This window comes from Bos indicus x Bos taurus, chromosome 18 (assembly GCF_003369695.1).
Source record: "Bos indicus x Bos taurus breed Angus x Brahman F1 hybrid chromosome 18, Bos_hybrid_MaternalHap_v2.0, whole genome shotgun sequence".
Classification (NCBI taxonomy): Eukaryota; Metazoa; Chordata; class Mammalia; order Artiodactyla; family Bovidae; genus Bos; species Bos indicus x Bos taurus.
The window spans coordinates 19,558,888-19,627,267 of NC_040093.1; the positions used below are offsets into that span (position 1 = coordinate 19,558,888).

The 68,380-nt window shown below is 42.5% G+C and overlaps 3 pseudogenes across 1 annotated transcript; 1 reads left to right on the forward strand and 2 right to left on the reverse strand.

Moving 5' to 3' along the window:
- Positions 1 to 27,058: 27,058 nt before the first annotated feature.
- Positions 27,059 to 28,488, reverse strand: LOC113875323 (annotated as a pseudogene).
- A 17,610-nt stretch (positions 28,489 to 46,098) lies between these two features.
- Positions 46,099 to 46,482, reverse strand: LOC113875710 (annotated as a pseudogene).
- Positions 46,483 to 46,773: 291 nt separating this feature from the next.
- Positions 46,774 to 49,410, forward strand: LOC113875691 (annotated as a pseudogene). The gene has a single exon (XR_003506326.1). The product of XR_003506326.1 is annotated as a hypoxanthine-guanine phosphoribosyltransferase pseudogene (transcript).
- The last annotated feature ends 18,970 nt before the right edge of the window (positions 49,411 to 68,380 follow it).

Consider the following 68,380-nt stretch of genomic DNA (forward strand, 5'->3'; position numbering starts at 1 on the left):
TCCACACTTAGCTTATTGCAAACTATTAACAGTAGTAGACCACTATTATCACTGCCATAGCTTATTACCCTGTTTTATTTTTCTCTGCGACATTCACCATTCCCTGTAATTATTTGCTTCTATTTGTTTGTGGTTTTCTTCCCACTAGAATGTGGGGAAACTTCCCAGATGTAAGCTCTGTGTTGTGATTCTAGTACCTAGTACAGTGCTTGGTACATCATAAGTGCTCAGAATATTCAACTTACTCAACAGAATAAGTACTTGTTGAATGATGAATAAGCCTCATACTTGGTGGTTAGAGGGGAGAGGAGTTAATCTACCTATTACAGAAGCCCTACAATCAAAATTCCAAATTCCAATGAGTTCACTGACAGTTTCTGACTCCCAAGTTTTCTGGTGGACCACAGCACCCAACATGACCTCTTACAACCCACTTCCCTAGGCTTCCCCCGGTAGAGACTGGACCCTCTATTCTGTTATTGTCTGGTGATATGACTGTCTTTCAGCCTGGTTTTTAAGTTCACAGGAGGTACCAGTGGTACTTAAGTGGTGACTGCTCTGTCCCCAGAGTATGGCAATACATTCAAAGCCCTTGGTCAACATAAATAGATTTATGACACAAATACGTGAATATGGGCAGAGGAGAACAGTGTTCTACCCTGTCTCCCATGGTCCACATCTTGGCGGGGTCCCAGGATTGGTCTTGAGCTCGGGTCCAGTGGCCCTCCTCCCCCATCTACCACCTCACGGTGCTGCCTCAGGTTGGCAACACTTGACCCACCAGACACTGAGGGGCAGGTGTCTCATTTGGCCCAAATGGATACTTAGAACCAAAGTAAGGAACAGTTTTGGATATATTTGGTGCTTTTTTCCCTCATGAGCTGGGGAGGAGGCTACCGAGAAAATAAGTCCGTCATGGAGAAAATCAAGATGATGAATATGATGATGCTTCCCATAACAATCCCCAGGACTGCAATGTAGAAGGTTTGGTGGGAGGTCTCGGCTGCCATGGCTCGATTATTCCATCTGTTGCAGTGCCTTGTCTGATTGGAGGTAATAAGTAGAACAGGAATAGATGGGCATAAAAAGGTTCTTGTATGGGAGAGGGGTGAGCCATGGGACTATAGGAACACAGGGTGGGGACCTAAACCCAGAGGCAGGAAACAAGGAAGAACTTGAGTCAGCATTAGGGCCAGGATGGAGAGTAAGGGGGAAGGCAAGGATTGGCATGATTCAGATTCGCACCTGGATGGAGAAGATCACTGCCACAATTCCTACGGGAAAACACAGGAAGAGGGCCAAAATGGACAGGCACATATAGTCTTTGGGGGGCTTGGCACGCAAAATCTCAAACGTCTGGGAGTAGGAAGTGAATTATGGTTCAGTATGGCTTCTGGGTTCTGACATCCCTCTGACCTCCTCCCTTTGACTCTCCTCCGTTCCTGTAAAGTCTTCACTGACGCCCTTTAAAACTCTGACTCCATTTACTTCCTACTGTGTTCTCTCTAACCTCTCCCTATTCCTTTTAATACCTTCTCTGTCCTCTAGAACTGTCAGCCCCCCACTCCACCTCCATCCCCCCTACCCTATAATCCTGCTCAGTTCTCTGTAAGGCTTTCCCCATCTCCTGTAAACTCCTCACCATATTCTATAACTGCCTTTCAGATCCCAAGCACGTCTCACTTGGTCCTTCCATTGTCCCCACAAAATCATTTACCGACTCCAAGGACTCTCATTTGGCCTCCCTGAAAACTCAGCTGACACCTTAAGAGCATTTTCTTCCTATAAAACAAACCCTCATCATTTCCCAAGCAACCTTTTCTTTGTCTCTATTCACCACCCTACTAAGAAGATCCTCATTCAACACTTTAACACTCTGATTTTTCATGTGTAAAACCATCATTATGCTCCTGCAAAATTCTCAACTTATAAAAACTTCTAATGACCTTAGTGGCTCTCTCCTTGCTCCATTTTAATATTCCTCACTTTGTCCCTATGAATCTGTCATGGTCCTGTTATAAACCTTATTGTTCACCTACTAACTCCTCCCCACTCCACCCCCCACCCCGACCGCACCAATAACCTCTCACTCGGCTCCTCTAAGACCTTCTTTGAGCAACTATAAACTCTAAGTCCTCTCCTTGTCTATACATAGCCTCTTCTCTGTCCCCTTATAAAGACCTGCCACGTCGCCCTCTAATGCCCTCTCGCTAAGTCTGAAACCAGTTTCAATACCCTGTGAACTTCCTGTACACTTAATGACAGCAGCCTTCGGTTCTCCTAGACCCGTGCCTCCCTCTGAATACTTAATACCCTCCCTTCCCCTTATGAAACACTTTTTTGTCCCCTCATTCCCCTCAACCCATGCTGGCTTTCTTCCTCCCACCCTGTCCCCCCATAAATTCCCGCCCTGCCCCCTCAAACACCCCCATTAGGGCATCTGGATCTGGCTACATGGAACCTCTCCCTGACTCCATCCCTCCAGGTATTGCCATGGAGACCACGCAGGCTCCGCCTCTTACCCTGTACCTTCTCCTATTGGCTGATTGGAAGTTGCGTGTTGGGGTGGGAAACCAATGCTGATTGGTCTCGTAGAGTGCGGGTCTGTCCTAAACTCTCCCGTGATTGATCAATTCTAGGAGTTATTTTTACTGCAATTTAGTTTTTTGTTTGTTTGTTTTTGATGTTCTTTTAATTTTGTTTAGAGTTATTTATCTGTATTGGATACAAGCCCTTAGTCAGATATGCGATTTGCAATTATTATGTTTGGGTCTTTATCTTTTTATTTTTTGTCATTTGCAGTGCAAGAGTTTTTTTAATATTGATAGAGTGTATATATATATATATTTTTTTTTTTTTTTCTTTTAGGAACGTGCTTTGGTATCATGTTTAAGAACTCTTTGTCTAACCCAGTGTCAGAAATATTTTCTCCTATATTTTCTTCCAAATGTTTGATAGATTTACGTTATATATTTGATTGTTAATTTGAGACGTGTTATTTTCTAATATAATAAGCATCTGAGTATAATATGTTTACTTCTAAGCACTGCTTTAGCTGCATCCACATACACTTTTTTTTTGGCTGTTCTTGGTCTTCGTTCGTGCGTGGGCTTTTCTCTAGTTGCAGGGAGTCGGTCTACGCTCTAGTTGTGACCTGCAGGCTGCTCATTGCAATGGCTTCTCTTATTGCGGAGCACTGGCTCTAGGGCACATGGGCTCAGTAGTTGCGACTCTCTGGCTTAGTTGCTCTTCACCATGTAGGATCTTCTAGGATCAGGGATGGAACCCATGTCTCCTGCATTAGTGTGGGGATTCTTTACCGCTGAGCCACCACGGAAGCCCTATACTACCTTTTTGATGTGTTAAATACATTTTCTAATTTCCCTTGCTTCATGAGTTATTTTGACTTGCAGGATTGATTTTCCAAGTGTTTGAAGATTTTCCTGTTAACTTTCAGTTATTTATTTCTGCATTACTTTTATTATGGTCAGCACAGTAGTTTTCTATTTCTATATGACAAACCAACATACACTGAGTGGTTTAAAACAACAGCCGTATATTGGCTTACAGTTCTGAGGATGAGAAATCCAGGAATGGTGTGCCTGAGTTCCTCGCTCAGGCTCTCACAAGGCTGATATCAGCGTGTCTGCTGAAACGTCTCTTCTGTAGCTCTGGATACTCTTCCAAGCTCATGTGGTTGTGACCAAATTCAGTTCCCTGTGGCTTGGGGGCTGAGGCCATCCTCTTCCTTGCAGGCGAGCTGCCAGGATCTATTCTCAGCTTCTATAGCACACCTGCATTCCTTGGCATGTGGTCCTGTTCATCTTCAAAGCTGTGAACAGAGAATCTCCTTCCATCAAAATCACTCTTGTGCTTTGTGTCTGACTTCTGTCTCTTACCTCTAGACCCACGTTTAAATGCCTCATCATGTGTTTAGGCTAGGTCCATCCATATCATCTTCTTCTCTTAAGGTCAGCTGTACCAGAAAATCACAGGAGTGATATCCCATCATAGTCACAATCTCAGAGATTTTACAGGATTGCACACCAGGGGCTGGAGTTCTTTTGTGGTTGGGGGTGGGGCACATTAGAGTTTTACATACCACAGTCAGATAATATGATTTTGTATGATTTAAATTCTTTGAATTTGTTAGTTTTGTGATCAAAGATATGGTCTATCTTTTTAAAAATTTAAAAAATTTAAAAACAATTTTAAAGGTTTATTTCCACTGACAGTTATTACAAAATGTTTTCTGTATTCCTCATGCTGCACAATACATCCTTGAGCCTATTTTATGCTCAATAGTTTGCATTAATACCTGCCCTCATGACCTAATCACTTCCCAAAGGCTGTACATCTAAGTACCATAACACTGGGGATTAGGCTTCAAACATGTGAATTTTGGGAAGACATGAACATTTGATCTATAGCAAATCATCTCAAATTAATGATGTCAGCTTCCACTTTGAGTATCTGAAAAAAGGAGAGCAAATTACAATAAAACCAAGCAGAAGAGTAATTTCAACAAATGGTGTTGAAAAATTGGATATCCACGTGCAAAAGAATGAAGTACACCATACATCAAAATTAACTAAACTGGATCAAAGGACTAAACAGAAGATCTAAACCCACAAAATCCATAGAAACATCCGGGAAAGCTTAATGGCGCTGGACTTGGTAGTCATTTCTTGGGTATGACAACAAAAGAATAGGCAACAAAAACAAAAATAGATAAAATGGACTACATAAAAATAAAAAAACTAGTATGTATCATAGAACATTAACAGTGAAAATGCAACCTATGATGGAATGGGATTAAATGTTTGCCAATCATATATCTGATAAGGGGCTAATATCCAGAATATATAAAGAACCCCTACTACTCATAAAAACAAAATAATCTGATTAAAAATGGGCAAAGGACTAGATAATTTCTTCAAAGAAGATATGTAAAAGGCCAATAAGTATATGAAAATGTGCTCAACATCACCAGTCATTCCCTAATGCAAAATCATGATGATATATCTATCACCTCATATCCATCGGGATGATTACTATCAGAAAAACCTAGAAAATAACAAGTGAGGACAAGGTTGTGCAGAAATTGGAACCCCTATGCACTGTTGGTAGGGATACAAAATCGCACAGGTGCTATGGACAGCAGTACGGCAGTTCCTCAAAAATTAGAAGTTGAATTATTATATGATCCAACCATTTAACTTCTGGGTATATGTTCAAAAGAATTAAAAACACTCATGTTTTCAAAAGAATTTGCATACCCATGTTCATAACAACATTATTCTCCATAGCTAAAAGGTGACAGCAACCCCAGTATACATTGATGGATGAATGGATAAACAAAATGTTTTATATATATATATATATATATATATATATATATATATATATATATATATATATAAAAGCACATATTTATAATACATGATAATACATGTGGGTGGCTCGGGGTACAGAATCTGCCTGCAGTGCAGGAGCTGCCGGAGATGAGGGTTCAGTCCCTGGGTGGGGAGGATCTGGAGCAGGGCATGGCAACTCACTCCAGTATTCTTGCCTGGAGAATCCCACAGACAGAAGAACCTGGTGCACTACAGTCCGTGGAGTCACAAAGAGTAAGAGACGACTGAAGCAGCTTAGCACACGTGCATATACATACATGTATGTTTACATGGGGCTTCTCTGGTGGCTCAGATGGTAAAAAATCTACCTGCAATGCAGGACACTAGGGTTCAATCCCTGGGTCAGGAAGATCTGGAGAAGGGAATGACTACCCACTCCAGTATTCTTGCCTGGAGAATTCCATGGACAGAAGAGCCTGGATATATATAAAATACATGTATTTTATATGGATAAAACATTTTTATGTATGTATATTATAAAAACATACACACACACACACACACACACACAATCCAGCTTTAAAAAGTAAGGAATTCTGATAAATGCTATAATATGGATGGACCTTAAGGACATTATGCTAAGTGAAGTAAGCTAGTTACAGGGAGCTCCCTGGATGTTCAGTGGTTAGAACTTGAACTAATCCCTGATCAGTTAATTAAGATCCTGAAAGCCATGCAGTGCAGCCAAACAAGCAAAAAACAAACAAATAAGCTAGTTACAAAAAGGCAAATACTCTATGATTTTCATTTATATAAAAAATCTAGAGTAGTCAAATGTGTAGAGACAGAAAGTAAAATGGTGATTTCTAGGGGCTGGTGGCGGGGAGATAGTGGGAGTTGTGTTTAATAGGTATAGAGATATAGTTTTATAAGATGAAAACAGTTCTGGAGATTGGTTGAACAGCAATATGAAATATACTGAACACCACTGAACTGTACATTTAATATTTGTAAGGTGGTAAATTTTGTGTTATGTGTATTTTACTACAATTAAAAAATGCCATTTATACTGATGTCAAAAATATTAAATAATTTGAGATGAATTTGACAAAAGATATGCCATCTCTGTACATTGGAAACTACAAAACATTGCTGAGAGATTTAAAAGATCAGATCAGATCAGATCAGGTCAATTGCTCAGTCATGTCTGACTCTTTGCGACCCCATAAATCGCAGCATGCCAGGCCTCCCTGTCTATCACCAACTCCTGGAGTTCACTGAGACTCACGTCCATCAAGTCAGTGATGCCATCCAGCCATCTCATCCTCTGTCGTCCCCTTCTCCTCCTGCCCCGAATCCCTCCCAGCATCAGAGTCTTTTCCAATGAGTCAACTCTTTGCATGAGGTGGCCAAAGTACTGGGGTTTCAGCTTTAGCATCATTCCTTCCAAAGAAATCCCAGGGCTGATCTCAAGAAGACTTATGTAAAAGGGGAGGTATACCATGCTCATAGACAGAAAGAAATAAAATATTGCTAAGTTGTTGTATGTGTGTGCTAAGTCGCTTCAGTCATGTCTAACTGTTTGTGACCCTATAGACTGTAGCTCTCCTCTGTCCATGGGATTCTCTAGGCAAGAATACTGGAGTGGGTTGCCATACCCTCCTCCAGGTGAGCTTCCTGACCCAGGGCTCCAACCGGCGTCTCTTATGTCTCCTGCATTGACAAGCAGGTTCTTTACCATTAGCACCACCTGAGAAGCCCTGCTAAGATGTCAGTTCTCCTCAAATTTATCTATAGAGTCAGTGCAGTTTCAATGAAAATACTCACAGGCCTTTAAAATTTGTTTTCGAAATTTATAAGATTCTTCATAAATTCAGATGTAAATAAAAAAGAACTGAAATAGCCAGAATGACTTTGAAAAAGAAGAACAGAATGGGAGCAGTCACACTCCTTAACTTCAAGTCCTATTGTAAGGCATGGAAAATGAAAAAATATGGTATTACTCTCAAGATAGAGAAATGGATCAGTAGAAGGGTACAACCTATTTTTACCCCAGAACTAGATCTTAACATATCTGAACATTTGAATTTTTAAAAAATATGCAGAGGCAATTCAGTGGAGAAGGCCAGTCTTTTCAACAAATGTCCCTGGAATAATTGGACATCTATATGTGGCTTCCTTGGTGGTTCAGTTGTAAAAGAATCTGCCTTTAATGGAGGAAACTCAGGTTCGATCCCTGGGTTAGGGAGATTCCCTGGAAAAGGAGATGGCAACCCACTGCAGTATGCTTGCCTGGAAAATCCCATGGACAGAGGAGCCTGGCTGGCTACAATCCCTGGGGTCGCAAACAGTCAGACATGACTGAGCACGCACATGCATGCATGCAGAAGAGTAAACTCAGATGCATACTTTGCATCTAATAAAAATGAACTCAGAATAGATCCTAGACTTAAATGTAAACTACAATCATAAAACTTCTAGAGGAGGATGTTAAGAGAAAACTTGGGTTAAGAAACCCTTGATTTCTTAGATCCAACAACAAAAATATGATCTGTAATAAAAGAGAAATTGACAAAACGGCCATCATCAAAGTTAAAATTTCCAATCTTCAAAAGACACTGTTGAGAGAAACAAAAAACATGGTACATGCTGGAAAATTTGATAGAGGACTTGATTCCAGAATATATCATGAACTCTTAAAACTCAATAATAAGAAAAGAAACACGGACTTCCCTGCTGGTCCAGTGGTTAATACTCTGCGCTTACAATGCAGAGAAACCAGGTTGGATCCCCGGTCAGGGAACTAAACTTGGCACAGTCAAATAAATAAGTATATTTTTTGAAAAAGAAAAGAAGCAATCCAATAAAAATGGGCAAAGGACTTCCCTGATGGTCTAGTGGTTAAGACTCCATGCTTCCACTGCCGGGGGTCACAGGTTCCATGCCTGATCAGGGAACTAAGATCCTGTATGCCACTTGTTGCGGCCAAAAAAAAAAAAAAAAAAAAGCAAAGCATTTGACAAACGCATCACCAAGTATTGACGGTAAATAAGTAGTCAGAAAGATACTCAATTGTATTAGTCACTAGGAAAAGGCATGTTCAATCACAGTGAGATATCATTACATAACTAGTAGAATGGCTAAAATAAAAAGACTAATCATACCAGGGCTTGGCAAAGATGTGGGGCCAACTGGAAGTCTCATGCATGGCTTATAGGAATGTAAAATAGTACAACCAATTTGGAAAAACACTTTGGCAATTTCTTAAAAGCTAAGCATGTATTTAACATATGATCTAGCCATCCCACTCCTAGTTATTTATTTATAAGGAATGAAAGCGTGTACCCACATACCCATACAAATACTTGTGTTTGAATGTTCACAGCAGCTTTATTTGTATTAGGCAAAAACTGGAAAGCATCGTAGTGTCCACTAACAGGTTAACAGATGAACAGACTGTGGCACAATCATATAATGAAGTAGTCAGCAATAAAAGGAATGAACTGTTGAAAATGGAACAGCATTGATGAATCTCAAAATAATTATGCTGACTGAAAGATATTAGAGAAAAGAAGGGCGCATACTTTGTGATTCCAGTTACATAAAGTTCTAGAAAATACAGACTAATCTATAGCGACAGAAAACAGATTAGTAGCCACCTGGGGAGAGATGGGAGGGAGGGATGACAAAGTGGCTGGAGAAATAAGTTGGAGGTGATGAATATGTTCATTATCTTGATTGTGGTAATAGTTTCATGGGTGTATTACTTGTGTCAAAACTCATCACATTGTATTTTAAAGTATCATGTAGTCTTGTCGATTATACTTTGATAAAGCTCTGAAAGATTAAGTTAATAAAAGAGCAACAGAGTAAATTCTGTAAGTAAAAAAGAGATTAAAGGCAAGATAATTTTTTTCTTTAGGGTTTAAAAAACTAAATGGCCTATGCTGCTGCTGCTGCTAAGTCACCAGTCGTGTCCGACTCTGTGCGACCCCATAGACGGCAGCCTACCAGGCCCCTCCGTCCATGGGATTTTCCAGGCAAGATACTGAAGTGGGTTGCCACTGCCTTCTCCGAAATGGCCTATCCACACTACTATATGTAAAATAGATAATCAACAAGGACCTACTGTATAGCATGGGCAACTGTACTCAATACTCTGTAATAACCTATATGAGAAAATAATCTGAAAAAGAATAGATACATGAATAACGAACTCACTTTGCTGTGCCCCTGAAACTAACACAATGTTTTGAATCAACTATATGCCAATGAAAAATTAAAAAACAAATGCCTGGGAATTACACTTTGTGTTTATAAATCTGAATTTCCATGACCCCAGATTGTAAATGATCCATCCTATATTTTAAAAACACAGACATTGACTCAATGTTCCAGATAAATTTTAAGAACAGTGCTGCTGCTGAGTCACTTCAGTCGTGTCTGACTCTGTGCGACCCCATAGACGGCAGCCCACCAGGCTCCCCCGTCCCTGGGATTCTCCAGGCAAGAACACTGGAGTGGGTTCCCATTTCCTTCTCCAACGCATTAAAGTGAAAAGTCAAAGTGAAGTCGCTCAGTCGTGTTCGACCCTCAGCGACTCCATGGACTGCAGCCTACGAGGCTCCTCCGTCCATGGGATTTTCCAGGCAAGAGTACTGGAGTGGGGTGCCATTGCCTTCTCCGAAGAACAGTGCAGCCAACTTCAAACCTGAGCAACTCTCAACCCTCTCAACCGACATGTGCCGTGCCATGCTAAGTCGCTTCAGTCATGTCTGACTCTTTGTGACCCTAGGGACTGTAGCCCGCCAGGTTTCTCTGTCCATATGATTCTCCAGGCAAGAATACTGGAGTGGGTTGCCCTGCCCTCCTCCTCAGCCGACACAGATAAGAGCAATTCCAGCTGTAATTAGACACACTGAGTAGCACATGGACACTGTAAATGTGCCACGGAGAAGAGAACAATTTTCTTCATCTTGGCTTTTTTGTTTGTTTTGTGTTAACCGGCAGAAATCTTTTCTAACGTAACATCAAGTCATGGACAGACAATTCTGCAGACAATACTTGAGGGCAGATAAAATCAAGCCAGTACAAGGTTTTGTACTCAACGTGGTAATTGCATGCACTTCCATCTTGGGTTTTTATGAGATTGATTGCAAATTGGTTTGATTCATACCAATGCACATTCTCCAACTGCCATTTTAATTCTTTTAGTTTTCATTCCTGATGTTCAGTCTTCCAAATAAAAACTATCACAGGTATACTTGTTCCTCCAGACTAGAATGAAGGTGGCACATATAGGTAGTCCCCAAACCTGAAATTCTCATTTTATCCAGGTACTTGACCTCCTGGAATAGACTGTATTTTCCAGGTTCCCTGGGAGGTAGCCAGAGGCCTTGTAGTTAAATTCTGGCCAACGTGTAGTTAAATTCTGGCAGCAGAATAGGTGTGTGTATAAGTGTGTGTGTAAAATTTCCTGAAAGTGTCTTAAAATGGAGTAAGCATTTCATTCCCCACCCCCTTCGTCTGTCCTACTGCCTGAGGTGCAGATGAGTCTGTCAGTCCTGGTCCAGGGCCATGACCACAACTGCAATAGAAAACAATCAAGAACGAGGTGATGGAAGTGCAGAGGGCAGAACAGGCATTGAAGCAGAGGGTGCTGGCAGAGCGGACCTGGGCTCAGATCACGTCTCCCTGGAGAGTGGCTCTCTGGGTCTGCAGGTTGCGGGGAGGGGCAGGGAGGAAGAAGCTCATGGGGGTCAGTGACAATGGTTGGGCAGGGCTGCCACCTGGAGCTGTTTCGGTTTTGTACCCATTGCTCATGACTTGACCTGGCAGGGGAGTGCATGGGAGCTGCTTCACTTGCCCAGGTGAATGGGCACCTCTTCTGACTCACACAAGGGCTCCCCAGAGGCTGGTGCTGGTCCTGAGCCTGGGACAGTGGGTGCGGTGTGCTGGGCATTTGGAGAGAGGCGAGGCAAGCCAGGATGCCAGGGATGGAAGGCTGACCAGGGTACCAGAGGAACCTGGGTGATCCTCAGCCAGAGGCTGCCCCGAATTTTCAACGTCTGTGAAGCCTATGGGTCCTTGACTGCTGCTGGCTTCTCGGCCAGCATCTGGACATCCTGCAGTCGGGCTTCATCTCAGGGTCTGGGAAGCATCTGTGGATCTGTCTGGGGGCTTCATCTCAGAGGCCCTTACATCCAGTTGAGACCATAAGACTACTTCTGTACAAGACTGAGACAAAAGTGATTAAGAAAAAAAGTGATGCTTGTTACTTTAAGACCAAAGCTTTATTTCAAAACCCTTCCCCTGCTTTATTGAGGTATATGTGACAAATAAAATTGTAATATATTTAAAATGTACAACGTGGTGATTTGATATACATGTATATAGTGAATTTTTACTGTACTGAAGTTAATTAATACATCCATCAGCTTACAGTTTCTTTTTTTTTACCTTTTTTTTGGGGGGGGTTGGGAGAACACTTAAGATTTACTTTCTTAGTAAATTATAAGTATATCAAATGGTATTGTTAGCTCTAGTTACTATATTATATATTAGCCCCTCAGACTTTATTTATTATATAACTGAAAGTTTGAACTTTTTCTTTTTTATCAGCTTATCCTTTTTTTTTGGTTGGGGGACTGTGTGGCTTCACTTATGGGATCTTAGTTCCTTGACCAAGGATGGAACCCGTAGCCTCTGCAGTGAAAGCACTGAGTCCTAACCACTGGACCACCAGGGAATTCCCTACCAGCCTATCTGTTTTTCCTCACCACCTTCCACCCTCTGGCAACCATTACTCTAATTTCTGTTCTTCCGAGTTTGTTTTCTTTAAGATTCCACATGTAAGTGATATCATATAGTACTTGTCTTTGTCAGACTTTTTTTCATTTTTCATAACACCTTCAAGATCTATCTGTTGTCTCAAATGGCAGGATTTCATATTTCTCACAGATTAATAATTTTCCTTTGTATATAGATACCAAATCCTCTTTATTTCTTAAGTTGACGATGGACACTCAGTTTGTTCATGAATAATGCTGCAATGAATATGGGACTCCAGGTACCTCTTTGAGATAGTGATTTTATTTCCTTTGGATGTATACTCAGAAGTGAGATGGCTGCATCATATGTAGTTATAATTTTAATATTTGAGGACCTCCATCCTATTTTCTGGTCTTCCCTGGTGACTCAGTGGTAAAAAATCCGCCTGCAGTGTAGGAGACTTGGGTTCGATCCCTGGGTCAGGAAGATCCCCTGGGGAAGGAAATGGCAACCTACTCCAGTATTCCTGCCTGGGAAATCCCATGGACAGAGGAGCCTAGTGGAGTGTAGTCCTTGGGGTTGAAAAAGAGTTGGACACAACTTAGTGACTAAACACACACATGTCTTATTTTCCACAGTGGCTGTTCATATTTACAATCTACCAACAGTGGACAAGGATTTCCTTGCAGGCCAAGGATATTAAGAAACAAGTGGAGGCTTTAACTCTTTCATCCTCTGCCCAGACTCAAAGGACTCTGAGCCCTTAGGAGACGGTGGAATCACCAAGTAAGAGGAGCATGGATCCCCGGCTTAATCTATGGGTCAGTAGAAATACTCACATGGAAAGGTTGTGATAGTGTCAAATAAACTTGTATCTTGTGAGCTGCTGATTTGATGAGGGTTTATTTTTTACAGCCTCTAGCATGACTCTAAACAATATACCTTTTAGACCTCAGTACCCACTAGCCCAGTGCATCTCAATCTATTTGTGACTGTGGCATAGATTCTGTTTTTGGTATCTCCAATCTGTCATGGAGGGCTTCCCTGATAGCTGAGTTGGTAAAGAATCCAGCTGCAATGCAGGCTTGATTCCTGGGTCGGGAAGATTCAGTGGGGAAGGGATAGACTACCCACTCCAGTATTCCTGGGCTTCCCTTGTGGCTCAGCTTGTAAAGAATCTGCCTGCAAAGTGGGAGACCTAGGTTCAAGCCCTGGATTGGGAAGATCCCCTGGAGAAGGGAAAGGCTACCCACTTCAGTATTCTGGCCTGGAGAATTCCATGGACTGTATAGTCCATGGGGTCACAAAGAATCAGACATGACTGAGTGACTTTCACTTTCACTTTCAGTCTGTCATGGATTGATCCTTTTGGTCTATACTTTGTTTGACAAGATTCTTGATCTTATACTTGTATGTCATGATGACATCAAATTGCTGTAAGTTTCAAGGTACCTACTGTCAATTCCTGCACCTGTCTTATAATGAACATTAGCAGTTTGATGGACCAGCTGTTAATGTTCGTTACATTATTGCTTTAGCTTGTTACTCTGTTATTTTCCTCTATAGCATTTACTGTTCCCTGTAATTATCTTGTTTATTTAGAGGTCTATTTTTTATGGTTTTCTTCCCACTAGAACTTAAGGTCTATCAGAAAGAGGTCTGATTTACTTTGCTCTGTTGCTTTCCTATTTCCCAGTCTAGTGCCTGATACATAGTAGGTGCTCAGAAAGTACTGTTGATTTTTGAATCACAAGCAATGGTGTTGGTGGGGAGAGGAGGCAACCATAGCTGTCATGGAAGCTGTCTATGATCCTACCTGGTCTGAATTCTAGCCAGTTCACTCACAACTGCCTGACTCCCTGGTTTTATGATAGACCCACAAGTATCCCAGATTAGGTCCAGCCTCCTACAATCCCTCTCTTTAAGTTTTCCCCTTTAGAGATGGGGTCACTATGGACTGTTACTGTTTAGTGATATGTCTGTCTTCCAGCCTAGGTTGTGAGATTCTGAAGGTGTAAGGTTTGATCTCAAGTGATGACTGCTATGTCCCCAGAGTCATGCAGCACCGTCTAGGTCCTTGGTCAACATAAGCAGATGTATGGCATCAATGCGTGAATGTGGACAGAGGGGAGGCTGCCGTGGGGAGTCAGTATGCTACCCTGTCTCCCATGGCGCACATCTTGGTGGGGTCCCTAGGTTGGTCTTGAGCTCTGGTTCAAGGGGCTTCCTGAACTACCACTTTCTTTCTCCCAACAAGCACCTCATGGCATTGGCTCAGGTTGGCAGCACTCAGAATGCCAGACACTGAGAGGCAGGAGTCTCATTTGGCCCCAGTGGATACCTAGAGCCAAGGTTAGACACACTGTTGTATATTTTTTTGGTTGCTTTTTTATGACCTGGAGAGGAAGTTACCGCTTAAGTAAGACTGTTAGGAATACACTCAGGGTGAGGAGTATGATGACGCATCCCAAAACAATTGCTGAGACAGCGAAACTGAAGACTTTGTGGGAGGTCTTGACTGCCAAGGTTCGTTCATTCCTACGGTTGTGGCGCCTTGTCTGAGTTTGGGAGGAGAGACAGAACAGGAACAGATGGGTTTAAAAGGGTTCTTGGAGGGGGTGAAGGTGCTGCAAGGACTCAGGGTGGGGTCTGAGCCAACAGGATGGAGAACATGGATGAGATTGGTTCAGGGTCAGGGCCAGCATGGAGAGGGAGGGGAGGGTGAGGACTGACACGATGCACATTCCCACCTGGAAAGAATAGTACAAGGCTGCAGTGCCTAAAGGACAGCACAGGAGATAGGCCAAGATCGCCAGCAAGAGGTGGTCGCTTGGGGGCTTGTTAGACCTAATTTCAAAAGCCTGGGGAGAAGGAGTGGGTTATGGTTCAGTGTGGCTCCTGGACTCTATGATTCCCAATACCTCCTACCCTTCACCCTGCTTGGCTTCTATAAAATCTTTACTGGCACTCTTTAAAAACGTCTTATTGACCCCCACTAGTTGTGCCATACTCCTTTTAACTTTACTATAGTACCTTGATGTTCCCTAGAACTCATTTACCCCCACCCCACCCCTACACCCTCTAATCCCTCTCTGTTCTCTATAACCCTTTCTCTGCCTCCTATAACCTCCTCACCATCTTCTCTAACTGCCTTGCACACCCCTACAGCATTCCTCACTTGACCCCTTCCACTGTCCCCACAAAACTGTTCATTTTATTTTTGTGGCATCTTGTCTGAGTTTGAGAGGAGAGGCAGAACGGGAATAGATGAGCTTATAAGGGTTACTGAATGGGGGTGAGCCATTGGGAGTGTACAGACCCAGGGTGGGGGCCTGAAACCAAGAAGGAAGGACAAGGAAGAAGGTGGTTCAGGGTCACAGCCAGACAGAGGGAGGGGAGGGTTTGGATTCACAAGATGCAGATTCCCACCTGGGAAGAGTAGAACATGGCTGCCATACATAAGGGACAACACATGAAGCAGGCCACGGTTGGCAGCATGATGTTGTCCTCGCTGGGTGACGCCTCTGACATAATTTCAAACACCTGGGGAAGGAGTGGGTTATGGCTCAGTATGGCTTCTGGTCTCTCTCTTTTTACACCAACACATCTCTCTGTGGCTCCTATAAGTTCTTCACTGACCACCCCCTTAGCCCTTGCAAACTCTCACTGTCTCCCCCTAACATCTCCCTCTCTCTTTTGATACCTCCCTGACCACTAGACCTGGTAGCAGCCTCCCACCCCACCCCCATGCCCTAGAATCCCTCTTTGTTCTCTGTAACATTTCCCCCTTCTCCTGTAAGCTCCTCTCTGTCTTCTATAATTGCTTGGTGATCTCTACAGCTTGTCCCACGTGACCCCTTCCACTGTCCCCCTAAATTCCCTACTGATTCTGATGACTCTCATTTGGCCTCCCTGAACCTCAACTGACTCACTGTCATGCTTTGTTTCCATTAACACTCTCATAGTCCTCCAAGCAACCTTCTCTTTGCCCCTATAAACCACCCAACTAAGAAGACCCTCACTCAACACCTTTCATGTGTAAAACCTCCATTGTCCCCTTAAAATCTTTCACCCTATAATACTTTGAATGTCTTTTTAAAAACATTTATTTATTTGGCTGTGCTGGGTCTTAGTCGTGACACTTCAGATTTTTGGTTGCAGCATGTAGGATCTTGTTCCTTGACCAGGGATTGAACCTAGGCCCACTGCATTTGAAGCAAGGAGTCTTAGCCACTGGACCACCAGGGAAGTCCCTATAATACTTCTAATGTCTTTAATAATTTTCTGCTTGTCCCCTTTATAGCTTCCCTGCTGGCTCAGACAGTAAAGAATCTGCCTGTAATGCAGGAGATATAAGAGATGCAGGTTTGAACCTTGGGTTGGGAAGATCCCCTGGAGAAGAGTATGGCAGCCCACTCCAGTATTCTTGCCTGGAGAATCCCATAGATGGAGGAACCTGGAAGTCTACAGTCCATGGGATTACAAAGAGTTGGACATGAATGAGCAACTAACATTTCATTTCATTGTCCCTTTTATAATAATACCACTCATTTTGTCCTTGTGAATGTGTCATGATCCTGTTATGACCCTTATATTCATCCATAAACTTCTCCCTTCTCCCCCTCACACCATAACTTTTCACTTGGCTCCTCTGTTATTTGACCAACTGTGAACTAAAGTTCCCTCCATTTCCACTTACAGCCTCTTCTCTATCCCTTTATAAAGACTTGCCCTGTCCCCCACTGAAACCTTCTACTTCTGAAACCAACTTGGTGATCCTTTGAACTCTTTTTCCCACCACTGATTACAACCTCCATGCTTTCCTAAACTTGTGCTCCCTCTAGATACTTCTTTACTTATAAAACTGTCTCTGTCCCTTTTTAAACCTCCCCACTTTATTCCCCCCACCCTCTCTAACTCTCTTCCTCCCATCTGTCACCCCATAAATTCTCTCCCTGCCCTTTCAAACACCCCATTAGAGCAACTGGATCTGGTACTACCAAGGCTACATAGAGCCTTTCTTTCACTATCCAGAGATTACCATGGAGACCAGGCAGGCCCCGCCTCCTAGTCTATCTTTCTACTTCTATTGGCTGATTAGAGGTTGTGTGTGATGACTAGGGTAAGCCAAATACTCAGGAGGCTGCTGATTGGTCTGAAGGAGCTCAGGCTCTTCCTACTCTCTCTGGTGACTGATCAATTGCAGGAGTGCCTTGAGGGTCCATCTAGTCAAAGCTATGGTTTTTCCAGTAGTCTTGTATGGATGTGAGAGTTGGACTACAAAGAAAGCTGAGCAGCAAAGAATTGATGCTTTTGAACTGTGGTGTTGAAGACGACTCTTGAGAGTCCCTTGGACAGCAAGGAGATTCAACCAGTCCATCCTAAAGGAAACCAGTCCTGAATATTCATTGGAAGGATTGATGCTGAAGCTGAAGCTCCAATACTTTGGCCACCTGATTCGAAGAGCTGACTCATTTGAAAAGACCCTGATGCTGGGAAAGACAGAAGGCAGGAGGAGAAGGGGACAATAGAGGATAAGGTGGTTGGCTGGCATCACCAATTCAATGGACATGAGTTTGAGCAAAGTTTGGGAGATAGTGAAGGACAGAGGAGACTGGTGTGCTGTAGTCCATGGGGTCGCAGAGGGTCAGATGACTGAGCAACAGAACAACAGCAACAACATTATATCCCAGTAATTATTTGTCTTATAACTGGAAGTTCATACCTTTTACCACTTTCATCCAATATCCCCTCCCCGATTCCCTTCCTTTGGTCACCACAAATCTGGTCTCCCTTTTTTTTATGAGCTTGTTTAAAGTATAATTGACCTATCCCTGGTGCACAATATTATGATTTGATATTTCTATACAGAACAAAATAATCACTGTGATGTCTAGTTATCATCCATCACCATAAAAAATATTACGTTACTACTAACTATATTCCCCATGCTGTACATAAATGTGATTCATTTGTTTTTTAACTAGGACTTTGTACCTCTTAGTTTTCCCTTACCTATTCCACTTATTTCCACACCCCCTTCTGTATCTATGATTCTTTTTCTGTTTTGTTATGATTGTTCATTTGTATCATGTTGGTAGTAAAATTATTACCATAATCAAATTAATTAACACATCTATCAGCTCACACAGCTACCTCTTGATTGTTTTGGGGGAGTGTTGAATGCTTAAGATTTACTTTCTTAGCAGATTTTAAGTACAAAATGCAGTATTGTTAACCATAGTTAGAATGTTATATATTAGACCTTCAGACAAAATTCACCTTACAAATGAAATTTTCTACTTTTTTTTTACCAGCTTGTCCCCTACCTTCCAGCCCTTGACAACCTTCATTCTATTTTCAGTTTCTATGTTTTTTAAAAAAATATTCTATATATAAATGATCGGAGAAGGCAATGGCACCCCACTCCAGTACTCTTGCCTGGAAAATCTCATGGACAGTAGAGCCTGGTAGGCTGCAGTCCATGGGGTCGCTAAGAGTCGGACACGACTGAGCGACTTTCCTTTCACTTTTCACTTTCATGCATTGGAGAAGGAAATGGCAACCCACTCCAGTGTTCTTGCCTGGAGAATCCCAGGGACGGGGGAGCCTGGTGGGCTTCCATCTATGGGGTCGCACAGAGTCGGACATGACTGAAGCGACTTAGCAGCAGCAGCATATATAAATGATACCATACAGTATTTATATTTTTCTGATTTGACCTATTTCACTTATAGTAATTCCCTCAAGGTCCATTTGTGTTGTCTTAATTGGAAGAATTTCATATTTCTCAAGGCTTAATAATATTCATTTCTGTACATATAACACATCTTCTTCATCCATTCATCCATTGTCAGACACTTGAGTTGTTTCCTTATCTTGCCTATTGTGAATAACGCTGCAATGATCAAGGGAGAGCAGATATCTCTTTGAAGCAGTGATTTTATTTCTTTTGTACATATGCCCAAAAGTGAAATTGCTGCATCATATTATAGACAATCATAGTTAATATTTAAATTATATTTTTGAGGATCCTCAATTCTGTGTTTTATAGTGGTTGTCCAAGTTCACATTCCCACCAACAGTGTACAAGTGTTCACTTTCAGGCCAGGGATTTAAAAAAGCTGGTGGAGGACCTCTATGGTGGTCAGATGATTAAGAATCCACCCGCCAAGATCGGGGACATGGGTTCTATCCCTGGTCCAGGAAGATCCCACAAGCCACAGGGCATCTCAGCCTGTGCTTTACAACTACTGAAGGCCGCATGCCCTAGAGCCCCTACTCTGCAACAAGAGAAGCCATTGCAATGAAAAGCCCACGCACCACAAGTAGAGAGAGCCCATGTGCAACAATGAAGATCCAGCACAGGCAAAAATAAATAAAATTAAAAAGCAAATGTCTTATTGTCTTATCTGCCTGAGTTCAAAGGATTCTGAGCCCTCTGGATATGGTGGAATCACCAGGCAGAAGGAGATGGGATTTGTGAACTATAAGTGGGTCACTTGAAATGCCCACATTTTGAGGTTGTGATAATGTGAAATAAACTTGTATCTTGTGAGCCCTTGATTTGAGGGGGTTTATTTGTTACAGCCTCTAGCATGACTCTAAACAGTATACTTTCTAGATCTTGGTGCCCACTAGCCCAGTGCATCTCAAACTAGTTTTGATTGTGGCATTGAATCTGTTTCATATGTCTCCAGTCTGTCATGTATTGATCCTTTTGGGTAATACTTTGTTCAAGAGGACAAAACTCTTGATCTTGTACTTGGAGGCCATGACACTGTCAAATTTCTGTAAATTTCAATGCACCTACTGTAAATTTCTGCCTAGCTTGTTGTAATTATCATTAACAGTCAGTGGACCAGTACTGGCACTGCTCTAGCTTATTACACTGTGTTATTTTTCTCCATAGCATTTACATTCCCTGTAACTATCTTGTTTATTTAGAGCTCTGTCTGTAAGCTCCATCAGAAAGGAGTATGATTTCTTTTGCTCTTTTGCATTCCTAGTTCCTGTTATCATGGCTGATAAATAGTAGATGCTCAGAAAGCATTCGGAGAAGGCAATGGCACCCCACTCCAGTACTCCTGCCTGGAAAATCCCATGGATGGAGGAGCCTGGAAGGCTGCAGACCATGGGGTCGCTAAGAGTCGGAAACGACTGCGTGACTTCACTTTGACTTTTCACTTTCATGCGTTGGAGAAGGAAATGGCAACCCACTCCAGTGTTCTTGCCTGGAGAATCCCAGGGACGGCGGAGCCTGGTGGGCTGCCGTCTATGGGGTTGCACAGAGTCGGGCACGACTGAAGTGACTTAGCAGCAGCAGCAGCAGCAGGAAGCATTGTTGAATGATGCCTAAATCACAAGCAATGGTGTTGGTGGAAAAAGGAAGAGGCAACCGTAACTGTTATGGGAACTCTCCACAATCCTACCTGACTTGAATTCTAGCCAGTTCACTCACAGATGCTTGATTCCCTAGTTTTCTGATAGACGACAAGTACCCGGATTAAGTCCAGCCTCACTTATCCCCTACTAGATTTCCCTGATTACAGATAGGTCCACTGTGGATGGTCACTATCTGGTGATATGTCTTCCCCCCTGGTTTATAAGTTCTGAGAGGGTGGGGATTTGATTTGAAGTTGACTGCTGTATCCCCAAAGTCAGGCAGCTCAGTCAAGGCCCTTGGTGGACATAAACAAGTTTGTGGCATGTACTTGGGCAGGAGGGGAGACTGCCCTCGGGAAGCAGTGCCCTACACTGTTTCCCATGAGCCCCACCCCTCAGCAGGGTTCCAGGGTTGGTTTGAGCTCTGGCCTGACTTATCACTTCCTTTCTCCGTCAACCACCTCAAGGTGCTTCAGGTTAAAACTCCTGGCACAGCAGACATTGGCCCATATGGATACTGAGAGCCTAGGTTAATAACTGTTGTATATTTTGGCAGTTTTCTTCATGAGCTGGAGATGAGGTCACCGTTTAAAAGTGGCTATTATTAATATAATCCAGCTGTTGAGTGCAGTGATGCATGCCACAATAATTCCCGCTAGTGCAAAACTGAAGACTTTGTGGGAGGTCTCGGCTGCCAAGGCTCGTTCATTCCTATGGTTGTGGCGCCTTGTCTGAGTTTGGGAGGAGAGACAGAACAGGGATAGATGGGCTTAAAAGGGTTACTGTGGGGGGTGTGGAGGGGTGAAGGCGCTGCAAGGACTCAGGGTAGGGTCTGAGCCAACAGGATGGAGAACATGGATGAGATTGGTTCAGGGTCAGGGCCAGCGTGGAGAGGGAGGGGAGGGTGAGGACTGACACGACGCACATTCCCACCTGGGAAGAACAGGACAAGGCTGCAGTGCCTAAAGGACAGCACAGGAGACAGGCCAAGATCGCCAGCAAGAGGTGGTCACTGGGGGCCTCGTCAGACACACTTTCAGATTCCTGGGGTGAGGCAGTGAGTGATGGCTAAGCATGGCTTCTGGACCCTACCATTCCTTGTAACTTCTTTGACTGTCCTTGATTTCTATAAAATCTTCACTGACACTCTAAAAGTCTCACTGACTCCCTCTAACTCACACCATATTCCTTCAAACCTTATTACCCACTCTAATAAATACCTTCATGCCATAACTCCCAGACCCTCTCTCCTCCCCACCCCATGCCCTATAACCCCTCTGTTCTCTGTAACATTTTCTCCATCTCCTATAAGCTCCTCCCTGTCTTCTGTGACTACTTTGCTCCTCTCTACAGCATGTCTCACTTGACCCCTTCCACTGTTCCCCTAAAGTCCCTACTGACTCTGAGCACTCTCACTCTACCTCCTTGTACCTCGACTGACCCACTGTTCCAGTTTGTTTCCATTAACACCCTTATTGTCCCCCAAGCAACCTTCTCTTTGTCCCTATAAACCACCCTACTAAGAAGACCCTCACTCAACACTAACACACTTTTCATGCGTGAAACCTCCACTGTCCCCCTAAAAGCTCTCACCCTACGACACTTCTAATGTCTTTAATAGCTCTCTGCTTGTCCCTTTTATAATAATACCACTCATTTTGACCCTAAGCATCTGTCACGGTCCTGTCATGACCCTTATTGTTCACCTATAAATTCCTCCCTTTCCCCCACGCCCATATCCTCTCACTTGGCTCCTCTAAGATGTTATTTGAGCAAATATAAACTCCAAGTCCTTTCCTTGTCCACTTATAGCCTCTTCTTTGTCCTCTTTTAAAGACCTAACCTGTTCCTCCTAACACCTTCTCTCTGTCTCTAAAACGAGCTTGGTGATCCTTTGAATTCCTTCTCCCTCCACTAATTACAACCTTCCAGTTCTCCAAAATCCATTCTCCTTGAATAATTTTCTACACCCTCTCTGCCCTCTAACGAAGCCCTCCTTGAGCCTCCATTCCCCACTCCCTCTAACTCTCGTTCTCCCTCCTGTCACCCCATAAATTCTCTCCCTGCCCCCCTCACCTCCATTAGGGCACATGGGTCTGGCACTACTAAGGTAGCATACGGCCTGTCCCTCACTCCAATCTGCCAGGGATTACCATGGAGACCAGACAGACCCCGCCTCCTATCCTAGAATATTCTATCATTCTACTTCTATTGATTGATTGGAGGTTGTGTGTTAGGGTTGAGGAAGCCAATTCTCATCTGGCTGCTGGTTGGTCTGAAGGAGTTCAGGCCCCTCCTAGTCTCTCTGATGATTGATCAGTCCCAGCAAGGGAGAGACACCGCTTGGTGCAAGAGTGATATGAACCTAGGAGTCTTAGGTTGCTTCAGACACCTTGAGAAGGATCATTAGCAGTGACAGGTGGAGGGTGATCTTTGCAAGAATGAACAGCTTTTCATATGCTTATTTGCCACTTGTACATCCCCTTTGACGAAGTGTCAGTTCAGGTCTTCTTCCCATTTAAAAATAGTTTTTTTTTTTTTTTTTAATTACAGTTAGGTTTGAGGGTCATATATATATTTGAATCCAGATATCAAATTTGTGACTTGAAAGTATTTTCTTTGGGTCTGTAGCTTAATCTTTTTATTTTCTAACAGTGTCCATTGCAGAGCAAAGTTTTTAGTTTTGAGGGAGTCTAAATTACTTTTTTTTCTTTTATGGAGGTGTTTTTGATATCATGTCTAAGAACTCTTTGCTTAACTCAGGAGGATTTTTTCCAATGTTTTCTTCTAAATGTTAGATTTACAATGTACATTTAGCTCTATGGTCTGTATTGAGTATATCTGTATAAGATATGAGGTTTTAGTTGAGATTAATTATATTTTGGTTATAGTGATCCAATTAAACACCATGAATACCCTTTTTTATTCATAAATTGCTTTTGGACTTCTTTTAAAAATAAATTGACCGTATTTATTGTGTGTCTCTTTCTGCATTCCTTATTCTATTCTGTTGACCTATGTATTTATCTGTTTGCCAGTACCACACTGTTTTATTAATGTAGCTTTATAATGATTCTTAAAATTGGGTAACACGAGTTCTATAACTTTATTCTTATTTTTCATAATTGTTTTGACTATTCTTGTCTAGATCTACAAATTTTGTTGGTCTTTTAATACGAATAGTATTAAAATTTCATATCTACTGGAGAGATGTTGAACCTTTCAACTAATGATTGTGGGAACACTTTTAAGTCTTCTTTTATTTCTTTCATCAGCTGCTGTTGTTTAAATAGACAGTGCATACACAGAATCTCTTAGATATACAGTCTACTAGTTTTTTTTAAACTATTTAAAATGGTATTTTAAAAAGATATGCATTCTTATTGTTCATTGCTAGCATTTGCTAATATCTTAGATTTTTGCTTGTTGATATTGTACCCTGTGATCTTCTAAACGCATGTTACCAATTCCAGGAATATATATGTATGCATGTGTTTTTTCTTCCATTTTTATTGAGATATAATTGACATATAGCACTGCATAGGTTTAAGGTGTACAGCATGATGATCAGACTTACATACATCATGAAATGATCACCGCAATAAACCTAGTGAACATCCATCATCACATACAGATACAAAATAACAGAAAAAAATTTTTTTTGCCTTGTGATGATTTACTCTTAGGATTTAGGATTTACTCTCTTAACAATTTACATATAGAACTTACAGCAGTGTGGATTGTATTATCACATTATATATAATATTCTAGTAACGATTTGTCTTATAACTGGAAGTTTGTACCTTTTACCACTTTCATCCAAGTCCTCCTCCCCCTACTCCCATCCTTTGGTCACCACAAATCTGATCTCTTTTTTATGAGTTTGTTTGAAGCATAATTGACCTATGCCTGGTACACAATATAGTGATTTGATATTTCTATACATTACAAAATAATCATTGTGATAAGTCTAGTTTCATCAGTCACCATACAAAGATATTTCATTACTACTGACTATATTCCCCATGATGTACATAGATGTGATTCACTTATTTTTTAACTGGAAGTTTGGCTCTCTTAACCTCCCTCACCTGTTCCACTTATCCTCCTTTTGGCAACTATTTGTATCGATGACTCTGTTTCTGTTTTGTTATGATTATTCATTTGTATCATATCTGTAGTGAAATTATTACCATAATCAAATTAATTAACACATCTGCTAGCTCACACAGTTACCTCTTTATTTTTTGGGGGGGGGGTGTTGAATGCTTAAGACTTACTTTCTTAGCAAGTTTTAAGTTCACAATACAGTATTGTTAATGGTAGTTACAATGTTATATATTAGACCCTCAAACCTTATTCACCTTGTAACTGAAATTTTCTACTTTTTAAAAAGTTTTTACCAGCTTGTCCCTTTCCCTCCCACTTTCCAGCCCCTGGCAACCATCATTCTACTTTTAGTTTCTATAAGAATATATTTTAAAAAGTTACATATGTAAGTGGTATCATACAGTATTTATCTTTCTCTGTTTGACCTGTTTCATTTATGGTAGTTCCGTCAAGGTCCATCTCTGTTGTCTTAATTAGCAGAATTTCATATTTCTCATGGCTTAATAATATTCCTTTCTGTACATGTATCACATCTTCTTTATGTGGATGATATTCATCCTTTATCAGACACTTGAGTTGTTTCCTTATCTTGCCTATTGTCAATAATGCTGCAATGATCAAGGGTGAACAGATATGTCTTTGAAGCAGTGATTTTCTTTCTTTAGGACATATGCCCAAAAGTGAAATTGTTGCATCAGTTGATAGACAATCATAATTAATCTATAAATTATACTTATGAGGGTCCTCCATTCTTTTTTCTATAGTGGTTGTCCAAGTTTACCTTCTTACCAACAATGTACAAGTGCTCACTTGCAGGCCAGGGATTTTTAAAAATCAAGTTGGGGATCTCACTGTCTACTTCAACCTGAATTCAAAAGACTCAGTCCTCTGGGGATGGTGGAATTACCAAATAGAAGGAGACGGGATCCCTGAATTATTTGTGGGTCAGTTCAGTTCAGTTCAGTCGATCAGTCATGTCTGACTTTTTGTGACCCCATGAATTGCAGCACGCCAGGCCTCCCTGTCCATCACCAACTCCCGGAGTTCACTCAGACTCACGTCCATCAAGCCCGTGATGCCATCCAGCCATCTCATCCTCTGTCGTCCCCTTCTCCTCCTGCTCCCAATCCCTCCCAGCATCAGAGTATTTTCCAATGAGTCAACTCTTCGCATGAGGCGGCCAAAGTACTGGAGTTTCAGCTTTAGCATCATTCCTTCCAAAGAACACGCAGGACTCATCTCCTTTGAAATGCCCAAATTTGAGGTTCTGGGAATGTGAAATACACTTCTATTTTGTGAGCTAGTATATTTACTATGGCCACTAGCATGACCTGAAACAATGTACTTTCTAGACCTCAGTGTCTACTAGCTCATTGCATCTCAAGCTATTTGTGACTATAGTATAGGATCTGTTTTTGCTATCTTCTCCAGTCTGTCATGGATCGATACTTTGGGGCTGTACTTTTTTTTTTTCAGGTTTAATGGGTTTAATAAGTTTACCCATTCACTTCCTATTTGCAGCACCCAGTATTCCTTTGAAATACCAGACAGACCTGGCAGTGGCCAACAGTCAGGTTCTCTGAGCATTCCACGTTGCTGTGGCACTTGTCCAAAATTGGTACCTCCCTGTCGTCAAGCGAGCTTTAAATGTACCAGTGAAAAAAGCTTTTCTCCTTCACGGGGAAGAAAGAAAATCACTCCTCAAAACCCAGCAGATCTGGCTGTGCAGTCTTTCTCCCTGTCCCATCTCTTCAGGCTTGTTTCTCCTTTTTTTTTGCAGTGGAGCAAGAGACCAAAATCTAACTTGAGTTAAAGAAACAAGACAGTGATGGCTATAAAAGGGAGTGACCAGGAGCAGCAGAGCCTCCTGTCCCTCCCACAGCCAATATATGTGCATCACAGAAAAACAAAAATAATAGATCCACAAAATACAGCAGCCAGAATCACAAAAATCCATTCATCCAAGGGTGGTGGGAGGCAGGAAGGGTAAGTGGAAGGGGAAATGGCACAGGGAGAAAGAGTATTCAAATCAGTCCAGGCATGAGGCTGGCAAATGTTGGAGAAGAGCTGCAGAAAAACCTGAGGTCCTTTCAGACCCACCAGTGCTTAAAGTCCGTAGTGGTGTCAGGAAGAGTCTGCCTTACGTGCACCAGAGACAAAAGTCCGGATTCCTCAGAGAGAAGGGAATGTATCTAGGGCCTTTGGCATGGTGGGCCCCAGCTTCCCTGGGAGGGGATGGAAGTGAACCAGGAAAAGAGCTGCCGCAGCATCCTTCCAATCCCTCCCATCTCCTCCAGATGGCAGGTGATGGACTCAGGGGCCCACAGCAGCCTTCAGTTCAGGCAGGAGATGGGTGTGGTGAAGAAACTCTGCAGAAGTGGAAATTACTGCAGGTTCACCCATCTTGTGGAAGACTCTGCTGCTTAAGAAAATTACTAAGGAGAAGAGCTGCAATTTGAAAAGGTTTGCTTTGCCAGGGATCTTTGCTTCATTGGCATTGATAAGGAATAAAGGGAAGAGGACAGAGAAGGGTCAGCCACTGACAATGTTGGAGACTGCCTTGCTGTGAGGAAAGCCAGGGGCAAACCAAATCCAAAGCAAGGCCAATTCCTTTCTGTGTTTGACAACTGCTGGTGCATTTCAATTCCTTTATGGAGCCATCCATTCAAGCAATATAGTGAGTAGAGTTTCCCTAATAGTTCAGTTGGTAAAGAATCCGCAGGAACCCCAGTTCGATTTCTGGGTCAGGAAGATCTGCTGGAGAAGGGATAGGCTACCCACTTCAGTATTCTTGGGCTTCCCTTGTGGCTCAGCTGGTAAAGAATCCTCCTGCAAAGCAGGAGACCTGGGTTCAATCCCTGCGTTGGGAAGATCCCCTGGAGAAGGGAAAGGCTACCCATTCCAGTATCCTGGCCTGGAGAATTCCATGAACTGTGAGTAGTGAGTAGAAAAGAGACATATGCAGAAGACTAACCAGACTAACCAGCTAGATGGGAAAAAGACTCACAAACATCCCCTGGAGGAAGAAGAGAGCCTGCAAAGAAAGGCTGAAGAGCATGTCAGCAATTATTTTGCTACACTAGGGAATGTGGGTGGAGAAGGCAATGGCACCCCACTCCAGTACTCTTGCCTGGAAAATCCCATGGATGGAGGAGCCTGGTAGGCTGCAGTCCATGAGGTCGCTGAGAGTCAGACACAACTGAGTGACTTCACTTTGACTTTTCACTTTAATGCATTGGAGAAGGAAATGGCAACCCACTCCAGTATTCTTGCCTGGAGAATCTCAGGGACGGGGGAGCCTGGTGTGCTGCCGTCTATGGGGTCACACAGAGTCGGACATGACTGAAGGGACTTAGCAGCAGGAGCAGCAAGGAATGTGGGAGGCTTCCTTCCTGATACCTCGGATGCCAGGTCAGCTATATCATGGAACCAAATTGAGCTTACGACTTTGGTGAGCGCAAAGAGAGAGTGCACCGAGAGAGCTCTGAAAGTTGACCCAGGGAAAATCTCCAGCCATGACCAAACATCCCTGTGTAGTGATGGGATCACCAATAATCTGGGCTGCTACTGACTGAAGCACAGGAATAAACACGTGATGAAACAAGAGGAGATTGAACCAGAAAACTCCACCATTCCAAGTGCAGCACTGAAAAATTCTCCTAACAACATGTGGTTCACGCTCCTGCTTCCTCTCAGTGCTCTGGGCTCTCCTCTGAGCCAGGACACTGCTTGCCTTTCTTGGACACTGCTCTTCTCTCTTTTGTTGAATTTGAGCATCTAGCTTTGAGATGGTACAAATTCCCCAGATGGAGGTTTTGATTCCCCTGGCAGGGTCCTGCAGAAAGGTTTTGATACTGTAAGCCATTTCCTCACTGCTCAAACTATCAACTACACAAAGGATAGAGAGTTGTCCCCAGACCTTTCATCGTGAGGGACACAGCTGCTTTGCCCCCGGGGCTCCAGATCTAGTCAGGCCTCTCACCCCATGTGGACCCACTCAGCACCTCCCAGCCCAACCTGCCTGGCCACCCACTCCTGCCCCCGTGCTCCGGGGCCAAGGCCGCTGCACCCGTACTCTGGCCTATACTTGGTTCAACCAGACAAGACTCTTTCAGTTCAGTTCAGTTCAGTCGCTCAGTCGTGTCCGACTCTCTGTGACCTCATGAATCGCAGCACGCCAGGCCTCCCTGTCCATCACCAACTCCCGGAGTTCACTGAGACTCACGTCCATTGAATCAGTGATGCCATCCAGCCATCTCATCCTCTGTCGTCCCCTTTTCCTCCTGCCCCCAATCCCTCCCAGCATCAGAGTCTTTTCCAATGAGTCAGCTCTTCGCATGAGATGGCCAAAGTATTGGAGTTTCAGCTTCAGCATCAGTCCTTCCAAAGAACACCCAAGACTGATCTCCTTTAGAATGGATCTCCTTGCAGTCCAAGGGACTCTCAAGAGTCTTCTCCAACACCACAGTTCAAAGGCATCAATTCTTCAGCACTCAGCTTTCTTCACAGTCTGACTTTCACATCCATACTGACCACGGGAAAAACCATAGCCTTGACTAGATGGACCCAAGACTCTTTATTTTTTAATTTTTGATTGAAACAAGATTCTTGACCTTATACTTGGATGCCATGACAATGTCAAACTGCTGTAAGTTTCAACGTATGGCTTCCCTGGTGGTTCAGAAGGTAGAGGATCTGCCTGCAATGCAAGAGACACGGGTTCAATTCCTGGGTTGGGAAGATTCCCTGGAGAAGGGAATGGCAACCCACTCCAGTACTCTTGAGTGGAGAATCCCATGAACAGAGGAGCCTGGTGGGCTACAGTCCATGGGTGTCACAAAGAATCAGGCCCAAAAGACTAACATTTTCACTTTCAACATGAGTGGGTGTGTGAAGTCGCTCAGTCGTGTCCAACTCTTTGTGACCCCATGGACTCTAGCCCCCAAGGCTCTTCCATCCATGGGATTCTCCAGGCAAGAATACTGGAGTGGGTTGCCATTTCCTTCTCCAAGGGATCTTCCCGACCCAGGGATCGAACCCAGGTCTCCCGCATTGCAGGCAGACGCTTTACCGTCTGAACTGAAGGGTTTAGAGGCTGTCAAATGGACATGACCTATAAAGGCAATTTTGATGGTTTTACATAGAAATGACCTCTAATGGAAGAGAACACAAATTGGAACTATTTGAGATACATTTCTATGTAAAATGTAGTTTGCACATAATTCAGCATTTTAAATGAGCACTCTGCAACTGAGACCAAATATCAATCACCTCTTGAGGTTTTCTACTATGTACCAACATTAAATCTACATAGGAACAAATGTTACTCCTGCACTTTCAACATACCTACTGGCAATTACTGGTGATGGACAGTGAAGCCTGGCGTGCTGCAGTCCATGGGGTCGCAAGGAGTCGGACACGATTGAACGACTGAACTGAACTAAACTGGCAATTTCTGCACCTATCTTGTGTAATTAACGCTAACACTTGCTGGACCAGTACTGGCATTGCTTTAGCTTATTACCCTGTGATATTTTTCTCCGTAGTATTTATATTCCCTGTAATTACCTTGTTTACTTAGAGGTCTATTTGTTTATGGTTTTCTTCTCACTGGAGCATAAGCTCCATTAGAAAGAGGTCTGATTTATTTTGCTCTGTTGCTTTCCCAGTTAGTGGCCGAGATATAGTAGGTGCTCATAAAGTATTGTTGAATGATGCCTAAGTAACAAACAATGGTGTTGGTGGGGAGAGGAGGCAACCATAGCTGTTATGGAAACTCTACAATCCTACCTGGCCTGAATTCTAGTCAGTTCACTCACAGCTGCTTGACTCTCTGGTTTTCTGTTAGACCACAAGTACCCCAGATTAGGTCCAGATTAGGTTCAGCCTCCAATACCCAGCACTGGATTTCTTCAATTACAGATAGTTCTAATGTGGACGGTCACTATCTGGTGATATGTCTTCCCCCCTGGTTTATAAGTTCTGAAAGGGTGGGGATTTGACCTGAAGTTGACTGCAGTATCCCCAAAGTCAGGCAGCTCAGTCAAGGCCCTTGGTTGACATAAACAGGTTTGTGGCATGTATTTGGGCAGGAGGGGAGACTGCCCTGGAGAAATAGTGCCCTACACTGTCTCCCATGAGCCCCACTCCCTTGGCAGAGTCCCAGGGTTGGTTTGAGCTCTGGTCCAATAGGCTGCCTGAGTTACCACTTCCTTCCCCCATCAGCCACCTCAAGGTGCTTCAAGTTAGAACACCTGGCACACCAGACACTGGCCCAGATGGATACTGAGAGCCTTGGTAAGCAATGCTGTTGTATATTTTTGTGGTTTTCTTCATGAGCTGGAGATGAGGTTACCGTTTAAAAGTGGCTATTAGAAATACAATCCAGATATTGACAGCAGCGATGCATGCCAGAATAATTCCCACCACTGAATAACTGAAGACTTTGCGGGAGGTCTTGACTGCCAAGGCTCGTTCATTCCTGCGGTTGTGGCGCCTTGTCTGAGTTTGAGAGGAGAGACAGAACAGGACCAGATGAGCTTAAAAGGGTTATTGGAGGGGGTGAAGGCACTGCAAGGGTGGGGTCTGAACCAACAGGATGGAGAATATGGATGAAATTTATCCAAGGTCAGGGCTTCTGTGGTAGCTCAGATGGTAAAGAATCTGCCTGCAATGCAGGAGACCCAGGTTTGATCCCTGGGTCGGGAAGATCCCCTGGAGAAGGGAATGGCTACCCACTCCAGTATTCTTGTCTGGAGAGTTCCATGGACAGAGGAGCCCAGTGGGCTACAGACCATGGGGTTGGAAAGAATTGGATATGACTGAGCAACTAACACACACACAGGGCCAGGATGGAGAGGGAGGGGAGGGTGAGGACTCACACGGCGCACATTCCCACCTGGGAAGAATAGTACAAGGCTACAGCGCCTAAAGGAAAGCACAGGAGATAGGCCAAGATCGCCATCAAGAGGTGGTCACTGGGGGGCTTCTCAGCCATAATTTCAAATGCCTGGGGAGAGGGAGTGGGTTATGGCTCAGCTTGGCTTCTGGACCCTACCATTCCCTGTAACTTCCTTCCTTGATTGTCCTTGATTCCTATAAAATCTTCACTGACACTCTTTAAAAGACTCACTGACTCCCTTGAATTCATGCTGTATTCTCTTAAACCTTACTATCCATTTTAATAAATCCATTTACCCCATAACTCCCAGACCCTCTCTTCTCCCCACCCCCATGCCCTATAAGCCCTCTGTTCTCTGTAACATTTTCTCCGTCTCCTGGAAGCTACTCCCTGGCTTCTACAACTGCTTTGCTGCTCTCTGCAGCATGTCTCACTTGCCCCCTTCCCTTGTCCCCCTAAAGTCCTTTCTGACTCTGAGGACTCTCACTTGACCTCCTTGTACCTCAACTGACCCACTGTAATACTTTGTTTCCATGAACACCCTCATTGTCCCCCAAGCAACCTTCTCTTTGTCCCTATAAACCACCCTTCTGAGAAGATCCTCACTCAGCACTAACACATTCACTTTTCATGTGTAAAACCTCCATTGTCCCCTTAAAGACGTTCACCCTATAATACTTTAATGTCTTTAATAGCTCTCTGCTTGTCCCTTTTATAATAATATCACTCATTTTGCCCCTAAGCATCTCTCATGGTCCTGCTATGACCCTTATTGTTCACCTGTAAACTCTTCCCCTCATCTATCCCCCACGCCCATATCCTCTCACTTGGCTCCTCTAAGACCTTCTTTAAGCAACTGTAAACTCGAAGTCTCTTCTTATCCACTCGTAGCTTCTTGTCTGTCCCTTATACAGACCTGCCCTGCGTCCTCCTAACGTCTTCTTTCTACCTCTGAAACCAGCTTTGAACTCCTTTTTCCTCTACTAATTACACAACCCCCCTGTTCTGCTAAACTTGTACTGTCTCTAAATACTTCTCTTCTTAATAAACCCTCTCTTCCGGCTCATGAAACTCTCCTTCCGCCTGATTCTCCCCTACCCCTCCTAACTCTCTTCCTGGCACTTGTCACTCCATAAATTCTCTCCCTACCTCTTCTAATCCCCCACCTCCCTCCTTTAGGGCACCTGGATTTGGTACTACCAAGGCTACATAGAGCCTTTTTCCCACTCCGCCCTGCCAGGGATTACCATGGAGACCAGGCAGGCCCCGCTCCTGTAGTTCCACTTCTATTGGCTGATTGGAGGTTGTGTGTGCTGGGCAAGCACTCAAGTGGCTGCTGGGGAAACACTCAAGTGGCTTCTGATTGGTCTGTAGGGGTTCAGGCTCCTCCTACTCTCTTAGGTGATCAATTCCCGAGGTGCCTTGAGGGAAAAAGCGCCGCTTGAGCAAAGAGTGATATAAGCCTAGGAGTCTTGGGTTGCTTCAGGTAGCTTGAGAGGGGTCATTTAACGATTTGAGTCTGGTTCTGCAGCAGTGGCGGCTGCTGTGTGTGAGAATTAACGTCTTTTCATGTGTTTACTTAACACCTACATATCCCCCTTGAAGAAGGGTCAGTTCATCTCTTTTGCTCATTTTAAAACAATTGCTTTGTTTTTTATTACAGTTAAGTTTGAGGGTCTTTTATAGTCTAACTTCCATGGTGGCTCAGACGGTAAAGCGTCTGCCTACAATGCGGGAGTCCTGGGCTCGATCCCTGAGTTGGGAAGATCCCCTGGAGAAGAAAATGGCAACCCACTCCAGTATCCTTGCCTGGAGAATCCCATGGACAGAGGAGCCTGGTAGGCTACCGTCCATGGGTTTACAAAGAGTCGGACACGACTGAGTGACTTCACTTTCACTTTATATATTTTGGATACAAGTCGTTTGTCAGATGTAAGATTTGCAAATATTTTCTCTGATTCTGTAGTTCATCTTTTCATTTTCTAATAGTGTGCACTGCAGATCAAAAGTTTTTAATTTGGATGGTATCTAAATTTTTTTTTTTTTTTTTATGAAGGTGCTTTTGGTATAATGCCTAAGACTCTTGCTTAACCAGGGCCAGAAAGATTTTCTCCTATGTTTTCATCTTAAAGTTTAATAGATTTATAATACAATTTACATTTGAATCTATGCTCTATATTGAGTTTCAAATGTGAAGTTTTAGTTGACGTTATGTTTTGCATATGGTGATCCAATTAACCTAACACTGTTTCTGTTTCTTTGGTAGATTACCTTTGCACTCCATTCTAAATAAAATGGCTGTATTTATTGTGGGTCTCTATATGCACTCCTTATTATGTTCTGTTGACTTATGTGTTTATCCATTTGCCAGTACCGTACTGTCTTATTCATGTAGCTTTATAATGATTCTTAAAGTTGGGTCATGTGAGTACTTAATTACTTAAAATTATTCTTAATTTTCAGAATTTCTTTGACTATGCTTGTCTAGATACACAAATCTTTTTTGTCTTTAGGAATTTCATAATCTCAAAAATAATATATGTGTATATGTATAACTGAATCACCTTGCTGTGTACCTGAAACATTGTAAATCAACCATACTTCAATAAAAAATATTTATTAAGGAATTGCATAAAAAATTTCAGAATGAGTTGAGAGAGGTGTCAACCTTCCAATTATCAACTGTGGGCAAACTCTCCATTTGTTTAGTTCTCCTATTTTTTTCATCAGCCATCTAGTTACACACACAACTTATACACATGATACATTAGGTTTACACCCAATGTGTGTATGCTCAGTTGTGTCTGACTCTTTGAGACCCCACGAACTGTAGCACGCCAGGCTCCTCTGTCCATGGGATTTTCCAGGCAAGAATACTGGAGTGAGTTGCCATTTCCTACTTCAGGGGGTCTTCCCAACCCAGGGGTAGAACCCGCATCTCTTGTGTCTCCTGCATTGGAAGGCAAGTTCTTTACTACTAACGCCACCTGGGAAGTCTCGGATTTACACCCAACTACTTGCCTATTTGGGAGCTACTGGAAATGGTATTTTAAAAACATTTTAAATTTTGGTTTCTGATTGTTTATTGCAAGCGTATGGAAATACAGTAGATTTTTGAATATTGATTATTGCTACCTGCATCTTGCTAAACTCATCAATTTTAAGAGTTTTATTTCCTTTTATTTTATTTTTTCAGATTCTTTGAGCTTTTCTACACAGAGAATCATGTCATTTGCAAATAAGGTAGCTTTAATATCCTTTTGTATGCCCTTTTAAAGTTTATGTATCTGACTGCACTGGGTCTTTGTTGCTGCATGAGGGCCTTCTCTAGTTGTGGCAAGCAAGGGCTCCTCTCTAGTTGTAGTGCACAGGCTTCTCGCTGAGGTGGCTTCTCTTGTTGCAGAGCAAGGGCTCTCGATGCACAGGCTTCAGTAGTGGTGGCATGTGAGCTCAGTAGTGGTGGCACATGAGCTTAGCTGCTCTGCAGCATGTGGAATCTTCCTGGACCAGGGATTGAACCTGTGTCTCCTGCACTGGCAGGCAAATTCTTTACTACTGGACCACCAGTGAAGTCCTCTATGCCCTTTCCTCACCACCCCCCGCCTTTTTCTGACTTATTGTGCTAATTAGGACTTCCAATCTGATGCAGCATAGGGGTGATGAGAGTGAATATCCTTGCCTTGTTGCATATATGAGGGAAGAAAGCTTTCGCACTTTCACCACCACATATGATGTCAGCTATAGGTTTTCTGTAGACACTATCAGGATGAGGAAGTTTCCTGTTCTGGTTTGCTGAGTTTCTAATCTTAATGGATACTAACTCTTCTCAAATGCCTTTTGTGTATCGATTGATCATGTGGTTTTCCTTTTTTTAGACAGTTCATATAGTGGATTACATTGATTTTCTAATATTGAACAAATTTTGCATTCTCGGGAGAAACCCCAGTGGGTGATGCTGTATTGAATTTATATACTTCTGTTTTTGGTTTTCTATTATTTCCTTGAGAATTTTCATATCTATATTCATAACAGATATTGATCTGTAATCTTTGGTACATTTTTTTTCTGATTTTAGTATCATGATAATGCTGGCTTAATGAAATGATTTTGGAAATATTTCCTCTAATTTTTTCTTTTACTGGAAGAGCTATTTTCTGTTTGATGGTGATGGATATTTTCATTTCCTTGATTGTAGTAATGGTTTCATGGGTGTATACATATGTCAAAACTTACCTATCTGTATACTTGAAATATCTATACTCTTGTGAATTATACCTCAATAAATCCCCCCCAAATTAGTAAAGAGTAATAAAGTAATTTCTGAAAGAAAGGAGATATCGAAGGCAAGATTAAATTTCTTTCTTTAGGGCTTAAGAAGCTAAATGTCTAATATCCAGTCTTCACCTGGATATTAGACATCCAGGTGAAGACTACAGCTCTGAGTTTCCCTGACCCCAGATTGTAAATGATTCATCCTGTACTTAAGAAACACAGACACTGACTCAATATTCCAGATATTCCTCTGGAGAAGGTAACCCACTCCAATATTCTTGCCTGAGAAATCCCATGGACATGTAGAGCCTGGCGGGCTATAGTCATGGGGTTTTAAAGAGTCAGACATGTCTTAGGAACTAAGCAACAAGTTAATTAATACATCTATTACCTCTATAGTTATCTATAGATAGTTACCTCTGGTGAGGATACTTACTCTCTTAGCAAGTGTTAGTACTGATATATACAAAGGTACTGTTAACCATAGTCATCGTGTTACACTTTACATCCTCAGACCTCATTCATCTTACAACTGAAAGTCTGGATACTTTTACCAGTCTGTCTCCATTTCCTCCATCACCCAGCTCCTGGAAAACACTATTCTACTCTCTGTGTCTGTGAGTTTGGCTTTTTCAGATTCCACAGAAGTGATATCATACATTGTCTTTCTCTGTCTGACTTATCTCACTTATCATAATGCCCTCAAGTTCCATTCATGTTGTGGCAAATGGCAGGATTCATATTTCTCATTAATTTCTCAAATTAATAATTTTTATTTGTATATTGCCCACTAGCCCAGTTGTGAAGTAGTTATCTGTTTTTGATATCTCCAGTCTGTCATGGACTGATCCTTTTGGTCTACACCTTGTTAAACAAGACAAGACTCTTGATCATATCCTTGGATGTGATGATGTCAGATTGCTATTTCTGAGCACCTCCTAGCAATTTCAGTACTTACCTTGTTGCGAACCATTAGCAGGCCACTAGCAGTTGGTGGGGAGAAGGCAATGGCACCCCACTCCAGTACTCTTGGCTGGAAAATCCCATGGATGGAGGAGCCTGGTAGGCTGCAGTCCATGGGGTCGCTAAGAGTCGGACACGACTGAGCGCCTTCCCTTTCACTTTTCACTTTCATGCATTGGAGAAGGAAATGGCAACCCACTCCAGTGTTCTTGCCTGGAGAATCCCAGGGACGGGGGAGCCTGGTGGGCTGCCATCTATGGGGTCGCACAAAATCGGACACGACTGAAGTGACTTAGCAGCAGCAGCAGCAGCAGTTGGTGGACCAGTACTGGCACTGCTTTAGCTTATTACCCTGTTTTATTTTCTCCAAAATTACAGCATTTTCCATTCACTATAATTATCTTGTTTATTTAAAAATCTTTTTGTTTATGATTCTCTTCCTACTAGAACGTAAGCTCCATCAGAAAGGTGTCTTGTTTATCTTGCTCTTGAAAGTTTCCTAGTTCCCAGCACAGTATCTGGTAGACCATGGATGCCCCCTCAGTATTGTTGAATAATGATTAAATCACAAGCACTGGTGTTGGCGGGGAGAGGAGGCAACCAGAGCTGTTATAGAAGCTCTCTACAATCCTAATTTGACCCTAATTTTAACCAGTTCACTGATAGATGTTTGACTCCCTGGTTTTCTGGTAGGCCCCAGGTTAGGTCCAGACTTTTAGAACCCATTTCCCTATGTTTCCCCCATTAGAGATAAAACCACTCTGGAGTGTCGCTGTCTGGTTAACAGTTCTGAGGGGTTGGGGTTGAGTCCGTAGTGATGACTACTGTGTCCTGAGAGTCATGCAACTCAGTCAAGTCCCTTAGTTGGCATAAGTAGATTTATGGCATGAATGCATGCATGTAGATAGGAGGGGAGGCTGCCCTGGGGAAAGAGTGCCCTCTCTTGTCTCCCGTGGCCTGTGTCCTGGTGGGGTCCAGAGTTGGTGTTGAACTCTGGTCCAGTGAGCTGTCTGACCTCCCACTTCTTTTCCCCATCAGCCACCACAAGGTGCTGGATCAGGCTGGCAACACCTTTTACTTCCAACCATGAGATGGTGTGGGCTTCCCTGGTGGCTCAGCTGTAAAGAATCCTCCTGCAATGCAGGAGATGTGGGTTCAATCCCTGGGTCAGGAAGATCCCCTGGAGGGGACGTGGCAGCCAACTCCAGTATTCTTGCTAGCAGAATCCCATGGGCAGAGGAGCCTGGTGGGCTACAGTCCATACGGTCGCAAAGAGTAAGGAACGACTGAAGTGACAGCACACACGAATGCACGAAATGATGTCCCATTTGGCCAAATGGATACTTAGAGCCACGGTAAGTCACACTTAAATATATTTGGTGTTTTTCTCATGAGCTGGAGAGGAGGTTACTGAGAAATTATGAATAGTAGGACTGCAATTGAGATGAAGACTAGGACGATGCAGATCAGGCAGACAGATGCTATAACAATTGCTGAGACTGCAAATGTGAAGGCTTTCCGGGAGGAGTTGGTGGCCAAGGCAAGTTCATTGTTATCGATGTAGTTCCTTGTCTGAGTTGGATGGGAGAGGTGGAGCAGGAATAGTTGGACTTAAAAGGATTATTGAATAGGGGTGAGCCATGGGTCTGTGGGGGCACAGGGTAGGATCTGAAGAAACAGGAGGGAGGACATGGATACAATTTGTTCAGCATCAGGGCCAGGATGGAGAGGGAGGGGAGGGCGAGGGTTGGCATAATTCGAATTCCCACCTGTAAAGAGTAGTACAAGGCTATGGTGCCTAAGGGGCAACACATATTGCAGGCCAAGACCGACAGCAAGATGTGGTCACTGGGGGTCTCAGACACAGTTTGGGATGACTGGGGGGCAGGGAGTGGGTTACATAGCTTAATATGGCTTCTGAATTCTAATGTCTCCTCTGACCTCTCAACACGTCTCTTCTTGGTGCCTATAAAAATTTCACTGACCCCCTTGAAAACTCTCACCAACTCCCTCTAACTCCCACCATGTCTCCTCTTAGCATCTCCCTGTCCTCTTTAATACCTTCCTGTCCCCAGAACTCTCAGCCTGTGGCCCCTGCTTCATGCCTTATAACCCCTCTCTGTTCTCTGTAAGATTTCCCCCACCTCCAATCGGCTCTTCTCTGTCTTCTATTACTGGTTTGTTGGTCCTACAGGATGTCTCACATGACCCCTTCCACTGTCTCCACAAAAATCCCTACTGATTCAGATGACTCTCACTTGGCTTCCTGGTACCTCAACTGACCCACTGTTATACTTTGTTTCAATTAACACTCTCATCATCCTCCAAGCAACCTTTTCTTTGTCCCTATAAACCACCTTACTAAGAAGACCCTCACTCAACACTAGCACACTCACTTTTCATGTATAAAACCTCCATTGTCTCCTTAAAAACTTTCACCCTATAATACCTGTAATGTCTTTACTAGCTATTTGCTTGTCCCTTTTATAATAATATCACTCATTTTGCCCCTATGAATCTGTCATGGTCCTGTTCTGACCCTTATTGTTCACCCCTAAACTCCTGCCTTCCTCAATAACCTCTCACTTGGCTCCTCTCAGACCTTCTTAGAGCAACTATAAACTTTGAGTCCTCTCCTTGTCCACTCATAGCCTCTTCTCTGTCCCCTTTTAAAGACCTGACCTGTTCCTCCTAACACCTCTGCCTCTGAAACAAGCTTGGTGATCCTTTGAATTTCTTCTCCTTCCACTAATTACAACCTTCCAGTTCTCCAAAATCCATTCTCCCTAAATAATTCTCTACACCTTCTCTACCCTCTAAACTCTTCTTGCCCCTTCATTCCCCACTCCCTCTAACTCTCCTTCTCCCTCCTGCCACCCCATAAATTCTCTCCCTGCCCCCTCACCTCCATTAGTGCATATGGATCTGGCACTACTAAGGTAACACAGGTTCTGTCCCTCACGCCAATCTGCCAGGGATTACCATGGAGACCAGACAGACCCCGCCTCCTATTCTATCATTCTACTTCTATCGACTGATTGGAGGTTGTCTGCTAGGGTTGAGGAAGCCAGTTCTCATCTGGCTGCTGGTTGGTCTGAAGGAGTTCAGACTCCTCCAATTCTCTCTGATGATTGATCAATCCCAGCAAGTGAGAGACACCACTTGGTGCGGAGAGATATGAGCCTAGGAGTCTCAGGTTACTTCAGACACCTTGAGAGGAATCATTTAACAAGTTGGTACTTCAGCAGTAAAGGGCGATCTTTGCAAGAATGAACAGCATTTTATGTGCTTATTTGCCTCCTGCCCTGCGTCGGGAAGATCCCCTAGAAGAGGATATGGCAACTCACTCCAGTATTCTTGCCTGGAGAATCCCATGGACAGATGAGACTGGTGAGCTATAGTCCATAGGGTTGCAAAGAGTTGGATACAACTGAAGTGACCTAACACACCTATCCTCTCTGATGAAGTGTCAGTTCAAGTCTTTCTTCCATAAACAAAAAAAATTGGGTTTTTTTTTATTGCAGTTAAGTTTGAGGGTCATTTGTATATTTTGCGTAAAAATTCTTTATCAGATGTATGATTTGCAAATATTTTCTCTGGGTCTGTAGCTTAATTTTCTCATTTTCTAACAGTATCCATTGCAGATCAAAAGGATTTAATTTTGATGTAGTTTAAAAGTGAAAGTGAAAGTTGCTCAGTCCTGTCCGACCCTTTGTGACCCCATGGAATTCTCCATGGAATTCTCTACAGTCTATGGAATTCTCCAGGCCAGAATACTGGAGTGGGTAGCCTTTCCCTTCTCCAGGAGATCTTCCCAGCCCAGGGATTGAACCCAGGTCGCCCGCATTGCAGGCAGATTCTTTACCAGCTGAGCCACCAGGGAAGCCCTTGGGGTAGTTTAAATTACTTTTTTTTTTTTTTTCTTTTCTGGAGGTGTTTTGGTATCATGCCTAAGAACTCTGCTTAATTCAGGGTTTTCGCTTATGTTTTCTCCCATAAGTTTGATAGGTTAACAATTTACATTTAGATCTATGATCCATGTTGAGTTTATACTTGTATAAGATGTGATGTTTTCATTGGGATTAGTTGAGTTTTACATATGGTGGTCCAATTAAACGCCATAAAACATGATTATTTCTTTGATAAGTTGCCTTTGGACACATTTCTAAATAAATTGACCAAAGACGGCCAATAAATAAATTATGGGTCTCTTTCTGCACTCATTCTGTTCTGTTGACCTGTGTTTATTCATTTGCCAATACCACACTCTTATTAATGTAGATTTATAGTGATTCTTAAAACTGGGTAATGTGAATACTCTGACTTTATTCTTTTTTTTCAGAAGTGTTTTGACAATGCTTGTCTAGATCTATAAATCTTGCTAGTTTTTTTTTTTTTTTTAGTGGGAATTGCATTAAAATTTCCTATCAGTTTGGGAGAGATGTTGAGTCTTCCAATTCATGACTATAGAAAGGCTCTCCATTTATTTAAGATTTCTTTGATTCTTTCTTCCTTTTTTTTTTGGCCATGCCACACAGCTTGTGGGATCTTAGTTCCCTGACCATGGATCAAACCTGAAACCTCAGCAGTGAAAGCATGGAGTCCTAACCACTGAACTGCCAGGGAATTCTCAGACATCTTTGATTTCTTTCAGCAGCAGCCAAAGCTACACACACAGCTTGTAAATGTAACATTTTAGATTCACATCCAATTAATTGCTTATTTGGGGGCTAACTGAAAATGTATTGCAACCTGAATCTTGCTTAACTCATTTTACCAATTCTAACTTTGTGTGTGTGTGTGTGTACGGATTCCTTGGGATTGTCTACTTAGACACTTATGTCATCTGCAAATAAGGGTAGTTTTTATTTCTTCCTTTACTATTTGTATGCCCTTTCTTTTTTTTTTTTTTCTGACGTACTGTGCTGATGAGGACTCCCAGTCTGACGTGGAACAGGGATGGTGAGAGTGGACATCCTTACCTGTTGCATATATTAAGGCAGAAAGCCTTCCCACTTTCATCACCACATATAATATTAGCTAGAGGTTTCTGTAGATGCCCTTTTCAGGATGAGGACGTTTGCTTTAGTTCTGGTTTGCCACTTTCATTGTAGATGTATGTTGACTTTCCTCAAATGCCTGTTCTGCATCACTTGATCATGTGGTTTTCCTTTTTTCAGTAGTTCATAGAGTGGATTACATTGATTGACTTTCTAATATTGAACCAGCTTTGCAGTCTTGGAGAAACCTCAGCTGGTGATGGTGTGTTCTATTCATAAACTTCTATTTTAAATTTTCTAATATTTCATCAAGAAATTTGCATCTATATTCATAAGAGGTTTTGGTCTGTAGTGTTCTATTCATAGTCTATATGTGGTTTTAATATCAAGACAATGCTGGCCTCAAAAAATGAGTTGGGAAATACTCTCTCCTCTTCTATTTTTCTGGAAAAGATTGTGTGGAAATGATGTTATTTGTTTGGTAATAATTTACCAGTGAAGCCATCTGGATCTAGAGATTTTTATTTCAGGAGATTATTAGTTACAAAACAAATTTCTTCTCTTTTTAAAAAATATTTATTTGGCTGTGGCAGGTCTTAGTTGACGCACATGGGATCTTCGGTCTTCGCTGTGGCATGGGGGATCTTTAGTTGTGGTATGCAGGATCTAGTTCCCTGATCAGGGATGGAACCCCTTGTCCCCTCTATCCCCACTGCATTGGGAGCGTGGTGTCTTAACTACTAGACCACTACGGAAGTTCCAAGGGTCGACTTTTAAATGTGAATTATTGTGTTGTTGAAATAGACTGCAAAACATTGTGTTCATTATGCGATGATAATGTGACTATGATGAAAGATTACACTATATGTTGACATTATCAAACTAAGTACTCAATGCAATATCCCTAGCTCACAGGAAATAAATATTCAGAAAAATTTAAAAATGAAAAAGAGAATATCTCATCACAGTAGAATTTCTTCACAAAAAAAGGAAAACATGAAAATGAGGCTGCAACCAAAGTAGGTTTCTGAATGGCTCATTTGTGAGTCAAGCAAGGAAAGCATTTACCAATGGTGCGTTAATTAAATTATGTTTGATGGCAGCAAAAAGAAAATCTGTCCAGAGGAAATAAATTTGTCTAAGAGTATTAGCCCTTCATGAGAAGGGTTGCTAGAAGAGTAGAAGACATTGAAAGCAGCATCACTGTCAATTACTAAAACAAGACATATTCAACAGCATACAGAACAAAAGTAGAAAAGCAGTTGCCACAAATCAATAAATGGTATAGACTAAATTAACAGAATGAAAGAAAAAAATCATATGATAATCTCAAAACATGGAGAAAAAGCATTTGACACAATACAACAGTCTTTCATAATAATACTTTCTTTTAAAAAACCTCTCAATAAATTGTGTATAGAAGGAGTAACCACAACACAATAAACGCCATATAGGACAAGCCCACAGCAAACATCACATTCAGTGGTGAAATGTTGAAACTATTCCTCTAAGATCAGGAACAAGAAAGGGTGACCACTTTCACCACTCTTATTTAACATAATGCTGGAAGTCCTAATAGAGGAATCAAGGAATGAAAAGACGTAAAAGGCACTCTTACACATAAGCCTTAGCAATATTTTTTTAAACTCTGTCTCTGCAAGCAGGGGAAACAACAGCAAAATAATAAATGGGACCCAATCAAACTAAAAAGCTTTTGCATAGCAAAGGAAACAATCAATGAAATGAAAAGGCTACTTACTGAATAGAAGATAATCTGCAAATAATATATCTTAAAAGGGATTAATATCCAAAATATATAAAGAACTCATATAACTCAATATAAAAAGTTTAAAAATGGGCAGAGGGCCCAAATAAGCCTTTTTCCAAAGATGTACAGATGGCAAACAGGCATGTGAAAAGATGTTCAATATCACTAATCACCAGGGAAATGCAAGTCAAAACCACAATGAGATATCACCTCACACCTGTCAGAATGGCTGTCATCAAAAAGACAAGGAATAACGAAGGTTAGTGAGGATGTGGAGAAAAGCAAACCCTAGTATACTGTTTGTGGGAATATAAGTTGGTACAGTCACTAAGGAAAACAGTATGGAAGTTCCTCAAAACATTAAAAATATGATCCAGCAATCCACTGCTGGGTATATAGTCAAAGGGAATAAAAAGAGGCTTTGGAAGAAAGATCTTCACTCCTGTGTTTATTGCAACATTATTCACAATAGCCAAGATATGGAAATAAGAAATAATAAATGTCTGTCAATAGATGTTGCTCAAAAGGACCAAATTTCAAGTTAGAAGATGAATAACTTCTGAGGATTTAATGCACAATGCAGTGATTACAAATAATGATATCATACTACGTACTTGAAAGTGGCTAAGAGAATAGATCTTAAATGTTCTCTCCACAAGAAAGAACTAATAATTATCTGTTGTGATGCAATTGTTAGCTACACTACAGTGGTAATAATATTAACACTACAGTATAGAAAGGATATCAAACTAACACACTGTACACTTTAAAATGACACAATTTCATCGCAATTATATCTCAGTGAAGCTGGAGGGGAAAGTAGTTGCCAGAGACTATGGGGAGGGGGAAAGGAGGATTTACTACTTAAATGGGTACATTTTCATTTGGGATCTGTAACTTCTGAAGTTGAGCAGCAGTGATGGTTGTACAGCAAAGTAAATGCACAAAATGCCACTGGATGTTTCACTTGAAAATGATTAAAATGGCAAATTTTATGTGTGAAAGTGTAAGTCATTCAGTCCTGTCTGACTCTTTGCGATCCCATGGATTATACAGTCCATGGAATTCTCCAGGCCAGAATATGGAGTGGGTAGCCTTTCCTTTCCCCAGGAGATCTTCCTAACCCAGGGATTGAACCCAGGTCTCCCACATTGCAGGTGAATTCTTTACCACCTGAGCCACAAGGAAAGCCCAAGAATACTGGAGTGGGTAGCCTATCCCTTCTCCAGCGGATCTTCAGGACCCAGGAATCAAACCGGGGTCTCCTGCACTGCAGGTGGATTCTTTACCAACTGAGCTATCAGGGAAGCTCTAATTTTATGTGTATTTAACCTCAAATTTTAAAAGGTTAATGATTTCTAATGATTTTTTCAGCTTTTACATGATCATGATTATTTAAATGTGACTCAATATATCACAATGCTTTGTGCTATGACTAGATTTCCTTCTCGTTGGCTCCAAGGTCTAGAACTGCATGCTACTAGTTGGGACCCTAAAATAGAGTCCACTTTCATACATTCCAACCCTCTGCTCAAAATTTTGCAACACTTTACATTGTTTGGTATTTGAAGGATGAGTTCCTGTACAGTTGTTGTTTTATTTTTGATTTCCTTGTTATTTTTTCACTGAAAGTTTCTGATTATCATTGTTTTCACTTGTGGAATGAAAAACTATATGCCTTCCACAGTATATCCTTAAGATCTCCAGCTTCTTACTCAATTAACGCCCAGTTTATAATCCAGTCTCATGTTCCCGAAATCTACTGATTTATTAAATTAATATGTACCTTGAGCTTGTACATTTTTGTCCTGAAAATTTTGGTAGCCTTCTCTTTTATAACACATCCTGTTCATTCTGTTTTTGTTTTAAGGATGTACAGTTTCTTAAATATGGTTGTGGGTCTTAATTGGGGAAACAGTGGAAACAGTGGCTGACTTTATTTTTCTGGGCTCCAAAATCACTGCAGATGGTGATTGCAGCCATGAAATTAAAAGACGCTTACTGCTTGGAAGGAAAGTTATGACCAACCTAGACAGCATATTAAAAAGCAGAGACATTACTTGTCAACAAAGGTCGGCCTAGTCAAGGCTATGGTTTTTTCCAGTAGTCATGTATGGATGTGAGAGTTGGACTATAAAGAAAGCTGAACGCCGGAAAATTGATGCTTTTGAACTGTGGTGTTGGAGAAGACTCTTGAGAGTCCCTTGGACTGCAAGGAGATCCAGCCAGTCCATTCTAAAGGAGATCAGTCCTAGGTGTTCATTGGAAGGTCTGATGTTGAAGCTGAAACTCCAATACGTTGGCCACCTGATGTGAAGAGCTGACTCATTGAAAAGACCCTGATGCTGGGAGGGATTGGGGGCAGGAGGAGAAGGGGACGACAGAGGATGAGATGGTTGGATGGCATCACCGACTTAATGGGCATGGGTTTGGGTGGACTTTGGGAGTTGGTGACGGACAGGGAGGCCTGGCGTGCTGCGGTTCATGGGGTCGCAAAGAGTCGCACGAGTGAGCGACTGAACTAAACTGAACTGGGTCTTAACTGAAGTCGTCTCTGTTCTCGGAATCGCGTCATTTCCTCTACCTCATTCTCTCTCGGCCGTGTCTCAGTGACAGCCCAGGAGCTCTGCTAAGAGTGGAGAGCGCAGCCGCAGAGGGAGCCCAGGCACTCTGGCGAGACAGCGGGGCTCATCGCTCTCAGCTCTCCACTTCTTGGGAGTCGGCCATAACGGTGGTTTGAAATGTCGGCGGCTTCATCAGGGTTCTGAAAGCGTAACTGCAAGCACATGTTGAGGACCACGGAGCCAGCGAGGTAGAAGTACGGCAAGTTCTTGTGCAGACGCCAGGGTGGGCAGGGTGCGGCAGGTCCCCTCGCAAGACCCCGTAGGAGCTGGGGGCCGCCGCCAGACTCGAGGTCCTGAGAACCAAGGATGACGGAGACGCGGCGGAGGCCATGAACCTGGTGTCGCCACGCACCCCCGATGCGGTACCTGGAGCCGAGGGTGACCACGGACCCGAGGACCCCCACCTGGCGGCAATGACCGGAAGGGGCAGGTGGGGGGCGCTAAGCGGCCACCGAGTTCACACTCGCTCCCCAACAATCGCCACTTCAAACCCTCTTAATGATTTTTCTTTGACGCGATGTTGTCTTATGTTACCAATACTCCTCGGCTGATACTTCTTCAAGAAGGCAGTTCTGAGTTTGAAGTAACTTGATAATAGACTTTCTTGAATAGTTTGCTTGGAGTGACAAAAATTTAAATGAAATGGCTTATCAGAAATCAGACTTTCAGCTCCTCCCCATACTTCCTTCAGCCCTTGTGCCAGCTGGCTGCGTTACCGCGACCAGCAGCCCCAGCGTCATGATTAGTGATGATGAACCAGGTTTATTTTGTATACTCAGCCATTATGCTGAGGATTTGAAAAGGGTGTTTATTCCTTGTGGACTAATAACGGACATGACCGAACGGCTTGCTCGAGATGTGATGGAGATGGGATGCCATCACATCGTGGCCCTCTGTGTACTCAATGGGGGCCTATAAATTTTTTGCTGACTTGCTGGATTACATCAAAGCACTGAACAGAAATAGTGACAGATCTATTCCTATGACTGTGGGTTTTATCAGACTGATAAATCCTGTAATTACCGTAATGACCAGACAACAGGTGACATAAAAGTCCTTGGAGGAGATGATCTCTCAACTTTAACTGGTAAGAATGTCTTGATTGTTGAAGATTTAATGGACACAGGCAAAACAATGCAAACTTTGCTTTCTTTGGTCAAGCAGCGTAATCCAAAGATGGGCAAGGTTGCAAGCTTGCTGGTGAAAAGGACCCCTCAAAGTGTTGGATATAGACCAGACTTTGTTGGATTTGAAATTCCAGAAAAGTTCCTTGTGAGATATGCCCTCGACTATAATGAATACTTCAGGGATTTGAATCATGTTTGTGTCACTAGTGAAACTGGAAAAGCAAAATACAAAGCTGAAGGTGAGCGTTCAAGCTGAGTTTGGAAACATCTGGAGTCCCACTGAAATCACCAGTGAAATTAACCAATGTTCTAGTTCTGTGGCCAGCTGCTTAGAAGAACTTACTGTGTGTCTCCTAAGAATTTTGTCTGTTTCCTGTTTTAGAAATGTCAGTTGTTGCATTCCCAAACTCTTCATTTGCACTGTGAGCCTATAGACTATCAGTTCCCTTTGCGCAGATTGTTGTTTGGCTCGTGAATGAAAAATCTCTGAAGCCACACTGCTATTGACTGAAAATATGGAAATTGTATCTGTAACATTTAAAGAGAAGACTGTATTAGTTTTTTAATTGGTATTTTAATTTTTATATAGTCAAGAAAGAACAAAAGTGATTGAATGTTGTTAACTATACTGCTGTGTGTCTAGAAGAGCAGTCAGTTTCATATCTGTGACAGTGCTTAAGAGGTATCATTGTGTCATAGAAACCATATGTCCTGGAATTCTTTTAGTAGGTTTCAGTAGTATTAACCGTATTTTCTTGCTTGTTCAGATTATTTCTGGTGAATATTTGTCAACAGTTCCTTTTAAGTACAGGTCAATCAGTTCCAGAACTTACCACATTTTGAATTCTTCAGTGTAAAAATATTTCAAATAAAGGCTGTCTCTTTAAAAAAAAAAAAAACAAAAAACCAGACCTTCAGTAGAAAGAGAAACATTATTTATAAGTGCTGAGAGAAAAGAACTGTCAATCTAGAATTCCATATCTGGGGGAAATGCCCTTTGGGAATAAAGGTGAAATAAGGATAGTTTCAGATGAAAAAAGCCAACACCATACATTGGCATGGACCTGCTCTGAAAGGAAAACCAAAGTTAATTCTTTAGTAAAGGAAAACTTGGAATGTCAGGAAGAAGTAGAAGCAATAGAAATGGTGAAGATCTGGGTAAACATGATAGACTGGTTGCCTTTTAATTCTTGAAACTGTGTATTACAGTTGAAAGCAAAAATTATAACACTGATGAGATTTTCATTGTATGTAGATGTAATACATATGGTTAACTTTTTAAAATATAAAGGAGAGGGAGTGAAGGGACCAACATGGTGGGAGGTTGCTATATTCCACCTGAGTTGTGAAATATTTTGGTTAGGCTAGCATGTTTATTGTATTCCCTACAGCAACCACGAACAAAATTTGCAAAGACATATACTCAAAAATCACGAGATCAATTAAAATGGAGTAGTGAAATAATACTCAAACAATCCAAAAGGGAGCCAGAAAGGGAAAACAGAGGAACAAAAAACAGAGGGAACACATAAAACAAATAATAAAGTGGTAGACTTAATGCCAAACATACCAGCCATTACATTAAATGCACATGTGAGAAACACAAAAATTATAAAGATTTTCAGAATTCAGTTTTTAAAAAGATCCAATTATATCCTGTCTATAAGAGTCACATTAAAGATGCATATAGGATAAAAGCAAAGATTTGGGGGAGGGAAGGTATGCAACACAAACACAAAACAGAGATGTGTGGTTATATTGATGTCAGGCAAAGTGGAGGTTTTAACTCTTTCATCCTCTGCCCAGACTCAAAGGACTCTGAGCCCATAGGAGATGGTGGAATCACCAAGTAAAAGGAGCATGGATCCCTGGCTTAATCTATGGGTCACTAGAAATACTCACATTGAAAGGTTGTGATAGTGTGAAATAAACTTGTATCTTGTGAGCTGCTGATTTGATGAGGGTTTATTTTTTACAGCCTCTAGCATGACTCTAAACAATATACCTTTTAGACCTCAGTACCCACTAGCCCAGTGCATCTCAATCTATTTGTGACTATGGCATAGATTCTGTTTTTGGTATCTCCAATCTGTCATGGAGGGCCTCCCTGATAGCTGAGTTGGTAAAGAATCCAGCTGCAATGCAGGCTTGATTCCTGGGTCTGGAAGATTCAGTGGAGAAGGGATAGACTACCTAGTCCAGTATTCCTGGGCTTCCCTTGTGGCTCAGCTGGTAAAGAATCCACCTGTAATGCAGGAGACCTGGGTTTGATCCCTGGGTTGGGAAGATCCCTTGGAGAAGAGAAAGGCTACCCACTCCAGTATTCTGGCCTGGAGAATTCCATGTATTGTATCGTCTATGGGGTCACAAAGAGTCAGACACGACTGAGCGACTTTCACTTTCATCCTGCAAGGAAAAGAGGATGGCCTCAGTCCCCAAACCACAGGGAACTGAGTTTAGCCACAACAACATGAGCTTGGAAGAATGTCCTGAGCTCCAGAGGAGACCACATTTCAGCTGACACACTGATATATCAGCCTTGTGAAAACCTAACCAGAGAATTCAACCACACTATTCCAAGATTTTGAACCAGTAGAACTGTGAGTTAATGAATGACTGTTGTTTTAAATCACTAAGTGTATGGTGTTTGTTACATACACGTGGAAATTTTTTTCCAATTTTATTGCGAAATAATTATCACTGTATAAGTTTAAGACATGCAAGTTAACAATTTGATTAATATGTATTGTGAAATGATTACCACAGTAGGTTCAGCTAACATTCATCTTCTCATACAGATATCATAAAAAGAAAATAGGAAAAGAATAAAAAAATCCTTGTGATGAGAACGTGTAAGATTTAATGTGCTAACCTAGTAAAAGTAAACTAAAATCTTAACAAAAAATTTTTCCAAATACTTGGAAAATAAACCATATAAGTCAGAATAACTCATGAATCAAGGGAAATTAGACAATGTTTTTAACTGATCAAAAATAAGGTATAGAACATAGCAGAATATATAGGATGCAGCTAAAGCAGTGCTTAGAAATGTACAACTTCACATCTTATATCAGAAAATAAAAATGTCTCAAATTAACAATCATGGCTGCCAATCTAAGAAACTGGAAAAATGTAAGAGCAAAATAAAGCCAAGGCAAGGAGAAGGAACATGGTATAAGACTAGAAGTAAATGAAATTGAAAAGGGAAAAAAAGTAGAGAAAAGCAATGAAATGAAAAATGGTTTCTTTGAAAAGAGCAAAAACTGATAAATCTCTTATAAGACAGGCAAAATAAGGGAGAAGATACAATATTAGAAATGAAGGAGAAAATATCTTCGCACATAAATTGTATACCTTTGGAATAAATTGTCCCATTCTTGAAAAACAAAAACTCAGTTCAGGGACTCACAGGTTACTCAAAGATTATTTGAGTAACTTTGTATCTATTGAGGAAGGTAAGGGACGTTCCTGGTGGTCCAGTGGCTAAGACTCAGGACGGAGACCCTAAGAATATAGAGGTAAAGTTTTCCATTCCCTACGTTCAGGACCCTCAACTCCACTCAGTCACTGTTTGATCTGAAATTTGTCTTTCTCATTCCCTGGGCTTCATTCCTTAGTCTGCATAAATGGAAACTATGGACTGGTAATGGAAATTCACAGGGTGTTAAGAACAGTGGCTGAAGTTCCTCATACTGCATGAAGAAGAAAAAGTAGTCAAAATTTACTTACTGGAGAAAGGCCCCAGACTCAGGAGATTCTGCAGGCTTGTTCCAGCTTTAGGAAGCAAAGAATTCCCACTGTAATAGGAATGGTTTCAGAGCACAGAAAAACCGGGAATGCTCTTTAACCCATGTGATATTGCCAGCACAGCCCCAATGTAAACTTGAGAGATTGGCCCCAAAATGGAAAGTAATAAATTCGTTTACAAATAGAGGCACAAAATGAGATATAAGTAAATAATATCCACCATACATTAAAAGAATATAATTTACACTTGAACAGCATGAGTTTGAACTGTGCAGCTCCACTGATATCCAGGTATTTTTCAGTAGTAAGTACTACAGTACTACATGGTCCATGTTTGGTTGAATCTGCAAATTGGAGGAACTGCAGATATGGAGGCTGCTGCTGCTAAGTTGCTTCAGTTGTGTCTGCCTCTATGTGACCCCATAGACGGCAGCCCACCAGGCTCCGCCATCCCTGGCATTCTCCAGGCAAGAGTACTGGAGTGGGTTGCCATTGCCTTCTTCGGCAGATATGGAGGACTGACTCTTAAGTCATACACAGATTAACCTCCTCCTTGTTCAAAGGTCAACTGCAATGGATAGTGAACCAGTAAGCCATGAAATTAAAAGGCGCTTGCTCCTTGAAAGGAAAGTATGACCAACCTAGATAGCATATTGAAAAGCAGAGACATTACTTTGCCAACAAAGGTCCATCTAGTCAAGGCTATGGTTTTTCCAGTGGCCATGTATGGATGTGAGAGTTGGACTGTAAAGAAAGCTGAGCGCTGAAGAATTGATGCTTTTGAACTGTGGTGTTAGAGAAGACTCTTGAAAGTCCCTTGGACTGCAAGGAGATCCAACCAGTCCATCCTAAAGGAGATCAGTCGTGGGTGTTCATTGCAAGGACTGATGCTGAAGCTGAAACTCTTATACTTTGGCCACCTCATGCGAAGAGTTGACTCACTGGAAAAGACCATGATGCTGGGAGGGATTAGGGGCAGAAGGAGAAGGGGACGACAGAGGATGAGATGGCTGGATGGCATCACCGACTCGAGACATGAGTTTGGGTAAACTCCGGGAGTTGATGATGGACAGGGAGGCCTGGCGTGCTGCAATTCATAGGGTCGCAGTGTCGGACACAACTGAGCAACTGAACTGAACTGAACTGAAGGTTTTTTCAGGAGTACAAGGATGGTTTATAATTTTGTTAATGTGCTGAATTAAATTTTAATCAGTGCTGGAAAATGTTTGATATAATCAACAAATTTTTATTTTAAAAAATCTTGGCAAGCTGAGATCAGAAGAAAATGTTTTGAACAGATGGAATTTTTATTAGAAATCTATATCAGTTATGTGACTGGTAAAACATTAGAACAATTTCATACAAAAATAAAAATGCAATTAGGATGCTTGCTTATACTTCATATTGTACCAGATAGGTTAGCCAAGGAACTAAAATAAAAAATATAAAATGAAGTATTAAATTGTTAAAAAAATTCAAATTTTACATAGAAAATTCAAGGTTCTTAAATGATGGGTTATTACACCAAAAAGTTCAGTAAGATAGCCAAAATGTCAACATTAAAAACTCAGTTCCTTTCTCCTACCCCAGTAATAAGTTAGATTATACAATAGAAAGAAAAGTCCATTTATAATAAAACTAAAGTTCTATAAGTCCTGTATGGAATACCATGTTTATGAGTAAAAAGACACTGTAAGCCTCAACATGTTGAACCACCTCAACTGATAACTAGATTCGTTATAATACAAATGAATTCAGATAGGAATTTTTCCTTTATCTTTTAAAATTGAAATATAGCTGATTTACAATATTATATTAGTTTCAGGTGCACAACATACTGATTCAAAATTATTATAGCTTATACTCCATTTAAAGTTATAAAATATTGACTATATTCTCTGTGCTATAAATATATCCCTGAAAATTTTCCTAATTTTATACCTAGTAGTACCTCTTAATTCTCTCCTTCTTGCCCCTCCTCTTCCCTCTGGTAACCACCACTGGTCTGTTTGCTCTATCTGTGAGGCTGGTTTATTATAATCATTCAGTTGTTTATTTTTTAAGATTCCACATATAAGTGATGACATACACTTTTCTTTTTTTTGTCCGACTTACTTCACTAGGTGTAATACCCTCCAAATCCATCCATGCTGTTGCAAGTGTCAAAATTTCATTCTTTTTTAGGGCTGAGTGGTATTCTATTCTCTCGCTATATATATATTTGAAGGAAATGACAACCCACTCCAGTATTATTCTTGCGTGTACACACACACAGACAGTGGAATACCACTCAGCCATATGTGTGTGTGTATAACACCACCTCTTCTCTATTCATCTATCTGTTGATGGACACTGGGTTGCTTTCATATGTTGGACAACAAAGAAGGCTGAGTGCCAAAGAATTGGTGCTTTCAACTTTGGTGCTGGGGAAGATTCTTGAGAGTCTCTTGGACTGCACAAACTAGTCAATCCGAAAGGAAATCAACCCTGAATATTAATTGGAAGGACTGATGCTGAAGCTCCAATACTTTGGCCATCTGATCCGAAGAACTGACTCATTGGAAAAGACCCTGATGCTGGGAAAGACTGAAGGCCAAAGGAGAAGAGAGTGGCAAAGGATGAAATGGTTAGATAGCATCACTGACTCAATGGACAAGAATTTGAGCAAACTTTGGGAGATAGTGGAGGACGGGGGACCTGGTGTGCTGCAGTCCATAGGGTCACAAAGTCACGTGGACATGACTTAGTGGCTGAACAATGACAACAACAATCAAAAAAGCAAGAGAGTTCCAGAAAAACATCTATTTCTGATTTATTGACTATGCCAAAGCCTTTGACTGTGTGGATCACAATAAACTGTGGACAATTCTGAAAGAGATGGGAATACCAGACCACCTGACCTGCCTCTTGAAAAACCTGTATGCAGGTCAGGAAGCAACAGTTAGAACTGGACATGGAACCATAAACATGGTTCCATAAGTTTTTGGAACCATAAACTTCCAAATTGATAAAGGAGTACATCAAGGCTGTATATTGTCACCCTGCTTATTTAACTTATATGCAGAGTACATCATGAGAAATGCTGGGCTGGAAGAAGCACAAGCTGGAATCAAGATTGCCGGGAGAAATATCAATAACCTCAGATATGCAGATGACACCACCTTTATGGCAGAAAGTGAAGAGGAACTAAAGAGCCTCTTGATGAAAGTGAAAGAGGAGAGTGAAAAAGGTGGCTTAAAGCTCAACATTCAGAAAACTAAGATCGTGGCATCTGGTCCCATCACTTCATGGGAAATAGATGGGGAAACAGTGGAAACAATGAGAGACTTTATTTTTTTGGGCTCCAAAATCAGTGCAGATGGTGATTGCAGCTATGAAATTAAAAGACGCTTACTCCTTGGAAGGAAAGTTATGACCAACCTAGATAGCATATTAAAAAGCAAAGACATTACTTTGCCAACAAAGGTCCATCTTGTCAAGGCTATGGTTTTTCCAGTGGTCATGTATGGATGTGAGAGTTGGACTATAAAGAAAGCTGAGCGCTGAAGAATTGATGCTTTTGAACTGTGGTGTTAGAGAAGACTCCTGAGAGTCCCTTGGACTGCAAGGAGATCCAACCAGTCCATTCTGAAGATCAGCCCTGGGATTTCTTTGGAAGGAATGATGCTAAAACTGAAACTCCAGTACTTTGGCCGCCTCATGCAAAGAGTTGACTCATTGGAAAAGACTCTGATGCTGGGAAGGTTTGGGGGCAAGAGGAGAAGGGGACGACAGAGGATGAGATGGCTGGATGGCATCACTGACTCAATGGACGTGAGTCTGAGTGAACTCTGGGAGCTGGTGATAGACAGGGAGGCCTGGCGTCCTGCGATTCATGGGGTCTCAGAGTTGGACACAACTGAGCGACTGAACTGAACTGAACTGAATGACAGCATGCTGGCTGTTGTAAATAAATCTGCTGTGAACATTGGGGTGCATGTATCTTTCTGAATTAGTGTTTTAATTTTCTTCAGACATATACCTAGGAGTGGCTGGGGCCCTGGAGCTGGCTTGCTGGTGTGTTAGCTGGGTCCTGACAAGGCAGGATGTGGAGTGGCAGTGATCCTGGGACTGATGTTCAGACACCCCATGGGCTGTGTCCCAAGGTCTTTGGCTTCAGGGACACGGGTTCCAGGGGCTAGTGCCAGTGTACTGGTGTAGGCTGCGTCCTGGGCCTTGTGGTGATCAGGGCCATGTCTTCAGGGTGGCTGTGGGCTCAGGAGATCTTAAGGCAGCCAGCCTGGTGGTGGGTATGGCTCATCCTGCTGCACTATTTGCTTGGCCTGAGGCATCTCAGTACTGGTGGTGTGGGCAAGATGGGATCCTGGTGCTACTAAGCTAGGAGGGTTCCAAAATATCTTCTGTCAGCAGCAGTGGCCACATGGTAGAATGAGCTCCCCCAAATGGCAGCTGGCAGTGTCTGGGTCCCCAGGGGGAGCTCCAGTTGCCTCCTGCCTCTCCAGATGGCTCCCTAAGATTAGCAGATGAGTCTGATCCAGGCTCCATTCAATCTGCTGCTCTTGCCCTGGATTCCAGAAAAGGTGAGATTTTCTGTGTGCCTTTTAAGAGGGGAGTATCTATTTCCCACAGCACGTTGGCTTTCCCAAAAGTAAGCCAAACATTCTTTCCATCCTACCAAGCTTAGCATATCCCAGTCTTAAGTAGAACTGCTGATTACTGTCACATTCCTCTGTTTCCTTTGTAGGGCTTAACGCTATCTGAAACTATTTACGTATATTCTGTTTATGTGTTTGTCTTGTGTGGAGAAGAAATAAGTTCTTTTCCTGTCTTGTTCAGTGCAGTGTTCCTGGGCCTAGAACAGTACCTGACACACAGTAGGTACTCTGTGATGTTTATTGAATGAAAGAATGAATGAACCCCAAGGGAACTCGAACACACAGGAAAAGAATCACCCAGCAGGCAGAAATATCCTCATATGGTTTATTGTCCTTGAATGTGCCAGGAGAAGGGAGACTTTGTCCAAGGGACAGAGTTAAGACATGGACATCTGAGTCCACAGGGTATGCAAGGAGAAAGGAGGGCCCCCGTCCCTGACACCTTGAGGGAGAGGGGACCAGGGCATTCTCAGGCTCTCCTGGGTTGTGGGGGCATCTGTCACGAGGCACAGTGGGGAGAGAAAGTGAAGAACATGAACAGCCACCACACGATGATGCTCGTGATGCCTGTGGCCAAGAAAAGGTTTAAAGGTTGAACATAGAGAAACCAACTTAAACATGGACATGTAGCTTGGCTTCATCCATCCTCTGATGGGTGGGCATCACCCATCAGTCTCACGTGTTGTACTTACATATATATCCCAGATGGATAGACCTCCTTCCTTCATTTGAAAGAAAAAAGTGGAAATCCATTCTGGAGGAAAATAATATTACCCTAGGCCTCAAATTATTTTTAGAGATACCTTCAAATACAATGCCAAACTCATAACCAGACCCATATGAAGATAAAGACCTGTGAGAGAGAAAACAGAAACAAAATAGAGAAACATAAAGACTTCAAATATTGGCATTATTAGATATAAGCCTGCAAACCATATGCAGAGACATAAACCTAAGTTTGAAAATTTTAGTGAAGAAATTGGAAACTCTTTGAAGCGACAGAGATTGGAGAGAAAACCAAACAAATTCTAGAACTGAGAAATATTGGGAATTGATATTAAGAATCCCACGGATGAGATTAGCAGGGAATTAGACATAGACAAAGAGAGAAATGGTGACCAGAAGATAGGTCAGGAAAAAAACTATATCGACCATAGTATGGAGGGGAAAAAAAGGAAGAGGTTCTGTCATAAATATGACTAGAATCCCAGAAAGAAGAGAAGAGAATGGCACATAGCATACATTTGAAGACATAATGACAAGGAATTTTCCAGACCTGATGACTGACATCAGACTGTGGACTGACACAAGAAGTCTGATGAACCCCAAACAGAATAATTACAATCCACCCCTAATTATATTTTAGGAGAACTGCAGAAAACCAAGGCAAAGAGAAAATATTAAGAATGGTTCCTTCAGTGAAATGACAGATTGATGGCTGATTTTTAAACAGCAAGGAAACAAAGCTTAGAAGATGGTAGAATGATATCATCAATGTCTGAAATACATTAACTGCCAGCAAAAAAAAAAAAAAAATTCAAGCACAGCAAAAATATTCTTCAAGAATGGAGAAATTGTGTGCCTGTTGTGAGGCTCTACAGCCACAGGAATGCACATGGAGAGCCAGGGCTCCCACAGCTGCTTGTCAGCCCAGTCTGCTGAGCCCTGTCTCTTCTCACTGGCCTGCATGGCTGACATCCCCTGTGGCAGCCCCTCCAGCCAAGTCAGTGCATGCTGCTGGCTCAACCCCATCCCCAGTCTGCACTGCCATGCACTTGGGGCAAGACCTGGCAGCCACAAGTGCCTGCCAGGAGCCAGGATCCTGGAGCCCTGCAGCTGATAGTGTGCCTAGAATCAGCCCTGGCACACAATCTCTTCCTTTTCTTTCCCCTCCATACTATGGTCTATTTTTTCCTGACCTGTCTTCTTCTCACCATTTCTTTGTCTATGTCTAATTTCCTGATAATCTCACCCATGGGATTTTTCATAACAATTCCCAGTTCAGTTCAGTCGCTCAGTCATATCTGACTCTTTGTGACCCCAAGGACTGCAGCATGCCAGGCCTCCCTGTCCATCACTAACTCCCGGAGTTTACTCAAACTCATGTCCATTGAGTCGGTGATGCAATCCAACCATCTCATCCTCTGTTGTCCCCTTCTCCTCTCGCCTTCAGTCTTTCCCAGCATCAGGGTCTTTTCCAATGAGTCAGTTCTTCGCATCAGGTGGCCAAAGTATTGGAGTTTCAGCTTGAGCATCAGTCCCTCCAATGAATATTCAGGACTGATTTCCTTTAGGATGGCCTGGTTGGATCGCCTTGCTGTCCAAGGGACTCTGAAGAGTCTTCTTCAACACCACAGTTCAAAAGCATCAATTCTTCGGTACTCAGCTTTCTTTATGGTCCAACTCTCACATCCGTACATGACTACTGGAAAAACCATAGCTTTGACTAGATGGACCTTTGTTGGCAAAGTAATATCTCTGCTTTTTAATATGCTGTCTAGGTTGATCATAACTTTTCTTCCAAGGAGCAAGTGTCTTTTAATTTCATGGCTGCAGTCACCATCTGCACTGATTTTGGAGCCCCCCAAAATAAAGTCTGTCATTGTTTCCACTGTTTCCCCATTTATTTCCCATGAAGTGATGGAACCAGATGCCATGATCTTAGTTTCCTGAATGTTGAGTTTTAAAAAAGCTGGCTTTTTCACTCTCCTCTTTAACTTTAATCAAGAGGCTCTTTAGTTTTTCTATTTCTGCCATAAGTGGTGTCATCTGCATATCTGAGGTTATTGATATTTCTCCAAGCAATCTTGATTCCAGCTTGTGCTTCATCCAGTCCAGCATTTCTCATGATATATTCTTCATATAAGTTAAACAAGCAGGGTGACAATAAACAGCCTTGACGTACTCCTTTCCCGATTTGGAACCAGTCTGTTGTTCCATGTCCAGTTCTAACTGTTGCTTCTTGACCTGCATACAGATTTCTCAGGAGGCAGGTCAGGTGGTCTGGTATTCCCATCTCTTGAAGAATTTTCCACAGTTTGTTGTGATCCACAGAGTCAAAGGCTTTGGCATAGTCAATAAAGCACAAGTAGAACAATTCCTGATATTTCTCAATTCTAGAATTTGTTTGGTTTTCTCAAATCTCTTTGACTTCAAATAGTTTCCAGTTTCTTCACTAAAATTTTCAAACTTGTTTGTGTCTCTGCATATGGTTTGCAGGCTTATATCTAATAATGCCAATGGTGATGTTTGGCCCCTGCCCCTTAGTGTGTCTCTCAATCTGATCCCTGTCACTACACAGGCACCTGCAGCTAGCCTGCCAAATCCATGGGTGTGCACACCACTGGCTTTGGTCAGCACAGATCCCTACTCTGGTACCTAACCACTGGACACACAGGTGTCGCTGAGAACTGCTGCAGTACTTGCACTGTAAATGCCTCCCTCCCGCCCTGCAGGTGTTGATGTGGGCACAGTGGCCCACCCCCACACCACCCCACTGCCCCCATATGCTGCCTCAGTGTCCTCTATTGATATAATTCAGTTAGAGCTGTCTGATCTCTCTCCCTTCTTGATTTCCCCTTCTCATCTCCCACAGTCCTTCCCAAGACCCAGTGACCCTATCCGTGTCCTCCGTAACACCGTTTCTGCCCCTTGTGAATTTTAACTTATCCCTGCCCTCTAGAATGCTTTATTGTTCCCTGATGACCTCTAGACTTTTGCAGCTATAAAGACATCTATCTACTTGAAATACCCGCATCCTTTACTCTGTCCCCCTTCATGACCTTCCCATGAAATCTGCAGCGTGTCCCCCTAACAACTTTCATTTGCACCCTTTAATCCTCTGCATTCTCCTGTGCAGGTCCTCCCTTAATTTTAGCCTGGTCCCCTACCAGTCTTTTTTTCTACATTCCCTAACCAATTCTCTTCCTTCTTATCCCCTTCTCTGTCCAAACTGGATCCTACTAGCTCAATCCCTTAACTTACAGCACTCTTTCTAGATAGCACTCCACTTACCTCATTAAAGCCAAAGGGCCATGCCTCCAATTCCTCAGGACAGGAGAGTACATCAGGGCGTGATGCCATCAGGGCGGGCTCTAATCACTGATATTGACTTCGATTGAAATATAAAGGGCAGAGTCCCAAATGTTTAGTCCAGATTTCTGCTCTATTAGAGGAATATTGGGCTCTGTCACCTAGGAAACTTCTGAATGAATGAATGAATTGGGTGGGATTTCAGTTATTGGCATTTATCCTCCAGTTGGAACTCCTAACTGGTTCAGCATATAGAAAATGTGAGTCTAAGTCACAAGTATGTTCCTGATTGAACCTCTGATTGGTTGCAGGCATGCGGAAGGCAGGATTTATTAATTCATTGAACATATTTGTGGGTCTTTAAAAAGTATTTATTTATTTTGGCTGCATCAGATCTTAGTTGCATCACGTGGGAACTCCACTGAGTCATGTAGGATCTATCCTTGCGAAACATAGCTCTCTAGTTGCGGCATGCAGGCTCAGTAGTTGTGGTTCTGGGGTTTAGCTATGAGTAGCTATGAGGCATGCGGGGTATTAGTTCCCCTTTTTTGTTGTTGTTTAGTCACTCAATCCTGTCTGATTCTTTGTGACCCCATGGACTGTAGCCTGCCAGGCTCCTCTGTCCATGGGGTCTCCCAGGCAAGAATACTAGAGTGGGTTGCCATTTCCTTCTTCAGGGGATCTTCCTCACCCAGGGATCAAGCCCACATCTCCTGTATTGGCAAACAGATTCTTTACCACTGAGCCACCCAGGAAAGCCCCATTAGTTCCCCTGCTGCTGCTGCTGCTGCTGCTAAGTCACTTCAGTCATGTCCGACTCTGTGCGACCCCATAGACCACCAGGCTCCCCCATCCCTGGGATTCTCCAGGCAAGAACACTGGAGTGCATTGCCATTTCCTTCTCCAATGCATGAAAGTGAAAAGTGAAAGTAAAGTCGCTCAGTCGTGTCCGACCCTCAGCGACCCCATGGACTGCAGCCTTCTGGGCTCCTCCGTCCATGGGATTTTCCAGGCAGGAGTACTGGAGTGGGGTGCCATTGCCTACCAGGGATCAAACCTGCATCCCCTGCATTGCAAGGCAGATTCTTAACCATTGGACCACCAGGGAAGTCCCCATTGATCATATTTGAATTTAGGAGCTTACTGTGTGCCCGGCCCCATGTTCAGCCCCCAGGGAACAAGTGGTGGCCAAGGGAGACAGGACTGTGGCTCTCCTGGAGTTCACAGTTCACAGGGGAGATGGAGATCAACAGCCGAATAAATAAGGTGCCTTCAGGGTGGACAGATGACTGTGAAAGGAATAACTAGAGAGGCACTGAGGACAAGTGGAAAAAGAGAAAGTTCTCAGCAGAGGGGCCACCTGAGCTGAGATTTGCTGGGTGAGATAGCCGTGAAGAGATCTGTGGGAAATGAAAGGGTTCCAGGCAGGGAAATAGCAAGTGCGAAGGTCCTGAGTTGGGAGTGAGGTTTGAGTGGCTGGAGTCAGGGAGGCCTGAGGGGAGGGTGTGAGGGGGGTGGGGCAGAAGCAGACCAATCAGGGCGTGGCCATCAGAGTGCGAGATTGGGATTTCATCCTGTGAGCCATGGCAACCTATGGGAGGATGTGAACCTGAGAGATGTGTCGCATGATTTAGGTTGTGGAGAAACTCTGGCTGCCCTGTGCAGAATGGAGAGTGGGGAGCAGCAGTTCTTGATTTTCCAGGAACCTCAGACCCTCCTAAGGCAGACCCTGGGGCTGAGGATGAGCAGAGCAGGCCTCAGAGAGGTGTCCCCTCACTTCCAACCTTTACAGGAGTATTCTCTGAGATAAGGCATGACTGGCTGTGGCCTGTCTGCTTTCTGCCCTTGGGCTAAGCTGGGGACCTCTTCTTCCCCTCTCCCAGCCAACTTAAGTCTGTAAAGTTCAGAGTCCTCCCCAGGAAAAGCCAGCATTACCTTGGCCAGATGATCAAGGTTAACATTATTTGTGACAAATCATGTTGATACGACGTAGTCTTTGATAATATGTGATGAAGGGTACACTCACCTCTGGATGTTCTTCCCCAAACCTATAATCTCCAGCTAAGTGTGATGAAAACATTAGACCAACCTGAAGTACAAATTAAAGGACATTATCCAAACACCTGACTCCAAACAGGTTTTTAAATTTTAGCTATGAGTGTGTAATGACATTATCACTTTGATTGCATTTTCAAATTAGCATGCAGTAAAGCTGACTTAGTATACAGTTCAATGACATTTATACACCTAGATATAGATTTAACTACCATCAGAATCAGGATTCATCACCCCCAAAATATCTCCCTTGTGCTCTCCCTTCACAGTTATCCTCCCCTTCCTCTACCCCTGGCCACCACTGACCTGACAATATAGTTTTGTCTTTGTGAGAGGACCCCATCAAGGGAATCACACAACATTAACCTTTTATTAGTCTATGCCCTGACCAATAATGCTGAAGAAGCTGAAGTTGAACAGTTTTATGAAGACCTATGACACCTTCTAGAACTAACACCCAAAAAAGATGTCCTTTTCATTATAGGGGACTGGAATGCAAAAGTAGGAAGTCAAGAAATACCTGGAGTAACAGGCAAATTTGGCCTTGGAGTACAGAATGAAGCAGGGCAAAGGCTAACAGAGTTTTGCCAAAAGAATGCACTGGTCATAGTAAACACCCTCTTCCAACAACACAAGAGAAGACTCTACACATGGACATCACCAGATGGTCAATACCGAAATCAGATTGACATATTCTTTGCAGCCAAAGATGGAGAAGCTCTATACAGTCAGCAAAAGCAAGACTGGGAGCAGACTGTGGCTCAGATCATGAACTCCTTATTGCCAAATTCAGACTTAAGTTGAAGAAAGTAGGGAAAACCAGTAGACCATTCAGGTATGACCTAAATCAAATCCCTTATAATTATACAGTAGAAGTGACAAATAGATTCAAGGGATTAGATCTGATGGACAGAGTTCCTGAAGACTATGGATGGAGGTTCGTGACATTGTTTAGGAGGCAGTGATAGAGACCATCCCAAGAAAAACAAATGCAAAAAGGCAAAATGGTTGTCTGAGGAGGCCTTACAAATAGCTGAGAAAAGAAGAGAAGCAAAAGGCAAAAGAGCAAAGGAAAGATATACCCAATTGAATGCAGAGTTCCAAAGGATAGCAAGGAGAGATAAGAAAGCCTTCCTCAGTGAACAATGCAAAGAAATAGAGGAAAACAGTAGAATGGGGAAGACTTGAGATCTCTTCAAGAATATTAGAGATACCAATGGAAATTTTCATGCAAAGATGGGCTCAATAAAGGACACAAACGGTATGGACCTAACAGAAGCAGAAGGTATTAAGAAGAGGTGGCAAGAATACACAGAAGAACTATACAAAAAAGATCTTCATGACCTAGATAACCATGATGGTGTAATCACTCACTTAGAGCCAGACATCCTGGAATGCGAAGTCAAGTGGGCCTTAGAAAGCATCACTATGAACAAAGCTAGCGGAGGTGATGGAATTCCAGCTGAGGTTTTGCAAATCCTCAAAGATGATACTGTGAAAGTGCTGCACTCAATATGTCAGCAAATTTGGAAAACTCAGCCGTGGCCACAGGACTGGAAAAGGTTAGTTTTCATTTAATCCCAAAGAAAGGCAATGCCAAAGAATGCACAAAGTACTGTACAATTGCACTCCTCTCACATGCTAGTAATGCTCAAAATTCTTCAAGCCAGGCTTCAACAGTACATGAACCGTGAACTTCCAGATGTTCAAGCAGGATTTAGAAAAGGCAGAGGAACCAGAGATGAAATTGCCAACATCCGTTGGATCATCAAAAAAGCAAGAGAGTTCCAGAAAGCATCTATTTCTGCTTTATTGGCTATGCCAAAGCCTTTGACTGTGTGGATCACAACAAACTGTGGAAAATTCTTCAAGAGATGGGAATACCAGACCACCTGACCTGCCTCCTGAGAAATCTGTATGCAGGTCAAGAAGCAACAGTTAGAACTGGACATGGAACAACAGACTGGTTCCAAATCGGGAAAGGAGTACGTCAAGGATGTATAGTGTCACCTGCTTGTTTAACTTCTACGCAGAGTACATCATGAGAAATGCTGGGCTGTATGTAGCACAAGCTGGAGTCAAGATTGCCAGGAGAAATATCAATAACCTCAGATATGCAGATGACACCACCATTATGGCAGAAATTGAAGAAGAACTAAAGAGCCTCTGGATGAAAGTGAAAGAGGAGAGTGAAAAAGCCAGCTTTTTTAAAACTCAACATTCAGAAAACTAAGAATGGCATCTGGTCCCATCACTTCATGGGAAATAGATGGGGAAACAGTGGAAACAGTGACAGACTTTATTTTGGGGGGCTCCAAAATCACTACAGATGGTGACTACAGCCATGAAATTAAAAGACTCTTGCTCCTTGGAAGAAAAGCTATGACCAACCTGAACAGCTTATTAAAAAGCAGAGACATTACTTTGCCAACAAAGGTCTATCTTTTTTTTTTCCAGTAGTCATGTATGGATGTGAGAGTTGGACCATAAAGAAAGCTGAACACTGAAGAATGGATGCTTTAGAACTGTGGTGTTGGAGAAGACTCTTGAGAGTCCCTTGGACAGCAAGGAGATACATCCTAAAGGAAATCAGTCCTGAATATTCATTGAAGGACTGATGCTGAAGCTGAAACTCCAATACTTTGGCTACCTGATGCAAAGAACTGACTCATTGGAAAAGACCCTAATGCTGGGAAAGATTGAAGGCAGTAGGAGAAGGCAGAGGATGAGATGGTTGGATGGCATCACTGACATGAATTTGAGTCAACTCTGGGAGTTTGTGATGGACAGGGAGGTCTGGCGTGCTGCAGTCCATGGGGTCACAAAGAATCGGGCACAACTGAGTGACTGAACTTAACTGAACTGAAACTTTGAGACTGGCTTTTTGTCACTTGGCATAATGCCTTAGAGATTCACCCAAGCTGATGCATGTATGATGTTCATTCCTCTTTTTTAAACCTTTGTTTTTAAAAACAATTTTTATTTATTTATTTTTGGCCATGCTGGGTCTTCATTGCTGTGTGGGCTTTTTCTAGTTGTAGAGATAAAGGCCACCTTCTCACTCTGTCCTCATATGGTGGACAGAAAGGAAGCAAGCTCTCACAGTCTCTTCTTATAAGGGCACTAATCCCACCAGGATTACCCCACCCTCATGACCTCATCTAATCCTAATTATGTCCTAAAATTCCTATCCCTAAATATAATCACACTAGCGGTTAGGGTTTCAACACATCAATTTTTTGGGACACAACTCCATCCATTGTAATGATCAAACTCCCTACTCATCTCTTTCTTCTTCTTTTAGACACTGAGTTATGTCCAACTCTTATGCAACTCCATGGACTGTAGCCCGCCTAGGCTCCTCTGTCCATGGGATTTCCCCAGGCAAGAATACTAGAGTGGATTGTCATTTCCTTTTCCAAGGGACTTTCTTGACCCAAGGATTGATCTCCATGCATCTCCTGCATTGCAGGTGGATTCTTTACCACTGAGCCACCTGGGAAGGCCCCCTATTCATCATAGAAATGTAAGTTAAAGCAATACAGACCTATTGTATAACTTTTCACCCACTCAGCACATTGCGTGCTGACAAGAAGAAAAGAACAATCATTTCACACGCTGGAATTGGAAGTGTGACTTAGTGAAGCCTTTGCAGAAGTCATTATAGTATGATGACCACAAAGTCTTTATACTTTGACCCTACAATCCCACTTCTTGGATCTATTTTTAAGTGGTACTTGCTCACTTGCACAGAGAAGCATGCCCATGGGTGTTCTTTGCAGGATTGTTTGTGGCAGCCAAAAGATGGAAATCACCTTTATATCCACCTGGAGGGTCCCCATAGTGAAGTTTGTAATTCCTGATGTGACCCCCAAAGCAGTTATTAAAAAGAGGAAGAGAAAATTAGGGTGTAGGTTCTCATCTGTGGAGAAGTAACTGGGAGAGGGCATGGGGGGGGGGTCTTTGGTCTGGGCCTTGTTTTCAGGAGCAGGTTCCATGGGTATGCTGTGTGTGAAAGTGTATTGGTATACATGTATGATTAGGCATGCTTATGCACTTCCATAAAAATATTTTTAAAAATAGGAGATTCAGTGTACTCTTGATTTCAGTGAGCCTTGGATTCCCAAACTCTTCATTTCAATAAGAAATCTAGGTCTCTCAAGGGTTCTTAGGGAGTATTTCTTGAGTGGGAGAGAACTGGTTTTCTCTTCTTAATTCACATATCTGTGAGAAAAGAGGAACCATGCGTACAGTTCTCCTTCTGACTTGAAAATTCAAAAGCATCTCTCGTTCAGGAAATGAAGAATATCAATTCAAGGATTGTGAAGTCACTTGAAATAAGTATTGTTAATACACTTGAAATAAGTTAGATGTGTTATCAAAACTGAACACTGAAGTTAAAAATCACAGTCATAGGACATGGTAATAATGTTGCAGTCTGAGTGTCTTAAAGTTTGTTCAGTTTTCTGGGGTTAGATATAAACTTGGATGAGGCCAGCTCATGGTATGGAAGAGAATCTGCTTTCCTGCAGCTGCTTATTCTTTTGCGATTGTCCCTGTTATCCTTCTAATAGTTTTTTCACCAGAAGGAAGAAAGGCACACAGGTTCATGCCAGTTGGAATCACACCCTCTCCCCTTGTTGCTCAGATGAGAGAGAATCGGCCTGCAATGCAGAGACCCGGGTACAGTCCCTACATTGAAAAGATCCCCTGGAGAAGGGAATAGCTACCCATTCCAGTATTCTTGCCTGGAGAATCCCATGGATATAGGTGACTGGAGGGCTACAGTCAGTGGGGTCGCAAAGAGTTGAACAACTGAGTGACTAACACTTTCACTTTCCTCTAAAACCAAGGGAACCATTAATATCAGCTAAAACCCAGTGGCATTAGCATCCATTGATGGTTTTCACCTGAGTTAGTAGTTACTATGGTGTTTGAATGATTGTCAGTTTTCTAATGATGCATAAGAAATTTCCACAAACTTAAGTTTGTTAACTTAGAGTTCTGTGTAGGTCAGAATGGCTGGGTTCTCTGCTCACCATTTTATAAGGTTAAAATCAAGGTATTGGCTTGCATTCTCATTTGGAGCTAGGACACTCTTCCAAATGAATCATGGTTATGTAAGGATTCAGATCCTTATTGTTGTGAAACTAAAATCCCCATTTCCCTCCTGGCTTTTAGCTGGGGGCCAGTCTGAGTTAAAGGTTGCCTGCATTTCTTGCCACGTGATCCTTACTGAGTTAAAGCCAGCTGGGGAGAGTCCTCCTTGCCTCTAAGCTGCCTCATGCCTGGGAATCTTTGCCAGTAAAATCCAGTCCTTTTTAGGAACTCATCTGATAAGGTTAGACCCTTTGAAGATATTCTCCCTATTTTACCATTAACTGATTGGGGACTTTAATTACAGATACAAAATCCTCTCACAGCAGCACACAGATTGGTACTTAATGAACAACTGGGAGCAGGTACATATGTACCAGAGAGCAGGAATCTTGGAGTTATCTTAGATTCTGCCTACCACAATGGTGATTTCTTATTTCCATCATTCCATCAATATGTATTCAGTTCAGTTCAGTTCAGTCGCTCAGTCGTGTTCGACTCTTTGCGACCCCATGATTCACAGCACGCCAGGCCTCCCTGTCCATCACCAACTCCCAGAGTTTACTCAAACTCGTGTCCAACAAGTCGGTGATGCCATCCAGCCATCTCATCCTCTGTCGTCCCCTTCTCCTCCTGCCCCCAATCCCTCCCAGCATCAGGGTCTTTTCCAATGAGTCAACTCTTCGCATGAGTTGGCCAAAGTATTGGAGTTTCAGCTTCAGCATCAGTCCTTCCAATGAACTCCCAGGACTGATCTCCTTTAGGATGGACTGGTTGGACCTCCTTGCAGTCCAAGGGACTCTTAAGAGTCTTCTCCAACACCACAGTTCAAAAGCATCAATTCTTCAGTGCTTAGCCTTCTTCACAGTCCAACTCTCACATCCATACCTGACCACTGGAAAAACCATAGCCTTGACTAGATGGACCTTTGTTGGCAAAGTAATGTCTCTGCTTTTCAATATGCTATCTAGGTTGATCATAACTTTCCTTCCAAGGAGTAAGCGTCTTTTAATTTCATGGCTGCAGTCACCATCTGCAGTGATTTTGGAGCCCCCCAAAATAAAGTCTGATACTGTTTCCACTGTTTCCCCATCTATTTCCCATGAAGTGATGGGACCGGATGCCATGATCTTTGTTTTCTGAATGTTGAGCTTTAAGCCAACTTTTTCCCTCTCCTCTTTCACTTTCATCAAGAGGCTTTTTAGTTCCTCTTCACTTTCTGTCAAAAGCGTGATGTCATCTGCATATCTGAGGTTATTGGTATTTCTCCCGGCAATTTTGATTCCAGCTTGTGCTTCTTCCAGCCCAGCATTTCTCATAATGTACTCTGTGTATAAGTTAAATAAGCAGGGTGACAATATACAGCCTTGACGTACTCCTTTTCCTATTGGGAACCAGACTGTTGTTCCATGTCCAGTTCTAACTGCTGCTTCCTGACCTGCATATACGTGTCTCAAGAGGCAGGTCAGGTGGTCTGGTATTCCCATTTCTTTCAGAATTTTCCACAGTTTATTGT